Source organism: Erinaceus europaeus, chromosome 1, assembly GCF_950295315.1.
Source record: "Erinaceus europaeus chromosome 1, mEriEur2.1, whole genome shotgun sequence".
Taxonomy (NCBI): domain Eukaryota; kingdom Metazoa; phylum Chordata; class Mammalia; order Eulipotyphla; family Erinaceidae; genus Erinaceus; species Erinaceus europaeus.
In genome coordinates this window covers 42116566-42188654 of record NC_080162.1, presented here as the reverse complement: position 1 = coordinate 42188654, position 72089 = coordinate 42116566, and positions in this window count along the sequence as shown.

The following is a 72089-nucleotide window of genomic DNA, read 5'->3' as shown; positions in this document are numbered from 1 at the left end:
GGAATGGTTTTTCTTCTTTCCCTTAGCATTTCTTCTCCACCTGAGGTAATTTAGATTTGCATTGAAACTCTAGTGGTTGTAGCAAGCTACACATAAATTATAAATGCTTAGGTGTACAGCTGATGGTTGCTTCACTGAAACTCAATTTTGATCTTTTTAATTTTTTAATTATAAAAAGGAAACATTGACAAAACCATAGGATAAGAGGGGTGTAACTCCACACAATTCCCACCATCATAACTCCATATTCCATCCCCTACCCTGATAGCTTTCCTATTCTTTATCCTTCTGGGAGTATGGACCCAGGGTCATTATGGGATGCAGAAGGTGGAAGATCTGGCTTCTGTAATTGCTTCCCCGCTGAACATGGGCGTTGACAGGTAGATCCATACTCCTAGCCTGTCTCACTCTTTCCCTAGTGGGGCAAGGCTCTGGGGAAGCGGGGCTCCAGGACACATTGGTGGGGATTTCTGTCCAGTGAAGTCTGGTTGGCATCATGGTGGCATCTGGAACCTGGTGGCTGAAAAGAGAGTTAACATATAAAGCCAAAAAAGTTGTTGTTTAATCATGAACCTAAAGGCTAGAATAGTTCAGATGAAGAGTTGGGGGCTCTCCCTTTTGTAGATAGCTAGTTGGCCTATTTTAGTCATATTTCTAAGGGCCCGTGACTATACTATTTTTTTTATTTTTACTTTTATTTTATTTTTCCCTGAGCCTAAATTTTGCTGTGCAGGTGGATCCAAGTTATCGTCTGGGTAGATGATGTCATGGCTGGAAAAAGGACCAGTAAGCTGGGTCAGGGAAGAGAGTAGCTCCCAAATATTGGAGAGGTGTATAAATATTATTGACTGTAAACCCCATCAATTTGATCTGATCTGGGGCTCAATTATGACATTTAAGGACTATAATCCTGGAATGGGAGAAAACTGAGCAAGTCCTGCTCTTTGGAGAGCATCTGCACGGTAACCAGACTTTTCTGGCTATAATTATCATTCACCAGGAAACAGCCCAAATACTCCTCAACTTTTTTTCTTTCTGAAATATGGCCAATTGTGTGTGCTCACCCCAATGCTTTAGTTGTTTTTGTCTCATGGGGAAATGTTACAGGCTAATTGGTATTCTTGAAAATGTGATTCAAGGAGTTCTGAGGATTTATAACTGCAATGATTATAAAATTTTTCTGTGGACCCCTAGAACTCTTTTGAGTTGCTTACGAGGTACTGCAAAAATTTTGTTGTTTTCGATGGGTTATGTTGTTTTCGCCGGGCTGGCTTCATGGGCGGGCAACAGATGACCAGGGACTCATGGTTGAGCTGTAGGCAGTATCTCTTTATTCATGCAGGACGCAGCAAAATCTAAGACGAGCTAAGCTAAACTCAAGTTAAGGTAAAATTCACAATGCTGTCTTTATATATACTTCCCAAGTAGGGTGGAAACAGGATGTGACATAGAGAGGGTGGAGAGAAAAGTGACTGGTAAAAATCAGAGTGTGACAAGGAGGGGGTGGAGCAGGCGAGAATCCTATCACTGAACCACCAATGCCCTGGAGGGAGGGTGGTACTTGTTAACAGTGGTTATGTAAATAGAATAGTGTTAAGCAGGGGGGATTTAAACCAAATGAAACAGAAGGGGTCTCATGCATACCAACAAAATTTATTCTATTTCAATTTTAAAACATGTCTAAAAAACTTTGAAAACAACAGTGGAAGCAAATATTCTAGTATTTTAGAAAGAATCTTCCCCATTATAGAATGGTAGACTTAAGAACCAAGAGATCTTGCTGCAACACTGAATGGGAGTGATGTCTGGATATCCTCTTCTTTGGATTTAGTGTTTGCATCAAAAAATGTCACTGATTTTTGTACATTTATTTTGTAACCTGACACCTTACTATATTGCCTAATAACTTCCAGTAGCTTTCTGCTGGATTTTTTAGGGTTTTCTATGTATACTATCATATCATCTGCAAATAGTGAGAGCTTGACTTCTTCACTTCCAATCTGTATTCCTTTAATTCCTTTCTCTTGCCTGATTGCTATGGCAAGAACTTCCAATAGTAAATTGAAGAGTAATGGTGATAATGGACAGCCCTGTCTAGTCCCCAATCTGAGGGGGAATGCTTTCAGCTTCTGTCCATTGAGTATGATGTTAGCTATAGGTTTGTTATATATGGTCTTCACTATCTTGAGGAATTTTCCATCTATTCCCATTTTTTTATAGTGTTTTGAGCATGAACGAGTGTTGGATTTTGTCAAAGGTTTTATTTTCATCTATGGAGATAATCATGTGGTTTTTGGTTTTGCTTTTATTGATGTGGTGAATGATATTGGTTGACTTATGTATGTTGAACCAGCCTTGTATTCCTGGGATAAATCCCATAACCTAATCAACACAATGAATACCACCTCAGCATGCTTCACTTCAGACTGTGTCCAGAGACATCAGGCATGGAATGTCAACCTTTCAACCTCATTACTCGGGTGAGACCTTTCCTTTCATAGGATTCTCTAATTCCATTCCAGGTGGTTCACTTCCTCGCCGTATGCAATTAACCCACTGCACTACTGCCCAACCCCCCAGGTGATTCACTTTCTAACAAAGTCCCAAAACCTAGATGTAGTCCAGGTCCCATGACATAGGGCATATGCTCCCATGTATCCATAAATTAGGGCAAAATATATACCTGAAAGCAAAAGTGCACGATAGTCTGCAGTGAATCAGTACATGCAGCAAGCAAGTAGAAAGACCTAAAGAGACACCATAGTTCCTAGTGAAATAGTGTCTACTTAGACTTAGATACCCTCCTCACCTACATATTACTATTACAGTTCTCTCACTCACTCCAAAGCTAACCTTGTCAAAGTAAGGACTGCAAAAGCCGAATAAGGCCAAGAGATAGGTATATTTTAATGATGACTCTTTAGTCACTATCAGGCCAACCCATCAGCTGGGGCCCTAGTTGGGGAGTCCTGAGATTCCCAAACAATTGTGATGGCTTAGACCTCAAATAAATCCTTCTCTCCATTGTTATTGGTCACCTCTATCTGGAACAACATAATAGACCCCTTTGTAGGCCCTCAACTTGTATCAACAATGGTAGAGAATGTTCCGTCCTCTTAAGGGAGGCTGGAGAACATACTCTATGTTCCACTTGAGGAATATGGGTTCTGATATTGGGGCAGCTTGGAATGTTCCTACTCATGACCACAGAATGTGAGCTCAGATCTACAGGGATGCAGAATGCAGAGGTCACATGGCCTCCTAAGCTGAATATTGGCCCCAGATGAGATCAAATTGATGGGCTTTACAGTCAACATTATTTATACACCTTTCCCATATTTGGGAGCTACTCTCTTCCCTGAATAAGCTTTCTGGTCCTTCCCTTTTCCAGCCATGATATCATTCTCCAGACAATAACTTGGATCCACCTGCATATCAGATGTCAGGCTCAGAAAAGCCAAACCAAACCAACCAAACGAACAAAAAAACAAGACTAGCATAGTCATGGGCCCTTTGGAATATAACAAAATAGGCCTACCATCTACAAAACAGAGACCCCTCAACTCTTCATCTGAACTATCCCAACCTTTAGGTTCATGATTAATCAACAACTTGTTTGGCCTTATATGTTAACTCTTTTTCAGCCACCAGGTTCCAGATGCTAATATAATGCCAACAGGACTTACCTGGGCAGATGATTCCACCAATGTGTCCTGGAGCCCTGCTTCCCCAGAGCCACACTCTACTGGGGAACGAGAGACAGGCTGGGAGTATGGATCTACCTGTCAACACCCATGTTCAGTGGGGAAGCAATTACAGAAGGCAGACCTTCCACCTTTTGCACCCCGTAACGACCCTGGGTCCATACTCCCAGAAGGATAAAGAATAGGAGGGCTATCAGAAGAGGGGATAGGATGTGGAGTCCTGATGGTGGGAATTGTGTGGAGTTGTACCCCTCTTATCCTATGGTTTCCTTTTTATAAATAAAAATTAAAAAAAAAATACCAAGGGATCAGGATTTAGTTGCTGCTCCTAATGTTCACTAGCTGTATAACTGGCACATTGCTTACACACACACACACACACACATACATATATATTTATTGCTTATATGCTTTTATATGTATAATGAGATAGCACTAACCAATTGTGCCACTGGAGCTCTGATGAGATAGCTATATATATATTACAAACATATCAAATAAGACATGTAATAAAATATGTATACACATACATAAATAGTGAAAATCATTCATTATTTTATTATGTAATTTGGGGTAATTTTATAATTTTTATTATATATGTGACCATATATATTGTAACATATATTACTATACATTATTTTATTAATAATAATATACATATTATAAATATATTCATTATATATTTTTTTCATAATTTATAATGTAATTTGAGGTAATTCACCTCCCCCATTTTTATCGGGTAGGACCAGAGGAATTGAGAGAAGAAGGGGAGATAAAGAGTAAGAGAGAAAGAGACCTGCAGACCTGCTTCACCACTTGTGAAGCATTCCCCTATAGGTTGGAAGCCATATCTCGAACTGGGATCCTTATGCAGGTCCTTGCACTTCATACTATGTGTGTATAACCTGGTACACCACAGCTCAACTCCCTTGGGGTACAATTTTTAGTAATTCCTATTTGTTTATGTTATATTAATATATATATATATGTTATTTTAACTTTCTTTGATTTCTTGTATTCATAGAAAGTGCATATGTTGCCGGGCTAGCTTCGCGGGCGGGAGAGAGATGACCGGGGACTCAAGGCTGAGCTGGGAACGCAGTTCAATCTTTATTGATGAGCGGGGATGCAGTTCAAAAATCTAATTTCTATTCATTAGAAAATACTGTCCTTTATATCTCCTGAGGCGGAAGTGTCAGGAAGAGGAAGTACGTAGGATAGCGGGTGGGGAGAAGGAAAAAGCTCGCCAACCAATGGGGATTAAACCAATGAAAACAATTATTATGTAAATAGACCACAACATTAAGCAATACAAGTGAACCTAATGTGATGATCAAAACAGAAGGTCTTATAAGCAGAATTTAGAAGCATCCCAGCAATATGTGACCCAGGAGGTGGTATAATGGACTCTCAAACATAAGGTCTTGAGTTTAACCTATTGCATCACATATACCAGAATTATTTTCTCTCTCTCTCTTTCATAAATGTTTTCTTGGGGTTGTGGTTAGGGTTAACATAATGTTTGTACAAAATGACTTTCATGCTTGAGACTCTAAAGTTCCAAGTTCAATACACTGAATCACCATAAGTCAGAACTGAACAGCATTCTAGTCTATTTCTCTCTCTATCTCTTCCATTAAAATAAAATAAATTAATAATATGAATTTTATATCCTTTATATGTAAAATATTTTATAGATATGTAAAATTTGTACATACATTTTTGCCTTGCATTTATATGTGGACAACTATCACGTATTAATAATCATGAGTATTGCATTTATATAATAATTGGAGATACATTGAAATAGCACAAATGCATTATGTTGACATATAAAAATAAAAAAACTATGGAAAGATATAGCAAATAATATAGTCAACACTTATGTGTCTATATTAATATATATCAGATAGCAGCTTCGAAAATGTTACTTAACTCTAAAGGGAGAAAATGCTATTCAAACAATTATCCCTTTTTTATTCCATTTTCTTTCTGGCTTTCCTTCTCTCCCTATCTCTAATTAATGATATTTTGAGGTTGCTGTGTTTCATGTACATCCATGATTTTAATAGATTATAAAAATAAGTGTTCCATAGGGTACTATTTAAAACATAATCTAGTGTTTTTTATAAGGTCAGTGTACATCATTTATATCTTTGCATCTTCCTCTGCTCACCAATATTTTGTTGATTTTTATTTATTATTTTATTTAGTTAAATTGATATAAATAAAAAACATTGCATTGGGGATTGCAGCACAGTCGTTGAAACTTAAGTAGTTTCTCATCTCCCTTTCGTACCTATATGCAGAAAATTCTCACCCTCAACTTAGATCATTTTATACCATCATACACCAGGACCTCAACACCATCTTTACTTCATCTCCTCTCCTTTTCCTTCCTTCCCCAAAGTCCTTTGTTTTAGTGCAGTACACCACAACCAGTCTAGTTTCACTCGGTGTTTTCCCATTATGTCCTTATTTTTTAAGTTCTACTTATAAGTGAAGGCATCCAGCATAGCATTTGCCTTTCTCTTTTTGGCTTGTCTCATTTAAGATGATTCATTTAAATTCCACCAAAGATGAGGCAAAATATATGACTTAATTATCTTTTAATGACTGAGGAATATTTTATTATGTATTATGTCACAACTTTCTTACACACTCATTTGTTGTTGAACATCTTGGTTGCTTCCAAATTTTGTCTATTACTGATTGTGTGGCTGTGAACATAGGTATACAGAGATCTCTTTGGATAGTTGTTTTTGTTTCCTTTGGATAAATCTTCTGAAGATAAATTACTGGCCAATAGTAAATCCATTTATGTTATTTTGAGAAATTTCCAAAGTGTTTTCCACAAGGAATTGACAAATTTACGTTCACACCAGTAGTGCAGAAGCATTCCATTTTTGCTGCACATCTTCACTAATGCTTGTATTTTCTATCATTTATAATGTATGACATTCTCACAGGTGTAAAATGATATTTAACTTTTGTCTTCTATTTGCATTTCACTGAGGATCCGTCACTGAATGTATATATGGTGAGTTAACCATCTCGATCTTTCCTTTGGTGAAGATTTCTGTCTACAAACTTGCTCTATTTTTTTAATGGGGCTGTTTGTTCTTTTATTGCTGAGATTAGTGAATTCTTTTTTTTTTTTTTTTTGCCTCCAGTCTCTGGTGCTAGGTGCTGGTTCTACAAATCCACTGCTCCTGCTTCTGCTTGCCATTTGGTTTATTTTCCCTCTTCTTTCTCCTCCTTCTGCCATTCCTCTCCTTCTCCTTCTCTCCTCTTACACCTCCTTCTTTTTCTTTGTTTCATTGTATAGGACAGAGAAATCAAGAAAGGAGGGGAGGAGAGGGAAGGTAGAAAGGGAGACAGACACCATCAGACCTGCTTCACAGCTGAAGTGTCACCACTGCAGATAGGGATCCAGGGGCTTGAACCTGGGTCTTTGCATGTGTCATTGTGTATAGTACTATGTTAAGGGACCTGATGTGCTACTGCCCAGCTCCAGATTAGTAAATTCTTTATATACTTTGGTTATTACTCCTTTAGCTATATTTGGTATGTAAAGATCTCCCGTTTTTTTAGGGTGTTTTTCTGTTTTTGTGATGGATACTTTTGCTCTGCAGAAGCTTTTCAGTTTGATGTAGTCTTGTTGGCTTATTTTTGTTTTCCCTGATGTTGAACTGGAATTTTCAGACATTTCTAAAGCTTAGATTGTTCAGCATCCTGACTGTTTTCTCCTATGAATTTTATAGTTTTGGTCCTAATGTTAATGTTTTTGGACCACTTGGAGTTGAGGTTTGTGCATGGTGATATATGATGGTCCAACTTCATTATCTGAATGTTTCAATCCAATTTCCCTAACACTATTTGCAGAAGAGACTCATTTCTCCACTCAATGTTTTGGGCCTCTTGTCAAAAATTAGCTGTCAGTGTGGGGGTTTATTTTTGGACTCTTAATTCTATTCCATTGATCTGTGTTGGGAGCAGCATTCAGGGTAAACCCCTCAGGCCTTCCGAGAAGGAGGATAGCCAAAGGGACTTACATGGGAACACCGTGACCCTTGGCTGCACTCTGCCACTCCCCTGATATAGATCATGCTTGGCTGTTTGATGGTGTGCAGCCACTTTTTTGTTTAGGCTCTGCTGAGTTTAGCAGAGCATAGTGACCTTAGGCAAGTCCAGTAAGACAAAATAAAGTCTGTAACCTCTTGCCTGTAATATTGTTCCTGTAACTAATCACAATCACTGAATGACCTTTCTCTGTATGAATAATGCTGATGTGCAAGACTTTGTAACTGCCTGTCTTTAGTATAAATATCAGAAGCTCAGAAATAAACTTGCTTGTGTCTCTGGCACAAGAACTCTCTACCCCACCCATCTCTCATTCCTTCTCTCAGGATTATCATTGAACATTATCCGTGCTGGACGTGGAGGCAACAGATCTGTGTACATATATATTTTTATGGATCCTTATCAGCAATGCCTTATTAAGGATATATCACAGTGAAATTATTTATATATCAACTGGTGTATCTAATTAATTCTAGATTATTTTATAAGAATTTATAATATTGATGTAGATGTGTGAGTGTGCATGTCTACTTTTGCTTTTAGATATCTATTCAGTTCTGCAATTTGATCAGTTGGACCCACATTTCATTTTGAGTTTATATATAAAGTAATAAGTACTTAAAGGGTACTAATTACACTCATACTATATTTTTTTTGCCTCCAGGGTTATTGTTGGGGCTTGGTGCCTGCAGCATGAATCCACCACTCCTGGAGGACATTTTTTTTCCCCTTTGTTGCCCTTGTTGTTTATTGGTGTTGTTGTTACTATTATGTTGTCGTTGTTGCATAGGACAGAGAGAAATTGAGATGGGAAGGGAAGGCACAGAGGGGGGAAGAAAGATAGACACCTGCAGACCTGCTTCACCACCTGTGAAGTGACTCCCCTACAGGTGGGGATCCGGGAGCTCGAACTGGGATTCTTACTCTGGTTCATGTGTGCTTAACCCGCTGCACTACCACTGGCTCCTTGTACTCATACTATTAAATACAGTATCAGTACTTTATATATTTGACCCAATGGAGAAATTGTTGAGAAACTAAGCTCTTACCTTGTATCAAATCAAGCTTTGCTAATTAATTCAATATTACATGCAATTGTTATTTCTGGGGAAAATAAAGTTAGATTCAAGATTGTCCATGTAGCTTTCCTGAACTATCGTTACTTTGTCTGGGGAAACTTCAACCAGATTTGAAATACAGTGTGTCTATTAAAAATATACAACTTATGTTAGCTTCACCACTTTTAACTCTGCTATTTACATAGGCATAGTAACATTGTCTAAGGAACCATATAACATAATTCATAGTCTGGATTTTTTTTTGACACCTGAACATTGAGATAGCCTAGATGCATATATTAAAGACATTTAATAGATAAGTGTTATTTTAGAAGTTATGGCATTGTGAGCTGATCTGATAACTTGTATTCAACGGGATTTGACTAAGACACTTTTTTTTTTTTTTTTTAATGAAAGTCCACAAAGTAGAAAAAGTATTTCTGGAATCTTATGCTGAGAAAATTTTCCTTTTTAGGCATCATGAATGGAAACTTTATGATTGAAAATACCCATGAAATAATCAAAGGATCATGGATAATGGCACTTAAAGATCCTGTATTATAAGTTCAATGGCAGGACCAATGATACCAAAAGTCATTGTCTTTGGTACATACTTTAATTTTATTAATATAAAATTTCACTTTCTCTTTTAAGAAATGCAAATAATATTTTAATTTATTTATTATTGGATAGAGACAGAGATGAGTTGAGAGAGGGGAAGAGACAGAGAGACATACGCAGTTGTGCTTTGCCACTTACAAAGCTTTCCCCCTGAAGGTGGGAACCAGGAGCTTGAACCTGGATCCCTGTGCACTATAATGTGTGTGCTTAACCAGGTGGGCCACCGTCTGACCCCCTAAAATTTCAGTTTCTCTTTAGCTTTTTTTCAGGCAAGATTTATTCCTAGATTTGGTTTCTACTGTTCATGGAGCTTATCACCATCCTAAATTTTGGTGTTCAGTATCTGATACTGAGGGCTCATTCTGTTTAATCAGAATAAACACCAACCCTAATATTACATTTTGAAGATATAACCTAAATGTTATAGCAGTGTTTGTTCTGGTTCCCTGATGTAACTCTGCCTGTTATTTACTTTTCAGCATAAAAATGGTCTGCTTCTGTATGGAGTAGGAGTTAACAGTTTTCCATGTATGCCCTAATAGAAATGCAAGTGAGGGATATGATAAATTAAGATATTTAGTCACCTGCTTTCAAGAAATAGAATTATTCCACTAGAACCGTGCCCTAGTCTTGGTGGTTCATTTACTCCTCCAATAGTTTCTTACCTTTCAGAGACGCCTGTGATTAAATGCTTGTAGAAGAGTAAATGATGAGTGGTAGGAGCTGCTTAGGAGGAGATGGTATTAATGCTTATTGAGCTTATAAGCAGTAAAGCTTTCAGGCTGTGAATGCGTATTCAATTGTGCCAAACCAAAACCAAATGGATTTTGTTTTGAAACAATATGAAAAGAAAAAGCAGATTATTCATGTGAAAAAGGGAATGTGAACATGATTCAGAATATATCTCTGAAATTGTTATCACCACTTTTGTTTAGCAAATAGCTTCTTATATACCAAACATGTAATATTAATTGAGGTGGTATGCTAGAAATTAATATAACAAAATGTCATCTTGTAGCTGCTACATGAACTCTTACCTGTTTTTTAGAATAACAACAGATACTACAGAGATACTAATAGTAGGGCATAAATGAATCACACATGGCAATGTTGGTCAGGTATGTTTTACATGTGAATGTGTATGTGCACTAAAAAATTAAATAGCCTGGTCAAAATATTTGGATGTTGCACTCTCAAAAAAATGATGTTTTTATCTTCTCTGGGAGATTGTGCCATAAGATTCCTTCTGTTGCGTCAAGTGTTGACAATGAATTCTTATACAGTTAAGGGATTTTTAGTTTCTTGCTTTCAGTTCTTCCTTCCTTCCTTCCTTCCTTCCTTCCTTCCTTCCTTCCTTCCTTCCTTCCTTCCTTCCTTCCTTTCTCTCTCTCTCTCTCTCTCTCTCTCTCTCTCTCTCTCTTTCTTTCTTTCTTTCTTTCTTTCTTTCTTTCTTCTCCTTAGAAATAGAGAGGAAGAGTTAAAGAGACCACAATATCCAAGAGCTTCTTACAATGAGGGAAGAGTTGGATTGTGCACATGGCAAAGCATCACATTTTTCAAGTTATTATCTGGCCAATCCTCTGCTGTCAGTTCTTGAATCTCATAAAGCCATGTCTACAGAAGGCATTAACTTATGAACTGATATTCATTGGCTCCCTGATAGGCATGATTTAATCAAAGGAGAGATAACAAGAAAGCCTGGCTACTGCCTTACCATTCCTTTATATTTATTGATTTTTGTGGGGCCAAAATTACTGGGAGTCAAAAAGTTGAAGAGGTATAAATTAGGAAGTATTTGAAAAAGGAACTTAAAAAAAGAGAGATTTTGGTTTTAGATGTCTCATTTGAGACAAGACAAGGCAGTAACCATTCAATAATTTTTATTTTATCAGTGATTTAATATTGATTTACAGAATTATAACAGGGGGATAATTCTACACTGTCCCTACCACCAGCGTTCATTGTCCCCATTGCCTCCACTGGAAACTGTAGTGTTTCTCCCAAGGTCACAGATATAGACTGACTATTATTTCTACAACTATCTAGCTATAATTATATATATTTGCCCACATTTTTTCCTATGGCCCTTCCTTTTCTTCCTTTCTAAGTCACACCTACACCTATTCTAACTTCTGAATGTTCTTCCATTTTTTCCTCTTCTGTCTCTGGATCCTAATGGAATTAGAGTTCAAAGCTCTCTGGTTATCTTCCCCTAACATTTCTCCTTGTGATGGAAGTATGGACCAAAATTATTTTTGGGGTGCAGAAGGTGGAATCCTGACTTCTGTAATTGCTTCTCCACTGTACATGGACATTGGCAGTTTGATTCATACTCCCAGCCTGTTTCTATCTTTCCCTGGTGGGGTAGGGTCCTGGGAAGGTGAGGTTGCTGGACACGTTGATGAGGTTGTCTGCCCAGGGACTGCGTATCTGCAATTTGGTGGCTGAAAGGCAATAAGATATAAAGCAGAAGAAATTGTTTAATAAACAGAAGCCAAAAAGTAGGAATAAAGCTGAGGAGATTAGGTATTTTATGGTGGAAAGAAGCTAGGAAGCCCATTTTATGTATGTTCCTGGGAGCCTATGACTTTCATAGCTTTTGCTAGAGTTTGATAGCTACCATGGAGTTGGATGAAAATGTTGTCTGAGAAGAAGGTGTCAGAGTTGAGAATAGGGCTAGAAAGTTGGATTAGGGTAGAGAGTACTTCCAGTCTTGTAGAAAGTCTATGATAAATGTTTATCCCATCAACCTGACCCGTTGTCTATATATATTTATATTTAGCACAGGAGCTTGTGTACCCTCTGAGTCCCTGTCAGTCTGAGCTCACAGTTCATGGTCACAGCTGGGAACATCCTCATTTCCTGACCAGTTTTCCTAGAATGGCAGGGTAGGTTGACCCAGTGCCCCGCTTTGGAGAGTGGGGCAGTCCCTCCCTTTGCAAAGTATTATCTCTTTTAGGTTTTACAACAATATTATGAAAGTGACACAGGCTTTGTGCTCTGTATAAAACCATGAGATGGAGGCCCAGCATAGTAAACCAAGCTGCTGAGATTAATAGAGCTATTTAAGCAGTAATCTTACCAATCTCTGCTGATATTTTTCTATTAATTTTGATTTTTTTAAATTTCAGTAGATTAATTTTAGCAGAAATGGAGTGAAATTTTAAGGAAAAATTGTGTTTATGTTTGTGTGTGTGTAACTGTTGGGAGAATGAAAATATCTTTACAACTCAGGAACAGGAAATATAAACAGGGTTGAGGATGGGTAACTGGAAACAATATATTTCAAATCTAAATTTCTTTCTTTATTATTATTTTTTTTGCCACCAGAGTTATTGTAGTTTTGTGCCTACATTAGCTCATTGTTTATGGTGGCTTTTTAAAAAATTTTTTTATAGAGGGTGAGAGATAGAGTGGGGTAAAGAGGGAGAAAAAGGCAGAGAGGAGAGGTATGTTTATGAAACTTCCTACTGGCAGGTGAGGACTTGGGGTTTGAACCAGGGTCCTTGCACTCTTCTGGGTGAGCCATCACCTGAGCCTCTTTTTATTTTGTAAGAGTCTCATTTCTTCTTATCATTGAAGATGTAGTTAGTCCTTTCAGATCTCTGTAGCATGACCTTTTCATTTGTTCGTGGTTTTTGTTGTTGTTGTTGTTCTGTTTTTTGTGTCTCCTGCATATGGTAGAAAATGGCCTACTGGTATATTCTTTTTCAAATTCAGAACCCACATGAGTTCCTTAAACCCTTCATCTCTGGGGTAGAGATTCCAGCAGAAATAACTAGCACCCTTAATTAATGAGACAGAAAGATCAGATGATTCTTATGCTTACTCACTAGGGTGTATTCAGTGTATAAAAGGGTGAAAAGCCTGTTTCCCTTGAGGGAGCAATAAGGGCTATCGCTAGTGCAGAGTATCATGGAAGCCTTCCAGGCCTTCTTAATAATTTCTTGATTTTTGTTGAGCAATGGATATTCTAGCTAAGACTGCCTTGAAAGAGACTACGATATTTGGAAGAAGTTTGGGTGGAGTATATAAATGAAATAAAGGATATGTTCTAAATATAAAAATCTTTGGATACATTGCTTCATCTATTCCAACTGGAGGCTTTGCCCTATGGGAGAGTTCTTAGTGTGGAACACGGGAGCTCTGTGCATTAGTGGCTCTTAAGATTGACTTGTGCGTTGTACATTTGGGTCACTTTTTCCTCTCTTTTGCTACCTAAAATGAGAATAATGTATATGAAGGTGCTTTAAGGAACACTATATAGGGAGTAAGGGTGGTAGTGCAATGGGGAAAGCACATGTGGCGCAAAGCAGAAGGACCTGTGTAAGGATCCTGGTTCCAGCCCCCTGGCTCCCCACCTGCAGAGGGGTCACTTCACAAGTGGTGAAGCAGGTCTACAGGTATTTATCTTTTTCTCCCCCTCTCTGTCTTCCCCTCCTCTCTCCATTTCTCTCTGTCCTATCCAACAACAACAACATCAATAATAACTACAACAACAAGGACAATAAAAGGGACTAAATAAATAAACATTAAAAAAAAGAAACACTAGATCCCAGTACAAAATAACACTAAAAGTGGGCAAGTAAGTTTTTTGACTTTTGAAAATTAGAATCATTGGGAAATGTATTTCTCAGTGCTGAACTATGGCAATACCACATACATCTAGTTCATTTTTTTTCTTCATGGGCCCACTTAAACTATATGTAGTTAAAACATGAAAGAAAGCATATGTCTTAGTGGATTTTTTTTTTTAGTAATAGAATATGTCACCAGATTCCTTCCCTGCTAGGGCCCTTGAAATTAACTGTTGTATTTTCAAGTCAGAGTTTACAGAATATCTGTTTACACAGATATGAGACAGATGTTAGCAGATAGTAGATGCTCAGTACATATTTGTTGACTAACTTGTGAATTGTATCACATGAAACTTAATATTAGATCATTTGAAACTTTACTGCAGTTAGTAGAGTTGACATTAGAGTAGGTTTCTGATTATTCTGTTGAGAATGATAGCAATTTTATGCAATTTGATTTTCATTGATTATTGAGTAATTTTGTTACTGTTTTCCAGATAAATAAATAATACAGTATCCCCAGCAGGAAAAAAAAAAGAGTTTTTGTCTCATTGCCACTGACTTCAAGTTGTAATCAATCCAGTTGGAAATTCTGATAGAAGATCATGGATGTCAGAAAGATGTTGAATTTGAAATGACCTTTTAGAGCTACTAAATTAGAAAAGAGAACAAAATTAAGCAGGAACTTAAGACAGCATGAAAAAATTGCACATGACCGTCAGATTTCTGGACATTACTTTATTTCCCTCTAATAAGCAAACAAATTCCTACTTCTGTTTCTTGACTTTGAGAGGATTGCAAATTTAAATTGCATTTGAAGAGTTCAAGCCCCACAATTTAATTATGCTATTTTTATTGAATGTTTATGGCCTCTGATAGTTTAATATTATGATATCCATGTATCTGGACATATAGATAAAGTGATTAGGAACCTAGGCACTGAAGTTGAACATATGAGATTTCAGATTTAGTTTCTGCCATGTTCTCACTATAGTTTTGGCTAGGAATTTAACAGAGTTTAGTATGTTTTCTTATCTATAGTTCCTACATTATTACATTGTTGTTATGTTATGTAACACAATATTTTTAAAGTATTGATTCATAGTAAATACTCAGGAAACAAAAGTTTCTACAATGAGAGTACTATAAACTCTTCCAACTAAGGCCATCATCAACTTATGTTCAATTAGAATTGCTATATGAACAAGTTAACTACTGATTAACCAATGAGCCAGAAATAGTGATATCACAGTAGGGTACATTCTCCTTAACGTTTATTTCCCTTGGGAAAGTGGTGACAGAGGATGAAAGTCAGGAGTGGTATGCTTTCTACAATTAGGTCATAAATAATACATAAATAATACATAAAGAATACAGCCAAAAAAGGAAAATAAACTTTATCAACATTTGAGACATTTTCTTCATGATCTCTTTGGAGACTATCTAGAGAGGGAAACTATGAAAACCGTGTGATTTACTCATAATTTTTCACTTAAGGGCCAGCATAAAATGAAGAACAAGTGTAGTTTTCATTTATCCATGCCAGTGTACAGTAACCCAGAACCTTATGTTACTGACAATAACTGATACTTGATTCTGGAATACATTTTTTTAGTCTCACAGCACTTTTTTTTCTTTTTTTGCAACGTGCTCACCTATTTATGGTTTTCTGAGACTCACCTTCAATCTACTGCAAATTTTCCAAGTATATCCCAAACAGAAGTGGTGAAGATTGGCCTAGAAAATTGTATTTGGCAATAGGATAATGACAGGCTGGGATAATGAACATACAAATTTCAATGCATACAGATAATTGAATCATGAGTTTAAGAAAAATCATTTGTGTTCTTTGTCAAAATATAAAAATATTCATTTTATCATTTCACCAATTAAAAAAAATATCAGTAAAATCTCTTGGGAAACACCAACACCCCCCAAAAATTGCTGCTTGATAAAATTTACAGATGACAGTTGATTATTTAGTATTTTTTTCACTTGGAAACTATCAGACTATTACTTATGATTTTAAAATATATACTTGCTATGTCAATTGCTGAAAACTTCTAAAATGTTGAAATATATGTGTAGCCCTATATATGTCTGAACACATTACTTACCAATTAATTTAAATATTTGCATTTGAAATTCAATAGGTTTTCTTTTTCTCTTTTGGTGTTAACCAATATCATTTATATTATTTTCCTTATGTTTCTCCTACTATATTATTATTCCAGTATAGTTATTTTTATAAGTATGTACTTTTAGTTATATCTGCAATTTCATGATATGACCCCACAATTTCCCTCCCTCCCTCCCTCCCTCCCTCCCTCCCTCCCTCCCTCCCTTCCTTCCTCCCTCCCTCCCTCCCTTCCCCTTCTTCTTTTCTTTCTTTCCTTTTCCTTCTCTCCCTTTCCTTCCCTCTCTTCCCCTCCTCTCCCCTCCCCTCCCTTCCTCTCCTCTCCTCTCCTCTCCTCTCCTCTCCTCTCCTCTCCTCTCCTCTCCTCTCCTCTCCTCTCCTCTCCTCTCCTCTCCTCTCCTCTCCTCTCCTCTCCTCTCCTCTCCTCTCCTCTCCTCTCCTTTCCTTTCCTTTCCTCTCTCTCTCCCTCCCATTCTACTTCTCTCTGTCGCTGTCTTTCTCTCTCTCTCTCTCTCTCTCTCTCTTTGGCTTTTCTGGGGCTTCATGCCTATGTGATTCAAGTATTTTCAATAGACTTATTTTTTCTTTCAATTTCAGATAGAGATTTTCAGAAAGCGAGAGAGAGAGAGAAAGAACACCATCTCTTGTGAGTTTTCTTTTGTACATAGTGCCATGAACTTGAATGTGGGTCCTCATACATGGTACAGTTTGTGCTGTAGCAAATGAGCCATCTCCTTGTACCTGGCCTCCAAAATTTATCTAAAGGTAATTCTTTTTATTATTTCAGCACTACAACTCAGTGATAAAAATACTATTTTGGAATATAGAATGTATAACTAGAATGAAATATTTTGTTTTATATGATTCATGCATGTAATTATTACATTATTATTAATTATATAGAATAAATAATATAAAATACATTCTATTTATTATGTATGCCTGAAAAACTTAGCATCAATGATTTATATAGTTGTATAAATATAGTTATATATTTATGCCTCAGTAATCTTATATATCTCTATGTAAACATATTTATCTATCAATGTATATTAGTGATTCATCCTCTGTTGCAGTTAAATAATATATATAAATCTTCCTCTGTAAGTTATCTTTGGTAAATTAATTGTATATTTTTTTGTGGAACTCAGACATAAAATTAAACAGCATTCAATGATAAGACATTGGTATTCTCTTACTGTGGTTCATTCTTCTACTTTATGCCGTGGATAAACTATTGCTTTTGTTCCAGAGGATATAAATCTTTCCCTAACTGTCAGTAATTCCCATTTTTAAAGACTAGCAGATCTCCAGCAATCTACAAGACTCAGAGTGAATTTAATCACATCACTTTATTATCAGTTAAATTTTATATCACTTATTACTTACGGAAAATAATTCTGAGTTTTGGCTTATAATCTTGTTTATAATGTTTAGTTACAATGGAGAGTTGTTAAAAATCATAAATTTTGCAAAAATATTGTGAAAGAAAATGAGTTGGTGCACAAATTTTGCAACAGAGCTGTGACTATGATGGTTAATGGAAAAGACAATCAGGATGTGAACTTAAATTTTGGCTGCTAATGAAAACAGCTATCAAGGCATGCCTACCTTTATCTATTGGCTTGTACACTTTTTTGTTATTTTTTATATTTAATTATTGATTTTGTATAGGGACAGATAAATATAAATGGAAAGAAGAGACAGAAAAGGAGAAGGGTGGAGAGGGAGGGAGGGAGGGAGAGAGAGAGAGAGAGAGAGAGAGAGAGAGAGAGGGAGAGACTACTTATAAAGTTTCCCCTTTGAAGATAGGGATCAGGGGCTTGAATCTGGGTCCTTGAACACTGTATGCTCAACCTGGGCCTCTGGGCTTGCACACTTTCCAATTATAATGCCTTAGCTTAGTGTTTTCTTTCTTGTGCCTTTGCCATCACAAGTAATGGAGACAGATAAATTAATAGGGAAGGGGAAAAAGGGGAGAGAGAAAGAGAGAAAGGGAGAGAAAGAGAGAATGAGAAGAGGAGAGGAGAGAGAAAGAGAGGAGAGGGGAGAGAGGAGAGAGGAGAGAGGGGAGAGAGGTGAGAGGGGAGAGAGGAGAGAGAGGAGAGAGGAGAGAGAGGAGAGAGGAGAGAGGGGAGAGAGGAGAGAGAGGAGAGATGAGAGAGGAGAGAGACGAGAGACGAGAGATGAGAGAGGAGAGAGACGAGAGACGAGAGATGAGAGAGGAGAGAGAGGAGAGAGGAGAGAGAGGAGAGAGGAGAGAGAGGAGAGAGAAGAGAGAGAAGAGAGAGAAGAGAGGAGAGAAGGAGCTGCAGCACTACTTCACTACTCTAGAAGTTTTCATGTAGGGAGTAACCCAGGTCCTTTGCATTGTTACATGGGTGCTATACTTAGTGCCTCACTACCTAGTCCACATTACTCATCATTTCATCAAACATTTCCCCATTTTCAGTGACTCAGTCTCATCTTGAAAATACTTAAATTTTGTTTTCTAGAAATTCAGATAATGAACAGAAATCCCCAGGATACTGAAAAATAATCTGCAAACTAATACATGAAAAAAACCAAAAACAAAGTCACTTTAAAAAATCAATTGGCTGAGTAACAACATAGATAATTTATTTTATGTGAGAGAAGGCTGATTTGAATTAATTGGGTTTTCTGACAGTAGTGCTTTCTTGCTACTCCCTATAAGTATTTTCTTAGACTGCACGTGATTCATACATTCCTGTGTGGAATGTTATCACTGTGCCCTCTGCAACAGGGTGTAAGCAGATAGAAAAGAATGAAAGAAGAAGCTGCTTAACTTTGTGGAATTGTGTTCCTAGGGTTTGGTTAGTATTCTGGATGCCAAAAGCTGTTATAGAAGGACTGAAGTGAATCCTGTTCCTTAATAAGCCCTAAGTGGACTTGGCTGCTGAATGGGAATGGGATTCTGTTTCTCACCAGTTTAGGCTGGTCTCTTACAGCCATTCCTTTGCTTCACTACTGCTATTTTATCTCCTTTCTTCTCTGTCAGTAAGACAATTCCCAAAATACCTTGGGGTGTAGTCTCACTTCTAGATGTTCATTATCTCTAGATGCCCTCAGCCATAGATAGTTATTTTCTGCAGACCTCAGTCTGCAAATAAAACAATAAACTCTGCCTCTTGTTACTGCAGCAGCACAGTAATCTTAACTGTAATTTTTTTTTTCTTTCTGAGGCAGTTCAGAGACCTTAGCATCTGTATTTTTTTTCCCTCTAGGGTTTCTGTTTCTTTTTTCCAAAGTAAAATTATATGCCAGTGACCATTTTTCATTATCTCTTCTACACTCCCCACCCCCCAAATAATCTGTTCCATTGGATTTTCACATCATTCCTTGACCACAATGGAAAAAACACTTAGAAATGAGGGTTACAATTTTGAAAATGACTGTTTGGAGTCAAAGATGCTTAAAAAGTAGTGAGTAGTTTTGAGGAAAATGAGAATATGTTTCATTGTGTTATCTTTTGGAAAAAAAAATCACATTCCCTTTAATAAAGAATAATCTTAACTAGCAGGTCAAATTCTTTTACTCTAAATAACATTATATGTGAGATTTAGATTATACAACTTGTATTTTATTCCCTGGATGTTTTATAATAGTAATTTTTAACTATTATCTTTATTTATTGGAGTCAGATATCAAGAGGGGTGGGGGACAAAGAGAAGGAAAGAGACAGAGAGACATCTGCAGCCCTGCTTCACCTCTCCAGAAGTTTTCCTCCAGCAGGTGGAGGGGCTTGAACTCAGGTTTTTATACACTGTAACATCAGGTGAGCCACCACCCAGCCCCAGAATCTTCATTGGCATCGTTTTTTTTTCTAGGATCAATATTATTTCAAATCACTGAGCAATAGCAAATGTACCTTCACTCAAAATGGAAATTTTACTTCTTTTTTGTTAAGACTTTATTTATGAGAAAGATAGGAGGAGAGAGAGAGAGAAAGAACCAGACATCACTCTGGTACATGTGCTGCCAGGGATCGAACTCAGGGCCTTATGTTTGAGAGTCCAATGCTTTATCCACTGTGCCATCTCCTGGACCACTCAAATTTTACTTCTTTAACTGTAATTTCATAGTTGGAAAATAATCAGAAGAGTACTAGCAACAAGAGTAAAAGCAATATCTGAGTCATCTTTGTATGTTACAACTTAAAATTTATACCTCATAATTTATTTAATAAAATTCATTTTTATTTTTAATTTGTCACCAGTTTTATCACTAGTTCTCCGTGACTATGTGGAAAATCCAATGCTTCCTGGCATTTTTTTTTAAAATAGTGATATCAAGAAACAGAGGAAAGGAGGATATTAAGGGAAAGAGACAGAGAGTCAACTGCAGCATTTCCTCACTACCTGTGGAACTTCGCTGCAACACGTAGGGACTGGAGGCTTGATCCATGTGCATGGGCACTGTCCTGGGCATGCCACCATTTGGATCGTCAATAAAAATTTGTCACTGGTCATATTTATGGCCATATGTATGGTAAATGCTTAATATTTTTAGTGTTCTGTGTGAATGTGAAAAGAACATCAACTTTCCTTTAAAAGTCAATCTGTTTATTACTCATAATTGTTTTCAGGTGCACCAGATGTATAAATTCTTTTATAGTATAGTAAACAAACAAACACCCGTTTTTCTCACATAGTGGTGATAAAAGAAATCCAAGAATGAGGGGCCAGGTGGTGGTGCACCTGGTTGAGTGCACATGCTACAGTGGACAAGGACATGGGTTCGAGACCCCATTTCCCCCCTATACAGGGAAAACTTTGCAAGTGGTGAAGCACTGTTGCAGATGTCTCTCTGTCTCTTCTCCTATCACATCCTTACCTCTCAATTTCTAGCTGTCTCTATCCATTTAATAAAGATAAAAAAAAAATCCAAGAATGACATCATGGTTTCATCATGCTATTGTAGACCTTGGCTGCAGCTTTAGTTCTATTTTGCTTTCCTTAGCCATGGGATTTTTAAAAAAATTTTAAGTGGATTTATTAAATTTCTTTTATTGTTATTAGTGATTCAATATTGATTAACAAAATTACATGTCAACATGGGTATATTACACACCACCCCCAATACTTCATTGCAAGCCACAGTGGCTCTCCCAAGGTTGCAGACATGGGTTAACTATCATCTCTACAATTTGTCTAGCTTTGTGTATAATTGTTTCCTGTAGTCTTAGAGCTTAGAATAGCAATATTTAATTATTATTATAACCAGGTTAGTTGGGGGTTTGTTTTTCTATGCTAATGCAATGGTATAATATACTAGACCTCACTGTGTTTTGTCCTTTTAAGTGGTATCTGAACATCTTTGTATTTTAGATACTGATAGGGCCAAATGGTTTTCATCTGTCTGTCCTAATATTGTAGTTGACTTAGATGTTTAAAAAATTATATATGCAGATATATTTTTAGAGCTCCCTGAACAATTTCAACCCAGTTTCAGAGTTTGATCACCTAACAAATCTGAGATATTAAATTCTTAGTCTAAAGCAAATATTTGTACTTAGAGCTATGGTCTAGGCAGTTAAAGATCTTAAAGTATTAAATCTATTCCCCTCTGACATGTCACATTAATAGTGATTTATGAGAATATAAATCAGTAGGATTATAATTTCATACCTTTCCTGCTACTGAAAAGTCTGTGCCCTCCCTCCCACGCCACTAGGTAGCCACTATAGTTTCCCACAGTCTAAATATGGGTTGTATTTTGATGTTTGCTTGTTTCAAGTATGTGTATTTAGTTCTCCAAATTCCACATATGAGTGAAACCGTCCTGTAGTCTTCCTTTACCGTTTTGCTTACTTTACTAAGCATAATCTTCTCGAGTTCCATACATTTTATTCCAAAGGAAGTAAAATCACCTATTTTATAGGTAAGAAGTACTCTATTGAGTATATGTTGCTTAATTTTTTTTTATCCAGTCATTTATCAAAAAGCATTTTGGTTGCTATCAAATTTTGGCTATTGTGAATAATGCAGCTTTGAACATGGGGGTGGATATATTATTTTGAATTAGTGTTATCTCTTTTGTGTAAATGTCTAGGAGAGGGATTGCTGGGTCATATGGAATTTCCATCTGTATTTATTTAAGGATTCTCTATACTGCTCGTCATAGTGGTCATACAGATTACATTCTTACCAGCAGTGTGTTAGAGAGCCTCTTTCCACATTCTTCTCATCATGGTCTTAATTTCATGGTCTGAGAAGATGCGTTTTATAATTTTAACCTTTACATATTTTTTCTTTCTTTTTTTTATTGGCTAGAGACAGCCAGAAATGAAGAGAGAAGGGGGTGATAGAAGGGAGAGAGACAGAGGGACACCTGCAGCCCTGCTTCACCACTCACAAATCTTTCCCCTTGCAGTTGGGGACCAGGGGCTCAAACTTGGGTCTTTGCGCACTGTAACATGTGTGCTCAACCAGGTGCACCACCACCCGGTCCCTTAATCTTTACATATTTTTAGGCTGTTTTTGTGGATCAGTATATAGTTAATCTTTGTGACTGCTTCATGTGTACTTACGAAGAATATGTATCCATTCCTTTTGGGATGAAAAGTTCTGAATATATATCTATTAGGTCCGTTCATCGATGGTTTCATTTAAGATTGCTATTTATTGATTTTTCTTTTTTTGAAAAATAATTATCTTTTTCTCTATTTAAAATTTATTTATAAGATGGAAATATTGACAAGACCATAGGATAAGAGAGGCATAATTCCACATAATTCCCACACCAGAGCTCCATATCACATCCCCTCCCTTGAAAGCTTTCCTATTCTTTATCCCTCTGGGGGTATGGACCCAGGGTAATTATGGGGTGCAAAAGGTGGAAGGTCTGGCTTCTGTAATTGCTTCTCTGCTGAACATGGGAATTTACAGGTCAATGCATACTCCCAGCCTGTCTCTCTCTATCCATAGTGGGGCAGGGCTCCGAAGAGATGGGGTTCCAGGACACATTGGTGAAGTCATCTGCCCAGGAAAGTCAAGTTGACATCATGGTAGTATCTGGAACTTGGAGGCTGAAAATATCATTAAGATATAAAGAAGAATAAATTGTTAAATCAGGAACCTAAATGCAAGAATATAGCAGATGAGATTTGGGCTCTCCATTCTGGAAAAAGGTAGTAGGTCTATTTTAGGTATATTCCAAGGGGCTCATGAGTTTACTAATTTTTGCCTGAACCCAACAGATAACAGGTGCAGGTGGACCCAAGTTATTGTCTGGGAAGATGATGTCAGAGTTAGGAATAGGGTTAGAAAGCTATATCAGGACAGATAGTAGCTCCCAAATATGGGAAAATATATAGATAGTATTAACTGTAACCCCCATCAATTTGATCTGGGGCCCATATTTGTCACAGAAGCCTATGTAACTTCTGCATTCCTGTAGATCTGAGCTAGCATTCTGTGGTCAAGGCTAGGAACATTATAAGCTGTATTAATTTCAGGATCAATTTACCTTGAGTGGTAGAGTATGTTGGCCCAACCTCCCTTTAGAGAATGGGGTTGTCCATACCATTGTTGATCCTCATAGGGGTCAAGGTCATATAGGGGCCCACAAAGGGGTACACTATGTTGTTCCTGATGTAGATGACCAGTGATTTCTATCGATGTTTTTTATTCAGATGTTATGTCTCTTGCTGTGAGTGGAATGTTAAAATCTCCTACTATTATTGTGTTGCTGTTAATTTCTCCCTTAAGATTGTATTTGTTTTATATATTTAGGTGCACCTTTTTGGGAGGGAATATATATTTATGCTGGCTATATCTTCTATTGGATTCATCCTTTAACCATTATGTAGTGTCCCTCTATATCTTTGATTACTTTCTTTTACTTTTTCTTTAATTTTATTAATGATTTAATATTGATTTACAAAATTACATGTCAACAGGGTGTTATTCCACACCATTCCCACCACCAGAGTCCTGAATCTTAAGTCTCCCCACTGCAAGCCACTACAGTACTCCTAAGGTTGTAGATATGGGCCATCATTTCTACAGCTATGTGTCTTCATGTGCATAATAGCCCCCTTTTTCTTCCATGTCCTTTTATCTCATCCATTTCCCTTATATGCCACTCATGACACCATTACTACCTCCAAATGTCCCTCTCCTTTTCCTCCACTCTCTGGCTTTCTTTACCTGAAAGTCTATTTTTTCAGAAAACAGAATAGCTATTCCTTCCTTTTTGGTGAATTATTAGCTTGGAGTATCTTGCTCCAGCTTCCTGTATCAAGTTTCCATTTGTATTTTCTTTGGATGTGTGTTTCCTGAAGACATATAATGGATGGATCCTGTTCTTTAATGTACTTAGATACTCTTAGTCTTCTGACAGGTGATGGTAGGTCATTCACATTTAGAGTGCTTATTGAAAAACGTGATTTACTTACATGCATTCTGATTTTTGTTTTGAGTTTGTTTTAAATAGATTATTTTCCCATTTGTTTCTACCTGTCCTTTTTTTGTGGATGAGTTTCTGTGGTGAGTTCCTCACTAATTTTTCTTGTACTTTCTAGAAATCTCTGTTCTCTGTTGTGTTTTGTGGTTATCATAAGTGTAATAACTATCATTGTGTATCGAGATAAGTTTTTTTTAAATTGATCTTGACTAACAAACATTTGATAAAACTGCTTTGTCCTTTAATTCCCTCCCTTATTTGCATTGATTTTCTTTCCTATTTTTACTGTGTTCTTAGTTATAGTCTACTGCTGCTCACCTCACTTAGAATGTATTATCCTTTGCTTCTTCCCTTTTGTGTGGACTCTTTCCTATAATTCTTGTAAAGTGGTTGGCTGAGGTAAATTCCTTTAGTTTTTGGATATTTGAGAAAACATTTATTTCTCCCTCATATTTGAAAGATAATTTTTAAAAATTTATTTATTGGGGGATTAATGGTTTATAGTTGACAGTAAAATACAATAGTTTGTATATGCATAACATTTCCCAGCTTTCCACATAACAATACAATACATTCCTACTAGGTCCTCCTCTGCCATCATGTTCCAGGTCCTGAACCCTTCCCTAACCCCAGAGTCTTTTATTTTGGTGCAATATACCAACTCCACTCCAAGTTCTGCTTATTGTTTTCCCTTCCAGTCTTATTTTCAACTTCTGCCTATGAGTGAGATCATCCTATATTCACCCTTTTGTTTCTGACTTATCTCACTTAACAGGATTCCTTCAAGCTCAGTCCGAGATGGAGTTAAGAAGGCAAATTCACCACTTTTTTATAGCTGAGCAGTATTCCATTGTGTATATAGACCATAACTTACTTAACCACTAATTTGTTGTTGAACACCTGGGTTGCTTCCAGGTTTTGGCTACTACAAATTGTGCTGCTATGAACATAAGTATACACAAATCTTTTTAGATGGGTGAGTTTGGTTGAGAGGAATTGTAGGGTCATAGGTGGTACATTCACTTCTAGCCTTGAAGGATAATTTTTAGGATACAAAATTTGTGGCTGGAATTCTCTCTCCTTTAGTACTTTGAATATGTCATTCTACTCTCTCCTTGTTTCTAGGGTCTGTGAAAAGAAATCGAATGAAGCCTGATAGCTCTGCCTTTGTGTGTAACTTCTTTCCTTTCTCTAGTAGCCTGTATTTTTCCCGTTATTGAGTTTTGGTAGTTTTACAATAATGTGCCTTGTTGTTGGTTGTTTTGTATTTATAAACCTGGGTGAACAGTCTGCCTCTTGAATGAGTATGTTCTGAGAATAACCTAAGTGAGGGAAATTCTCAGCTAAAATTGCCCTGAAAATGATCTCTGGACCTTTAGCCTTGTCATTCTCCTCAGATCTACCTAACACTCTTATATTTGACCTTTTGATGGAGTCTGCAATTTCAGAGAGTTACTTCATTCTTTTTTTTTCTTTTTTCTTTTAATTAGGTTGTATTTTTTCCCTTTTGTTGCCCCTGTTGTTTTATTGTTGTTGTTGTTATTGTTATTGGTGTCGTTGTTGTTGGATAGGACAGAGAGAAATGGAGAGAAGAGGGGAAGAAAGAGAGGGGGAGAGAAAGACAGGTACCTGTACACCTGCTTCACTGCTTGTGAAGCAACTCCCCTGCAGGTGGGGAGCCAGGGGCTCGAACCGGGATCCTTACGCCAGTCCTTGCGCTTTGCACCACATGTGCTTAACCCGCTGTGCTACTGCCCAACTCCCCCCTTTTTTTCCCTTTTCTTTACTGGAGGGATTAATGGTTTACAGTCAACAGTAAAATACGGTATTTATACATGTGTAGCATTTCACAGTTTTTCACATAACAATTCAACCCCCTCTAGGTTCTCCTGTGCCATCATGTACCAGGACATGAACCTATAACCCTCCATCCCAGAGTCATTTACTTTGGTGCTTTACATCAAACCCAGTCCGAGTTCTGCTTTTTGTTTTCTGATTTTTCAGCTTCTCTCTTTTTTTACTAGATGCCCAGTTCATACCACTCCCACCATCAGTGTGCCATATCCCACCCCCTCCACTGGAAGCTTCCTCATTCTTTATCCCTCTGGGAGTATGAACCAACGATCTCTACGGGCACAGAAGGTCAAAGGTCTGGCTTTTATAATTGCTTCTCTGCTGGACATGGGCATTGACAAGTTGGTCCATACCCTTCTTAGCCTCTCTCTACCTTTCCCTAGTGGGTTAGGGCTCCAGGGAGGTTGGGTTCCAGGACACACTGGTGATGTCGTCTGCCCAGGGAAGGCAAGCTGACATAACTGTAGTATTTTTCAACTTCTGTCTATGAGTGAGATCATCCCAATATTCATCCCTCACTTTCTAACTTATCTCATTTAACATGATTCTCTCAAGCTCCATCCCAGATGAGGTGAAGAAGGTGAATTCACCAATTCATTCATTCTAAAACTTTCCTCTCCCTCATCTTTGAATTGAAAAAGTGGACTAACTGTATCTTCTAAATTGAAAATTCTTTCTTCTGCATGTGTGAATCTACTTCCTAAACCTTATAACTGAGCTAGAACTACACAGAGTTTGTTTCACTCCCTGAAGTTCTTTTTTTTTTTTTTAAGATTTTATTTATTTATTAATGAGAAAGATAGGAAAGAGAGAAAGAACCAGACATCATTCTGGTGCATGTGCTGTTGGGGACTGAATTCAGGACCTCATGCTTGAGAGTCTGGTGCCTTAGCCACTGTGCCACCTCCCGGACCACCTCCCTGAAGTTCTGATGAAGTTTTTCTTTCATGCTTCTTATTGAAGTTCTTCCTTCAATCTTTGTAGCTTCTTGATGAACTTCCTCTTTTGTGTGTCTTAATTCCATAATAAATAAAGTGCTCTTTAAAGTTTTGGGTATGTTTCTCCATACTAAACTTAGAATCTTGGAGAGCGCTCATAATGAGTTTTCTGTAGCCTATCTCTGACAGTCACTCTATATCTGTAATTACTTGGAGTTCATCTGTTTTGTTCCTATCTGACTGAGGAGGCATACTTGTTTATTTCTGTTTTTCCGCATGTGCATTTATTGTGCTGGTTCTTGCTGGCCAGCAGGTGGTGTTATTGTTGTGGTCTCTAGGCTTCTCTTGTTTACATGTTTTGCAGGAGGTAATGTGGTGGTTAGGTTCGAAGGTTTTATGATCACAAGTGCTCTTTGTTTTTTGTTGTGTCCTTGCCATACATTCAGAAGGCTAAAAATCCCAAATCAAAGACTGAGAGGTTTTAAGCTTCCTTCTCTTTTCTTCTGTCACTGGAATCACTCTCACTGCTTGTTGTGTGTAAAAAAATGGAATGACTCTGCCATCCAGAGCTCTGATGTGACCAAGTTGATTTTCAACCTGCACCCTTTCTTGTCCCAAATGCTTGAGTATCCACCTGAGGCTGCAGATCTTTCAACTGTAGATTATGAATTCTCTTTATGTCTCTTGTATTTAATTTTTGGTTTGTGGGGAGAGGCAATCTGATCCCTGTTACTACATGGCCACACCTTCTGGAAGTCTAGTCATTGGTTTTCTAACCATAGTTTTATCCAAGAGGAAGTAGAGGTAAAAATAATACAGAGCTAGTGCTAGCGAGTTCTGTCACTTTTCTTTTTTAGCAAAGTAATGCTTTTCCATTTGGTAGATTCCCAAATACATTTTAGAGCTAAAAACTCTGAGAAACTTTTGGGAGGTGAAGTTTTTTATCAGAGTATACTGTTAATTAGAACAAATCCAGTGAAAAGATAGTTGTATACAATTAATAGTGCCAATTTAACATGCAAAATCAATATTTCCTTGATTTGTCAAAGAAAATCATCAGTCTATTTTAGTTTAGGTCCTTGATTTTTTTTTCTTAATCTCTTCCATTTAGATACATCATTTCCTATGATTGACACCTCCATGTCTCAACATCCTTGAATATTACGTTCATAAGAGAAATATATATGTTAAATGAGACAATACCATGTAATAATAGAATTACTCCCAGAATAAGATAACTGTTCAGGAAAATTGAAATAGTGCTCACACTTGCCAGTTTACCTTTCATTTGAGACAGAGGTTTTTAATTAAACATTTTGCCTCCTGGGTAAGCAAGTGGTTGGTTCAACAAGAAAAATGACCAATCACTCCAAGTAGTTTTGTTGTTATGGTTTATTTCTACAGATGGAGCTTTGATTGAATTTCTCCATCAGGTACAGTGAAACTATAAACAGAGAGACTGAATTTTAGGTAGGCCAAAGGTCCACAGCAAGGAAAAATTATCTTATTCAAAATATCACTTTAGCAACATGATAGTATGTTTTAAATATATGTTATATGTTGTACTATTAATATCTGTGCCATAGTTATACTACTCATATATTATAAATGGTGTGTCATAGCTATACTTTGGGTTTTTAGTGGTTTGAACTTATGGTGTCTGGTTTAATTAATGGGTAAATGACTCATTAAGTATCACCAAGTTATTTAGTGAATATCACTCATTGGGTAATTTGTATGTGAAATACCCACTAAATAGGGTATTCACTCAGCAAAACTAGCTAGGTATTAGGAAGATCATACATACTAAGTTTCACATTAATTTGGAATCAGTCTTTTAAAATTTCATATTTAAGTTATCTTGTAGGATTATTGAGGGTAGAATTTTTAAAGGAAATGTGGAAAATGAATTAAACAACTAAAAGTAAATTTTCATACATTTACCCAAATATTTTTGTTTTGTGGTGCTCTTACCTCACACATGTGCAAGTATACTGCTCTGGGTCACTTTTATTGACTGACAGACACACAGACAGACAGATGATCAGTAGACTTCCTCTAGTGAGTTATCACCTTCTGTGTAATGCCAGAACTCAAACCTGAGCTAAGCACGTGGTAAGGCAGACACACTACCTGGAGAGCTATTTTCCACTTTGTTATAGCTTTTATATTCTTTAATTCTGCTAAAACTTTTTCTACCTATTTCTACCTATTTCCTCACTTGTACTTGTCGAAGTACTGAGAAGTTATAAAACTGAGAAATATATAAATTCTGATAAGCATCCATTTATTTCAAGTCATACTTTTCTTTACCTTTCCCAATTTAAGTAACTAGATGCTATTTTAGTATTTCTTATTTAAAATGATGTTTGCATGTATTCTATTAGTTTTCATAATAAAATCATTTTTAGATCTTCTAATAACCTGTTGAAATTAGGACATCAAGTTTTATTGTATGCCAATAATATAACATGAATTAATTAAGTGATAAATAGTGCTGATTCGGTGCTCACTTTGATGCTTATTGAGTAAATACAAATATATGGAAACAGAAAAATCTGTATGTAGATATGAACTGAGAAATCATTGCTAATAATACTTTGAAGGCAGTATAACCTCCTGTCATTTTTTTCATTATGAGTAAATGTTTAGACTTAAAATTGATGCTATGTAAGTTCTATTTTACTCCTAAGGAAATTTTTAAAAAATTAACATTTTTTAATGCTGGATTTTTAAAATCATTTGATAGTGAGACTTCTTTTTTCATTGAGGTAATATTAGTACAGATTATTTAAATCCCAGTGTACTAGACCAAAGCTGTATCAGTGAGACTATGAAATCTCAAGAGTCTCAGTTCATATAGCAGGAGCTGCAGCATTTCTATGAGGTCTGTGACCACAGAAGAGTCAACATGGCCACTCAAAGAGACCAGATGATTTGCCTTATGCTGCTAGATAAACTCTATGCAGCCCTAAATTGGCACTTACTCTGGCTTGCAAAACAGAACCGGATTCTTTCTTTGTAATTTTTAAGTACAAAATATTCTGACATCTTACTTTGTGTTGTGGTAAAGTATAGTGAAAATTATCAAGGCAGTAAAAATTACCTTCAATTTTAAATAGAGTCAGCAGTGACACTCAGTCATACGTTTGACTATAGAAGTAAGTAACTGATTTTAAAAAAATTACTAGTAATTTAATAATGACTAACAAGATTGTGAGATAACAAGTCTACAACTTCATACAGTTTCAACCACCAGAATTCTGTGTCTCCTCCCCCTCCATTGAAAGCTTCCCTATTCTTTAATTTTTTAAAAAAATCATCTTTATTAATTGGGTAGAGACAGTCAGACATTGAAAGGGTATGGGGAGATACAGAGGGAGAGAGACAGAGAGTCACCTGCAACACTGCTCCATCACTTGCTAAGCTTTCCCTTTCCAGGTGGGGACTGGGGGCTCCAACATCCTTCTTGCACATTGTAATGTGTGTGCTCAACCAGGTGTGCCACTGCACCAGCCCCAAAAGCCTCCCTATTCTTTACCCCTCTGGGAGTATGGACCAAATTTTTTATGGGGTGTTGAAGGTGGGAGTTCTAGTTTCTGTAATTGCTTCTCTGCTGAATGTGAGTGTTCATAGATTAATCCACACACCCTCCCTCCCCACCCCCGCGGTGTAGGACTCTTGAGAGGTTAGATTTCCAGACATATTGGCAAGATTGTCTGGCCAGGAAATTAGCATGGCGTCATAGTAACATCTGCCACTTGGTGGCTGCAAGGCGGTAAGATATAAAGCTGGACGAGTTGTTTAATAAGTAGGAACCCAAAGGTAGGAATAGAGCAGATAAATTAAGGGTTTCTGTGTGGGGAAAAAAAACTAGGAAATCTATCTGAAGAATGTTTGATGTGACCTATGACTTTAGTAATTTTTATGTGAACCTCCTAGGTAACATGGAACTGGATTAAAAATATTGTGGAAATGGTATTAACTTCCTAGAATTGAAGAATTCTCAATGAAGAATCAAATTCTGCCCCTCGTCTTTTTAAATAAAGGATTGTAGACTTGCATCTGCTTGGAAAATACTTAAGTTTTAAATAAGGAAACAGTATAGTATGGTTGTTAAGAAATGAGCCTAAAGCCAAAACCTACTTTATCATTTACTGCATAAGATAACTGAAGAAACTACAGGTTCCCATTTCTTCTCTGTAAAATGAAGTTTGCTGGGAAATTGTGCCGATGCAGTCACATCTGCCACGTTGTCCCCTCAGGCTACTGCTAGTTCCCACAAGAGTTGAAACATTCTTGGAGTGCCTGTTCAGCCATGTTGTGCCCTCAGGGCATTGTCTATATCCCTGCGATATCCGGAGTGCTTTGGTTACTCCTCCCGCCTCCCATTCTCACAAGAGTTATCATCCTATCCTGGAGTGCTATGGTTACTCCTCCCCCTTCCCATTCTAGCTAAAGCTGCTCCTATAAAAGCCTTTCTTCTTCCGCACCTCTCTCTCTCTCTTGCCAGCACTTCACTCCGGTGTTCAGACAGGAAAGGTTACTGCGTGAGGCCGCCATTTTCGCTACCTCCACGTGGCTCAACCTGCTTCTCTAGCACCCAACTCTGAGGTGCCAGCGCAAATAAAGATTTGTGTTTCCTTTTCGCTCCGGACCCCCTCTCTCTTTTCCGCGGCCCACGCACAATATCTGGCTCAACAACAGAAGTAAACACCAGTATCTATTTCATATCCATGCAGGGTTACTCTTCAATATATACAAAGTACTTAGTATAGTACTTTAGTATGTCACCAACAGACATCAGCAACATCACACTTCTAGCCACTAGTACTTTGCAAATTTGTGAGTGACAAGAAGGCAATCAGGACTAGTGCTTAATATAGAACTTACTCATTGGTGTTGGGAATTGTGTGGAGTTGTACCCCTCTTATCCTATGGTCTAGTCAATATTTCCTTTTTATAAATAAAAAATTAAAAAAATAAAATACAAAAATGTATCCTCTTAAAAAAAGAATTTACTCATCAAATAATTATTGACAGAGAAAAGTTTCCAAAATTCATTTCAAATCTAAATGTTTACAAGATATACTCTAGGATACCATTACTATACTTTTGTGAATAAATATTCAATCTTTAGTAAATATATGTAATATCCCAAAACAATTCTTTTATAATTTGGACTTTATAAACTGATGTTCATTTTAACTGAGTGTAATGAGTTTTTAGTAACTATTTGAAGAGGTAAAAATCAGGGCTGGTGTAAGATCACATCTTATTCTATATCAAATCTACTTGTTCTTTATTAAACATGCAATACTGAATTCATTGTTAAAACAAAATATTTCATTCAATATCTTAGTGCATAAATTATTGATGGTACATATTAATAATTTCCTAGAGGAAGTCTAATCTGATTTTCATTTCTAGGTCACAATATGCTTCTTACAGATAAAACCATCTCTAAGTAGTCAACTTTCCTCTGACTATTGTCTTTTTGTGTTTTGTACATGGAACTAATATCAACTTAGTTCTATATTTCACAACTACAGGGAAAAGACAGACTTCTATTGTTTTCTCATTGTTTTGAGATGATCCTTCTGAAGAAAACCAGCTTTTATTTAAAATTTTTAAAAATTATCTTTATTTATTGGATAGAGACAGCCAGAAATCAAGAGGAAAGGGTGTGATAAGGAGAGAGACAGGGAGACACCTACAGTCTTACTTCACCACTCACAAAGCTTTCCCCTGCAGGTGAGGACAAGGGGGCTTGAACCCGGATAATTATGCACTGTAATACGTGCACTCAACCAAGTGTGCCACTACCTAGGCCCGAAAAACAGCTTTAAAGGCTAATTTTCTAAATGTATTTTTTAAACACCCACTTTCCATTATTTTTCAATGTTCAAAACTTTAAACACATAGTCTTTCTGAAAATAACTGAATATTTGAAACATCAGTTTGTTATTCATTTAAAAACTAAACCACATTCTCTCTCTAGAGACTTTCATAAATAGGACTTGAAATATAATCTTTTTGGTCATGGATTCATTGTGAAGTATTTTTTCCATTACAGGATACATTTTCAAATAATGGAGAATAGTGATAGCTGAAAAATGTGGATGACTTAATTTAAATGTCTTGATGGGAGAAATGTGTCTATTTACATTATACAGAAGTTTTCTCAAAAGAGGACCTAATGGATATGAAAAAAAGATTCATTTTATGATATAGTTCAAGTTTTAGTAAAGTCTCAGATTTCAATTTTGTCAACAATATCTGTTTACACTGTATCAGGTGAATCAGACACTAAAAAGAATCATTAGCATCCTAAAAAGGCACAATGTAGGGTCAAATATATAGGGATGGTATTTTAAATGGTTTAAACCTCATGATAAGTTGCAGTAAAGTAATACTTTAGAAGACTTTGAAATTAGAATATATTAATAGCAATGCCATGTCTTTTATAATGAAGCATAGAATGCATGCTTTAATAAGGATATTATATGTAAATATTCTGGTGATAGGCTCTCCCCATGTTTGTATGGGGTCATTTTTTTTTTTTTTTCCTGAGTTTGGAGAGCCCTTTATATATTTTGGTTATTAGCCTCTTGTCTGATTTGTGACATGTAAAGATCTTCTCCCATTCTGTAAGGGGTCTCTTGGTTTGGATGGTGGTTTGTTTTGTTGTACAGAAACTTTTTAATTGGGTGTAGTCCCATTTGTTTGTTTTTGTTTTCTTTGTAATTGGATTCATAACATTGAAGATGCCTTTAAAATTTAGATGGAAAAATGATGCCAATATTTTCCTTTAAGTATTTAATAGTTTCTAGTCTAACATCTAAGTCTTCCATTTATTTGAAGTTTAATTTTGTGTCTGGTGAAATGTAGTAATTCAGTTTTTTTTTTTTTTTTTGGCATATTTCAACCCCATTTTCCCAATAACATTTGTTGAAGAGACCTTCTTTTATCCATCGAATTATTTAGGTCCTCTTGTAAAATGTTAGATGTCGGTTAAGTGTGGTGGCTTATTTCTGGGCTATCAATTCTATACCATTGGTATAGACAAAGAATTCTATACTTTGTCTATTTTTGTTCCAGTACCAGACAGTTTTAATTACAATAGCCTTGTACTATGGTTTGAAATCTGTGATGCCTACAGTTTTGTTCTTTTTTCTCAAGATTGTTTTGTCAATTCTACGTATTTTCTAGTTTCAGATAAACAGTTGAAGCTTTTGTTCTATACTCATTAAAAAAAAATTATGGGGCCTTAATGGAGATTTCATTAAGCTTGTATATGTCTCTGGGTAGAATATTCATTTTGATGAGGTTAATGCTGTCCTACTTACTGTCCAAGTATATCATTTGGAGACATTATTTGGCATACTCCTCCTATACAGATAAATTCTATGTAGTCACACAACAAGGTTGGGATAGACCACAATGATGCATATTCCATCCAATTTGAGGTTTTCAAATAGAGAAGTGTATTTAGCAAATACCACTGCCTGCCCCCTACATTTTAAATGTTCTTTTTAAACCTGTTTTTGTTTTATTTGTTTGCTTATTTAATTATTTATTTATGATAGGACAGAGAGAAATTGAGAGGGGAAGGGAAGATAGAGAAGGTGTGTGAGAGAGAGATAGACACCTGCAGACCTGCTTCATCACTTGTGAAACAACACCCCTGCAGGTGGGGAGCCAGGGACTTGAACTGGGATCCTTGTGCTTCATATTATGTAAGCTTAACTCAGTATGCCACCACCTGGCCTCCACATTTTAAATTTTCATAGCAATTTAGTGGAAGGTTTTAAAAACTTTTAAATGACAGTGTGATATGAGAAATATATGTGAGTACAAAGATCACCCTGGCAGTATCAGGAATAGACAGGGTATAGGATAGGAGACTGATACTTTATATCTAGAGACTATGATACAACAGCAAATAAAACACTTATAATTGTTCTCTTGTGGAGTTTCATCCTGTAATATTTACTATAGAATGGTTAGATAACATAAGGAAATATTTTGAATTTTCTCCCAGAGCTTAATCTATGTATTTACATAGGTTTAAAGATCATATAATCTTACAATGCAGAAAATAGTACAGTTGAAAATATGGTATCTATTATTTCAAATATAAATACAACTTAGAATTGTGCATTGAATTGGTGGACTGCATTTTCTTGTAATCTCAGAACACTTTTTCACTTAATATTTGCCATATTCTTAACTTTTCTTGTAGTATTTATTTTTGATTTGCTCTATAGAATTCCATTATATATTATACTATAAATGGTTTAATCAATCCTAGAGCTTAACCTAAAGTGAAATGATTCAGTTGGAAGAGTCCACTTGTTCTGCACAAGAAAAGGAGCTGAGGACTGGGAAGATAGCATAATGGCTATGTCAAAGGCTTTCATGTTTGAGCCTTCAAAGTTCCAGGTTTAATTCCAGCACCGCATTAAACCAGGGCTGAACAGTTCTCTAGTCAATAAAAAAGAAAGAAAGAAAGAAAGAAAGGAAGGAAGGAAGAAAGGGAGGGAAAGAAAGAAAGAAAGAAAGAAAAGAAAGAAAGAAAGAAAGAAAGAAAGAAAGAAAGAAAGAGAAGGAGAGTGATGAGGAGGAGAGAGAGGATGGGAAGAGGGAGAGGAAGGCATATGGAGGAAAAGGGGAAGGGGAACAGGAAGGGAAAAGGGAAGGAGGAAAAGGAGAAAGAAATAATTTTTTTGGTGGGCCTAGAATAGGAAGTATGAGTTAGTTCCTATTCATATATTTCTTTAAAAAATTTTTTAAATATTTATTTTCCCTTTTGCTGCCCTTGTTGTTTATCCGTTGTTGTTGTTATTGCTGTCATTGTTGTTGGATAGTACAGAGAGAAATGGAGAGAGGAGGGGAAGACAGAGAGGGGGCAAGAAAGAGAGACACCTGCAGACCTGCTTCACCGCCTGTGAAATGACTCCCTTGTAGGTGGGGAGGCGGGCTCTAGCCTGGGATTCTTAAACCAGTCCATGCTCTGTGCCACGTGCGCTTAACCCGCTATGCTATGCCCAACTCCCCTATTCATATATTTCTATACATAAATAAAAAGCAAGTTAACTGAAGGGGCTGGGCAGTAGCTTAGTGGGTAAAGTGCACATGATGTAAAGTACAAGGACCTGAGTAAGGATCTCAGTTCAAGCCCCCAGCTCCCCACCTGCAGGGGGGTCGCTTCACAAGTGGTGAAGCAGGTCTGCAGATGTCTGTCTTTCTCTCCTCCTCTCTGTCTTCCTCTCCTCTCTCCATTTCTCTCAGTCCTATCCAACAACAACATCTACAATAACAGTAACAACTACAACAAGGACAGCAAAATGAGAAAAATGGCCTCCAGGAGCAGTGGATTCATAGTTCAAACACCAAGCCTCAGCAATAACACTGGAGGCCAAAGAAAAAAAAAAGCAAGTTAACTGAATGAACCAAAAGACCTGTCAACATTAATATTAGGAAAAATGAAAGGAGTGGCTTGATAGGAATAGTAAAATAAAAATAAAACCACATTTCAGAGAGCAGGAGATAACTCACTTGTAGAACACACACATTACTACCAATTGAGAGGATTAAGTGTTGAGTCACTACAACCACATTGGAACTGCATGGTAGCTTCACAAATGGTAGAGAAGTGTTATGGTGCCTTTTTTTTCTTTCTTCACCTCTCTATTTCTACTTTTTACCATCTATACAGAAAAGAAAGGAAGAAAAAAAGAGGGAAAAGAAACTAAATTTTCAAGTTCACAACTATTTTTCTTATGTACTTAGTAGATACTATATGCAAAATTGAAAAAAAATATCTACATTGTTTTAGAAACAATGTCACACAGTCTTCAGGATCTTGTATCTAGTATAAGGAATAATTATATTAGAATTTTGGGTGTCTCCTGTTGAGTAATTTGGGTAAGACTTTGCAAGAATAATTTCCTGCTCAGTCAATAGAACATATAGTGCATAAAACTGTAAGAGGGATTGAGTTAAGGCATGCATATTCAATGCTTGGCATTGTGGCTAGAATTTCAGCTAAAAGATGTTGATTTTAGATGATGATGATGTAGATGATAATGAAGCAAATGCTCCAAAGTTTCAATTCATATTGCCAAATTCTGCCCTATACCAAATTATATTACCACCATGGGATTTTCCTTAATTTAATCTGCAAATTGATTGTTAAAAAAAAAATCAGAGGTAAATACACTGACAATTCTTTTTATCTATCTATCTATCTATCTATCTATCTATTATATATCTATTTTGAGAACAAAAGATAGAGAGAAATCAGAGCACCACTCTGCTATATGAGGTATGAGGCAGGACATGATAAAGTGTATCAAACCTAGGGCCTTATGCATTCAAGGCCTGTCCCCTACCACTGAGTCATATCTCTGATGCCTTCAGGGACAATGAATTGAACACCTATTTTATATTGGTTGTTTCATTTAGCCCTGAGTATTTATAGTGAATTAGGAAGACTCAGTCCCTGATCTCATGAGGCATCTATTTGCTTACTGAGTTGTAAGGATGCCAAGCCCTTTTCCACAACCACATAAACTTAACTTATGATAAGCCTTACATTTTACTTATAGAATTTACACTGCACAGAATTCTGAGGATTTGTATTTGCCTGTTAACAATCTTAACCCCTAGAAGAGGTCTAATTTTGTTGCTTGCATATTCATTCATACTGCCTTCTGTGAAAACTGACATCCCACATAAGTGATTCTTCTTCCCAAGTTACTGAAAGATGGCTTCTCGTGAAATGAAAGTTGCACTCACACAAACAGAAAAAAAAATACATTTGTGATCTTTGTGTTAAGCTCAGATTTATTAAATGCAATGCTAAACACTAATCAATAGTTCTACATATTGCCAAAAGGGTTTAAGTGATACTCGGTGTCTCCAAGACTCCTGTCTTCTTGGTAGCCGTATTTTTCTTTTTTTTTTCATAGGCAGTGAGAGACAGATACAGAAAGGTACAAGGAGAAGAAGGAGAAACACTGCAATATTGTTTCACTGTTTTTATCCCTAATTCAGGTGCTCTTATATGGTGACCAGGGGCTTTAGCCCTAGTCTTTGCACATTATTATATAAGCACAATACCATGTGTGTTACTTGCCATATTCCAATTATCATCATCATCTTCTTCTTCTCCTTCTCCTCCTCCTTCTCTTATAAAGATCATACACATAATCAAACTGGGTAAATGTTGGTATGCTTCTAAATTCTGCTTATAAGACCTTCTGTTTTGATAATCACATTAGGTTCCTTGTATTACTTAAGATGTGGTCTATTTACATAATCACTGTTTTACCTGGGTCCCGCCCTGCCTGTAGGGTATTGGTTTAATCCCCACTGGTTAGATGGAAGTTTTCTATGTTCTGTTCATGCTCTTTTTTTGCTCTGGGTGTAAGGGGGGGGGGGCAGATGCAGAAAAGGCAAACTGTTAATATTCATAGCAAAGTCTGAATTTAATTTCTGTGAGAAAATAAAGTGATTCCATTCCATGCTCAGTGGAATTTACACTCAAATCATCTCCATTTAATGAACACCATCTAGATTTTCAACAGGAATAAGTCACCAAATTGGGCAGGATTTGCTGGAGTAATCTGTTCTATTAGATATGTAGAGGATGGAGTGAAACCTACAGGATGTCTCTTCCTGCTTTGAATTAGTGACTAGAGTAAACAGCAATGAGTAGAGGAACAGAATAATTTCCCTAATAGAGGTATACTCATTTGTCATGAGGAAATATGAGCCTTTCAACTGGAATGCCCGGTAACTTCACTAGCTAATATTTTGCTGTTTTTTAACCTCTATCTTGAAAAACATTTCAGATATGATGCACAGATGCCTAGAACCATAGAGAAGCCCAAATATCAAATCTCTGTCTTTAAAAAGAAATAAAAAAAAACATGCCAAGGGAACCTAAGTGTTAGATATAATAAATCCTACCTCAGAAGACAAATTGAAACACATATGTATCAGTGACTTGATATACAGAATATTTACCACAAGCCAATAGACTTGTTCTTAAAACCAGCCAAACAAACAACCCTAAATAAGTCTTTAACACAGAGCAATATTTAACAGAAGGGAAGGGAAAGAAGAGCTGTATAGGATGAAATTGGTTCTTGTTCACACTGTTTCCTTTGAATGATGGTTCTTTTAATAATAGGCAGGAAGTCAAGAAATAAAATGTAGGTACTTGGGTATATACATGGGTGGGCTATGAAAATTGATATTGAAGGGACTCCGGCGGTAGTGTGTTAAGTGCGGGTGGCACAAAGTGCAAGAACTGGCATAAGGATCCAGATTCGAGCCCCCAGCTCCCCACCTTCAGGAGAGTCACTTCACAGGTGGTGAAGCAGGACTGAAGGTGTCTATTTTTCTCTCCCCATCTCTGTCCTCTCCTCCTCTCTCCATTTCTCTCTGTCCTATCTAACAATGACGACAACAATAATAACTACACAATAAAAAAAAAAGCAAGAACAACAAAAGGGAAAATAAATAAATATAAAATTTTAAAAAAGAAAAGAAAATTGATATAGAAATGGTCCAGGAGGGATTACTAAAATTTTAAATAGAATGCTGCTCCATATAAAATATGAACAGTTTAACACTACAAAGTACTAAATACTGTCAGTCATTTTGGGCTTAACACTGTATAAAGGAAGGAAAAATCAATAATGCCAGCTTAACTAAATAAAATAAGACAAGCTAAAAAATGACTCAGTTCTATCAATCCTTCGCCAAAGTTATAGATAAAAAATGTCTTCTCAAAGTCAGGACTAGTGTGAGGCAAGTAAGGTGCCAAGAGTAAAGAAGTTAAAGAGATAGTTAAAGAGATAACCTTTAAGGTTATGTAAGTGCCCAGGCCTATGTTAGCTTTCTGTAGCTTAATACTATGGTAGTAAATTAACACACATTTATTCCCTGCAATTTTTTTTTGATTATTTTTATAGGACAGAGAGATTGAGAGGGAGAGGAAAGGTAGGAGGAGAGAGATAAAGATAGACCCCTTCACAGCTGCCTCACCACTTTCTCCTGAAGCTTCCCCTCTGCAGGTGGAAAGTGGAAGGCTGGGTTCTTGAGCGTGGTAATGTATTTGGTCATCTGGGTGTGCCAACACCTGGCCCTCTTCCCTGCACTTTCTATGAGACAGGAATCACAGCAAAATCATTTAGGTCCTCTGAAGGGCTTCATTTAAGGTTTTAACCCCAAACAATCTGGTTTTACAATAAGGTTTTAACCCCAAACAATCTGGAAGTTCAGATGTGAAATAATCCAAATTCACACAGTTGATAGATTTAACTGTTGCAGCTGCAGTATTGAGGGCTTCTGTTTCTTGTTGGTTGTCTTAAGAAGGTCATTCTGAACTGTTAAAGGTTGTTAAAATTTCTTTGTCACTTGGGGTTCCCCCAAATGGTTGATTATTTACTGAAAGCAACAGCATAGTAAAATGTCTAGAAAATTGGATCCAACAGTTTTACATAACATAAGCATGCAATCATGTATTAGTTTAGAATACTTCCTTCTTTTAATTTTGTAGGGAAAAACTGATTTTAGTGAATAATAGACTTGTGGTTCTGAGCACAGAAGGAGTCAAAAGTTAGAAATGTATGGGTATTTCATATTCTCAAAGCCTATGGATGTGCAGTGATAATATGGCGTGTTATAAAAAGTAGCAGAATATAAATTCCAGAAGATTCTATTTTCAGTGACTTGTTGAATTGAGAGACTTATTTTTTCAAATAATAAGCCTCATGTTGGGGCAGCTTCTATCTTCATTAATTAAACCATTCAGTGATGCTATGAAAAACCGTATGATCATTTGAGGTCATCCCACATGTCTCTGGTGTCTATTTGTGAACACTGATAATAAGATTGAAAATATTTTAAGCTTTCCCTATATTTACATTTTATGGTTTTGGATTGTCTATTAAATTTATCTACTTCTATTTAACTTAAAAAAATGAACCAGATGCTTTCTTTTCATGATGGGCTCAGACCAATCAATAGCTACGCCTAAGGGAACATCCTTACAACATAAAGTCATAAAGATGAGAATACAAAATTATAGTTTCTGCAACAGGGATATATATATGTGTGTGTGTATATATGCGTTTTTGTGTGGGAGGAGGGCCCATGTGTAGAAAGTAATAGGTTGCATTAGAAACAAAAATCTAATACTGTACATTTAATGTCATTTTCCCTCACCCCTTACCCTCCTAAAAAAGGAGTTTAAAATCAGATACTTAGGCCAAATTATGACTCAAGCACAAGCTAATTATTTGAATGATAAATTAATATTTTCAGCTTCATGAAACTTGTTAAATGTAGATATACTAAAATTATTTGCAGAATATTATGAGACTTTAATATAAAATGTTTAACCACATGTCTGCCACTACTATGTGCTCGAAAGTGATGTCACATGAAGATGCAAAGAAAGTGATTAGTATGATGCTCTGTCTTACGGTTTATAAAAGTAAAGCATATCTATAGTATAGTATTGATTTCGCCTCAATGAAGTAAATAAGATAATTAACAAAGACTCTTAGCAGCTTTTCTCTGGGTCACACAGTGTATAGGAATTTCCCTTTAATACGAAAAGCAAAGCTGTAGAGATAAGTGCTTGGACATGGTAACATTCCTTCTCCACCTAAAATTTTCAGATAGATTTTTCAAATCTCCAATATAAGTTGAACACAAACACCCTTTCACCAGCATCAAGGTCATTTTTTACTTTTATATGTACTATTTCTCCCTTGACAGTCTCATCTCCCAAATTGAGTGCCATGGGCAATTGTTTGTTTACAGCATTCTACATCTTTCTTTTGCCCACTATTTTTGCCCTGAAAAGATCATAAAATATTTGACCATAGTAGCTGCCTAAGTTCTCTAAGTAGTAGTTCATGAGATTTATTAAATGGAGAGGGAAGCTTTCATCTGGTTGACATTAATACAGGGTAACAGAGATATGAATGATCATTAAGCAATTAAAAAAAAGATAAAGCAAGAAAAAAAACTAAAAACCACAAAACAAAACTTATAAGTCAGAAAGGAAATATTCAGCAGAAATTGGAATTAGCATTCTACCAGTGAACCAATGCTTTAAGCAAGTCAAAATAAGATAAGAATAATTAAGGCAAAGTGGATATGGTTGAACTGAAGTGATGATTGGGTAAGGAGATCAGCATAAATTATTTAAGAAAGGACATTATTATATTGCCAAGTGCTTCTAAGTGTAATGATAAAAGTCATATTCCACGATATGACACAGTGAGCACAGAAATGTTCTCAAGAAAAAGGATTTCCACATTTGGAAGTGGTAGGCCACTCTCTCAACTGACTATAGCACAGGGATTGTATTCCATTTCTATCCTGCATGTCAAATTATGCCAAGATCAATAGTTTATTTTTTTATTTATAAAAAGGAAAACTTGACAAAACCATAGGATAAGAGGGGTACAACTTCACACAATTCTCACCATCAGAACTCCCTATCTGATCCCCTCCCCTGATAGCATTTCTATTATTTAACCCTCTGGGAGTATGGCCCCACGGTCATTGTGGGATGCAGAAGGTTGAAGGTCTAGCTTCTGTAATTGCTTCCTCGCTGAACATGGGTGTTGACAGGTTGAACCATACTCTATGTCTCTCTCTTTCCCCTGTGGGGGAGGGCTCTGGGAAAGTGGAGCTCCTGGACACATTGGTGGGGGTTTTCTGTCCAGGGAAGTCTAGTTGGCATTATGCTAGCATCTGGAACCTGGTAGTTAACAAGAGAGTTAATATACAAAGCTAAACAAATTGTTGACCAGTCATGGACCTAAGGGCTGGAATAGTGCAGATGAAGAGTTGGGGGGGGGTGGTTCCTCCATTTTGTAGATAGCTAGTAGGCATATTTTAGTTAAATTCCAAAGGGCCTGTGGCTATACTAATTTTCTTCTTTCTTTCTTTCTTTTTTTTCTTTTTCTTTTTGCCTCGAGTCTGAAATCCGATATGCCAGTGGATCCAAGTTATTATCTGGGGAGATGATGTCATGGCTGGAAAAAGGACCAGAAAGCTGGATCAGGGAAGAGAACAGCTCCCTGATATGGGAAAGGGGTATAAATATTGTTGACTGTAAACCCCATCGATTTGATGTGATATGGGGCCAGGATTATTCAGATATTGGCAGAATTCAGGGCCTTGCCATGTAGGACTACTACCTCAAGCTTTTTATTAAGTTTGGATCAGTCTCAATTTTTTAGAGTCTGTTCTTGGCTGATATCCTGTTCTACTTAGAGCTTTGAGACTTTTATGGCCTCCCCTGCTTCTACAGAGCTTACTCAAATAGCTTACATCTACATATTGAGGTGTTCTATACAATTATTTCCTCTGGAACATCTAAAAGTATGTAGAAGATTCCTGGACAGTCGGTATAGTATCATATTTAAAACTGGAGCTTCCAGATGAGGGAGATAACATAACAAGTGAGGGCACAGTATTTATATACCAGAAGCCACAGAGGTTCCAGATTCGATCTGAACACTACCTATAAACCAGAGATGAGAACTGTTATTTTATCTTTCTCTTTTTTTCTTTCATATGAATTCCCCACCAAAAAAAAAAAAAAAAAAGAAAGAAAAAAGAAAAGAAAAGCAGAGCTTCTGGGATCATCTTACCTAGGTTCGAATTCTAGTTTTGTTATCCTACAAAACGTGGTTGTTGTTATCTTCTGTGCCTCATAAAGATTCCCCCAATTCAAACCTTCAAAATGTCTCAGCTGATTCCACAGCACATACTCAAATGCATTTTTATCAAGATAACAGGCGATGGGGCAGCAAGAAGAAGTGTGGCCTCTGTAAGGTGTTAAGAGTCACCCAGGTAAGCATGTTCTTATTCTCTCCTCAGGAGAAACTATCAAGATTTAAGTGAGGAATCTTTATTTTGGGAAAGATCAGGGCCAACTTGGTCAACGGGATTACAGCTGAGCTGATTTGACTAGTTAGGCAGGTCACTGAACAGCATTGCAGAAATTGGCTTCAGGAGTGATCACTGGAGTTTCTCACTTCAAATATCGCAGTGCAGAGCCCATTATTATTATTTTAGCTCTAATTTCTAACCAGATGTACAAACACTCCATAAAAGGATAAAACATTCCCAGTACAGGTATAAATCAGTTCTAGCTTTTACAACCCAGTATCATTATTGGTCTATGCTGATGCATAGAAATGCAATAGAACTGTATTATTGGCGGGGGAGACAGCATAATGGTTATGCAAACAGACTCTCATGCCTGAGGCTCCCAACTCCCAGGTTCAATCCCCCACACCACCATAAGCCAGAGCTGAGCAGTGCTCTGGTGTTTCTCTCTGTGTGTGTTTCTCTCTCTCTTAATCTCTCTCAAAAATAAAAAAAATAAAATAAAAATTTTAAAAAAAGAACTGTATTATTAAACACTGTATGATGATAACTATTTCAAAATGTCAGTGAAACTGAACAAATGTAGTACATAGTCAACCAGGTTGGTGTATTACAGGGCATATTTTGGGGATAGCATACTGGCCCACTCTATAATATGAAGGTGAAGGTGTTCAGATTTACCTGTAATAGAGAAAACTTTGTAGAATGCCAGTGAAATGACAACTTTTATTAAAAAAATGTTCAGGAAGTACAGTTCTTTTCTCAGAAAAAACAGTGATTTTTATCTGAACCCTAATCATTTTGATTGGTAGAATCTTTTAAATAAGTGCTCTTCATGTATGAGCAACCCCATTGTAAATGTTTATGTCTGAAGAAACATATATTCTCTTCAGTAATTACTAGAGTCTTAACTCTGTAAGCAAATAACTTCTACTTCCTACTTCCTCCTCATTTACATTATTGTACTAGTTACTTATTCCTGTGACAGATTTTTCCAGCACTTGTAAAACAAAACAAAAAGAAAACTTGCAAGTTACATTGTCAACAATAAAATGCCTAGATTTTGACTTTTTTTTTTTTTTTTTATTGTTCTTACCACTAATGTATCATTGGGATTTGGTCTGCACAAGGAATCTACTGCTCCTAGAATTCGCTTTCTCCCCCTCTGCTGCACAGCCCCCTTTATTTTATTTTATTTGATAGGACAGAGAGAAATTGAGAGAGGAGGAGGAGATAAACTATGCAAAAACTTGGAAATTTTTTTTTTTTTGTAAACGTTTCCCAATGTGTGAAATATTTCTGACTCACATAAATAGAAACATATAAACTGGAAGGGCTCCTACTAACTCTATATAGAATTTCTGAGGGAAAAGCTGATGAGCAGTTGAAAGTCACTTTAGAAGCTGCTCCATAGGGGCTGGACATGCCACATGTTACAGTGTGTAAAGAACTAGGTTCAAGTTCCTGGGTCCCCACCTGCAGGAGAAAATCTCCACAAGTGGTGAAGCAGTGCTGCAGGTGTCTCTCTGTCTCTTTCCCTATTTCCCTCTTCCTCTCAATTTTTGGTTATCTCTGCCCAGTAAATAAATAAAGATAACACAAAATTAAATAAAAATCTGTTCTATATATTCTAAAGAAAGTTTCTTTTTTGTCCTCTGACCTTATTTGCTAGATGAGTAATAATGATGAAAACTTTCTTTTTTTTGGTGGGGGGGACTGGGGTAATGTTTTACACTTGACAGACAATACAGTAGTTTGTATATGCATAACAAAGAGAGTTTTTCTATTGTTCAATAATAACCATTTAGACTATATATGAAATATGTAGATAATATCAATGATATCTATAGGTAAAATCAATGGTATCTCTGCCACTCATTTATTCATCTAAGTTACTGTATGATTATTTTTCTGTTTAATTTATTTCTTCATAGTCTTCTTTAAAATTAAAATTAGTTATTTCAATATTTATGTATTTATTCCCTTTTGTTGCCCTTGTTTTTTATTGTTGTACTTATTATTGTTGTCATCGTTCTTGGATAGGACAGAGAGAAATAGAGAGAGGAGGAGAAGACAGAGAGGGAGAGAGAAAGATAGACACCTGCAGACCTGCTTCACTGCTTGTGAAGTGACTCCCCTGCAGGTGGAGAGCCGTGGGCTTGAACCTGGATCCTTACGCAGGTCTTTGTGCTTTGCACTAACTGCGCTTAACCCACTGCACAATGGCCTGACCCCCAAGATTTAGTTATTTCTTTAGCTTTGTTCTTATTGGAAGTTTTATGGTTTACAGTGCTTTTGTCACATGGATACAATTTTTCATTTTACCAGGATAGGTGTCTGCAGAACTCTCACTTACAAATTAGGTTTATAATGCTGTACCAGGACATAAAAGTCCCCTCTACTCCCAATCCCTCTTCTATCATCTTTCCTTAGAATTCTTTGTGTTAGCACAATATACCACCAATACAAGTTTTACTTTGTGTTTCCTAATTCTGTTTCTTTTAAGAAATAACTATTTTTTTAAGTTTTTTTAAAAATTTTTTTAATCTTTTATTTATTTGTAGGATAGGGACAGTCAGAAATTGAGAGAAAAGGGGGTGATAGAAGGGAGAGAAACAGAGAGACATCTGCAGCACTGCTTCACCACTATTGAAGCTATCCCCCTGCAGGTGGGGATCAGGGGCTCTAACCTGGGTCCTTGCACATTGTAACGTGTGCTCAACCAGGTACGCCACCACCTGGCCCCCTAATTCTGTTTTTTAAGTTTTGCCCATGAGTGAAATCACCCCATATTCATCTTTCTCTTTCTCACTTATCTCATGTAAAATGATTTCTTCAAGTTCAATACAAGATGAACTGATGAAGCTGACTTCATCATTCTTAGTAGCTGAGTAGTACTCTACTGTATGTAATATATGACCCAGATTTTCTTAGCCACCTACATGTTGTTGAACACCTAGCTTGCTGTCAAGCTTTGGGCATTACAAATTGTGCTGCTATGAACATAAGTTTCCACAAATCTTTTTGGAAGGAATGTTTGTTTCCTTAAGATATATTCCCAGGAAAGGAATTGCTGGGTCATAAGTTAGGTCTATTTATAGCCTTCTGAGAGTTCTCCAGGCTGTTTCCCAGGAAGTTGAGCAATTTACATTCCCACCAGCTGTGCAGGAAGATTATTATTATTATTTACTACTTATTTATTGGATAAACAGAGAAATTGAGAATGAACAGGGGAAATAGAAAGAGAGAAAGAGAGACACCTACAGCACTGCCTTCCCACTTCTGAAGCTTTTCCTTTGCAGATGGGGACCAGGTGCTTAAACTTGTGTCCTTATACACAGGAACCTGTATGCTCAATCAGGTGTGCTACCATCCTATCCTTTTGCTCAGATATACAATATCTAGGCATCTGAGCTGAAGCTATAAAGTGAATCAAAGTACTGATACATTCTGTGATGTCAAGACAGGGACAATGGTCAAATCCAGGCTAAGAAAAGTAGAAATGTCATTTTTTTGATATTGCAAAAATATTAATTGAAGCATCATGACATGGAGAGTAAGAAAATTAAGGAAGACTGACATAATAAAATCTTATTTCATCAACCCTAAGAGGCCATGTATAAAAACTTTATTTTTAATAGATGCCTTATGTGCTACTAGGAAGAAAAACACTCTTAATTTTAATTATAAAGAACCATAAAATATATTTTGTATATGGAATTCTAATAGTTATAAATGCATTTCACTGTGCTTTTTAATTTACATTTTCCTGATAAATCATGTGATTAACATATTTTATTTGCTTATTTGCATTTTATATGTACATTTTCTTTGTTGAGCCATTTAATTGTCTTTTGGCATTTTTATAAATTGCACTGCATAGATTCCTTTTTGTTTTAAGATAGAACCATAGGGTCAGCAAGAAATCACACTTAAAAAAAAAGAAATCACACTTGAATATTCTGACTGCTTTTTCATGCACATGGGACAAGCTTGAGCCTTACTCTCACTATACTTGAGCAAATTTGAGTGCTGTGGTGACTCCCTTCCCTCCAATTCTCTCTGTTGGTATGCTTCTGGATTCTGCTTGTGAAGCCTTCTGTTTTGATCATCACATTGGGTTCGCTTTGTATTGCTTGCGATGTATTTTGCCGGATTAGCTTCACGGACGGGAGACAGAGACAACCAGGGACTCATGGCTGAGCTGAGAACACAGTTTAATCTTTATTCACGAGCGGGGATGTGGTTCAAAAAACTAATCTCTTCTAATCACAACACAATTCTGTCCTGCATCTCTCTCCTCCCGCAGAAGAGTCAGGAACAAAAGAAATACATACGATAGGGGGCGGGGAGAAGAAAAAAGCTTGAACCAATGAGGACTAAACCAAATGTCCCGGAGGTGGGGCAGGGGGAGGGGACCAAATCAATGTCCCAGAGGCAGGGAGGTGCCCAGCCAACAGCGGACATGCAAATAGAACACATCACAAGCAATACAAAGCGAAGCCAATGTGATGATCAAAACAGAAGGCTTCACAAGCAGAATCCAGAAGCATACCAACAAATCCCCCTTTAACTAATGGCCATAGTGTCAGGAGTGTGGGGTGAACAGAAACCTATATCATAAAGACATTTTTAAAAGAACTGGCACAAGACATGGAGGAACAAGTAAGAGAGCTCACAAGGAGAATCCAGAAGCATACCAACGTCTCTCATTTATAGCTGAAAAAAAAAGTTGGACAGAGAGATGAAACCTTGATGATGATAAAAGAAAAAAAAATGTTGGATTGTTTTAGTTCTTAATATATTCTAAACTGTATTTGGTTGCCAATGTCAGTAATAACCTCTTATTGAAGGAGGTCAGGAAGAAAATCTAACACCCCTTTATTGACCTCTGAATCATACCATCATAATCAGAAGCTCCTCTCCCCCATCCTTGTAATTTATTTTCCAACTGCTAAGAGTCCCTTCCCTTACTAGGAGGTATATCAAGGACATAGCTGACATAGAGGGATGTGATATTGATGTCATCTGTACTATATGGTACCTGATCCTCTATATCAGTCTCAAGATACTTGTTGATTCCACTGGTCTTGCAGGAGCCCAGGATAGTCTGATGTGTAGCTTCCCTTTTATTTACTGATATTGTCAACCTACCCAACAGGCAGTGTGTCCTTTTCTTCTTTCTTATTTCCCTTTGTGTTTACAGAAGGCCAATTTAGAATTCTACTCTATTTCTAATGACATCTCTAAACTTTGAGATTGCAGACCTACAATCCCATCTCCCCTATATGCATGCAGTTTCACTAGGAAATGCTGATCTGCCAGGCTAACACTACTGGAATAACTGTATATTTATTTGGAAAATTAGTGATCCTGCATCTTATATCACACCATATCTAAATATTAATTTGATATATGTTATATGAAAAGCCATAAAACTTAAAAATACTATAACCATTATAGAGGAGTATGGAGTAGGATTTTTTTTTCACACTTGGAACAGTAAAGATAATATGAAATATGTTGGGTAGCATTCACTTCTCATCTGTTTTCTCAAAGAATATGTAAGGTGTTGATATTTTTCTGAGAGATTATTAGAATTAACTAGAGAAGACATATGATTTGGGAGATATCTTTGTGGTCAGGTTTGTTGTTTCACAGCTACATAGTTTGTAGTGATACAAGGTTTATTCATATTCTTCTTTTTTTTTCTTTCTTAAAACCTAATTCTAAAAAACAGATTATTTATTTTTACAGAGACAGGATCTAGTTGTATGTGTGATTTCACTGCTCTAATCTACTGTTTCATTGGAGATAGGGAGATTGAGAGACAGAGATAGAGAGATATCACAGCTTCATCCCATGCCTCAGCATCATATGTACTGTTGTGGCTCTAACTTAGACTATGTATGTGGCAAGACACACACTCTACCTAGCAAACTGTCTCTCTAGTCTGATTCTTTTTTTAAAATTTTTATTTATAAAAAAGAAACACTGACAAAAACCATAAGATAAGGGGCACAACTCCACACAATTCCTACTATCAAAACTCCATATCCCATCCCCTCCTCTGATAGCTTTCCCATTCTTTATCCCTCTGGGAGTATGGACCCAGGGTCATTATGGGGTGCAGAAGGTGGAAGGTCTGGCTTCTGTAATTGCTTCCCCATTGAACATTGGCAGGTGGATCCATACTTCCAACCTGTTTCTCTCTTTCCCTAGTGAGGCAAGGCTCTGGGGAAGCGGGGCTCTAGGACACACATTGGTGGGGTCAGCTGCCCAGGGAAGTCTGGTTGGCATCGTGGTAGCATTTGGAACCTGGTGGCTGAAAAAGAGTTAACATATAAAACCAAATAAATTGTTGACTAATCATGAACCTAAAGGCTGGGATATTGAAGAAGAAGATTTGGGGTCTCTGTTTTGGAGATAGCTAGTAGACCTATTTTAGTTATATTCCAAAGGGCCCATGACTATACTAGTTTTTTCTAACTCTTCCATTTCTTTTTTTTTTTTTTTTAGTGTTGGCAAACTTGTGTTTTTCCAGAAATTTGATAGTCACCACTAAAACCATCAAATTTACCATCATAAAACATGCTGCTCCTTATTCTCTATTTCATGTCTTAACAACGTATGGAGCTATCATTTATTTTATTGGTAATAGAACACATTTTTTTTTCTTTCATTGTTTTACCTAGGCAATTATTTTATTACTTGTTTCATAAAATAAAAATTTTAACATTTTGATTTTTATTCTTACTTCTTTTGTTTCTATTATCATGTACTCTTAGGTGTTTAAACCCTTGTGTGCACCTACAAATTTCTATTTAACAAATTAAAAATATCTTATTGAAGGATTAGTGCTTTATAATACAGTCTTCTACCTATAGGCATAACCCTCACTTCCCCTTCATAAGTATCTAAGTGTCAAAGAGACACTGGATTAGTCAATTTGGGGCTTCCTCCCCTATCATACAACAGTATCCCAATGTTGCTGCACCCCACTTGATAAAAATCTAACTTTTATTTCCAATAAACATTAAAAATAAACTAACAACTGAGGGAATAATAATTATCCTCATTCTCACCAACGGCATATGTAAACTTTTAGCTTCCTGACCTCAAAACATACGGCAGTGCCAATATAATCAAAATCACCCAATACTGGAACCATAGTCGACACACAAACCAGTGGAACAGAACTGAGAGTCCAGAAATGGACACCTGTTTTTTGACAAGGGAGACAAACACATCCCATGGAGAAAGGAGAGTCTACTCATATATGGTGCTTGAAAAACTGGTTTGAAACATGCAGAATAATGAAGCTGGACCAATACATTTCACCATGTACAAAATTAACTCTGTAACTCCCTCAGTAAAATAAAATTTTTAAAAAATCATTATATGTAGTGTCATTTTACAAAAAGAAAAGAAAGAAAATTAAACTCCAAATGGATCATAGATTTATAGGTTGGGCTAGAAACCACCCAATACTTTTCCTAACATTGTTGTAACTCTTTTTGATGTAAGTTTTAGAAACATCTTGATTCAAGATAGAAGCAGACTAATTTTACTCCTTCTGTTCAATTCACTGCTGGAATACAGAAAAAGTAAGCGAGTTTGCCAGCCCAATACTATGCATGTGAGCGTTATTATGTTTTATCTTGGTAAATATTTAATGTCTGCTTGGTAACGTGTATCCCACTGTTGCCGAGAAAATTGTTCTGTACACCAAATAGAACAAATTGGTTGATAGTGTTATTTAAGAAAATTATTTACTTGCTAATTTTCTGTGTATTTTTTAATGAAATACTAGAGAATAATATTGAAATCCCTAACAACTAATGTCTACTTACTTATTCCTCTTTACAACTCCTATTACCTTTTACTTCAGTTGTATTGAGTCTCTATTACTAGGTAGATGAAAGGTTAGAGTTGTTAGCTTCTCTTGATCATTGTAAAATTTTCTTCAATCGTAACTAATATTCATTGTTCTAATATTCATATCACTTAAAGTAGTATGTGAAATATCTTGCTTTATGCTAACGTGTTTTCATCCTATTATTTTTATTTTATTTGAATCTATATTTCTATTTTTTTTTCTTGTGTGGTCCAAATAATTAGGTCTTTTTTTTCTCAAATTTAATATGAAATCTTTAATTGAGGTGTTTTGATGACATATTTTCTAAGTATAACTAATATAATAATTAGATCCATACACATCTAATTAATACTGTGATTTAAAGTGAATCCATCTTGACATTTTTATTTGTATAGTAGTTTTATTTTTGAAATAATCTTGCATTGTAAGACCATTATGTTTTTGGAGTACAATACCTCACCCCTTCAGATTGTGTTTTCATACCTTACACCTTCACCAAAACACCAATATCCCTCCACCAAAATGCCTTTTACCCCCCTTCCTTGATAAACCTATCTCACCTCATCACATTTAATAATCTCTATTCTACAAGGACTGCATGCTTGTCTTCATTTGAGTTTTTTCTCTTGCTTTTTTTTTTTTTTTTTTTACTGCACCAAATGAGAGTAAGCACTCAAATTTTCTTTTTATACACATCTTTTAAATTTTTTCTTATATATAACTTCTTTAACTTGGCTGCTGTGATGATGATAGCTGTTTCTTCCATTATTCAAATAGCTATTATTAAGTAATTACTGGAAATTCTAGCAGTACATTTGGGGAACTTGCTCGCTTCCTTAAACTATTCTCCTCAAATCCCTGTACAATAACCAGGCAGCTTCAAATCAGCATGCCTGTGATTTTAGGCTTCTTGTGAACAACTGGCAAAATAATTTTTGTATGATTCCATTCAAAAGGTGTTTTTTTATGCCTGCACCACATTCATCTCTTCCTAAAACATCCTTACAATTCTCAGGTTTAACTAATTACTACCCAAGTCAGTTGTGAAGCTTTTTGGGTAAGGTGTCAGAATCCCAGCTGACTTTAAGAAGAATTGTTAATGAAGTCTTGAGATGAATAAAATATCACATCTTCCATCACCTCCTTATAGGATGTCAAGGATTACTTGTACTTCAAAAATGGCCATAATTCTTTAATGACAACTTGTTAACATTTAGATTATTATTTTATGTTCTAGCTAGTAACTGTTCTAGTAAGCTACAAAATGATCAATGGTGTTAAACATTTGAAACAATCCTGTCTAGAATAAATAACCTATTTTCATTAGGTTCATGTAAAATATCCACAAAAACAAAAGAATAATAAAACCTCTCTTTATTTACTCCTCTGAATTTGAGGATACTTCAAATCCTAAATGAGGTTGAGCTTCTCAAAGTGACAGGGTATACTGTTTCTAGGTTTACAGAGCACTGCAATTGGATCTAAAAGTATACTGAAAATAAAATAAAAAAGATACTACTCTCAGTATTCACAAGTTAGAAATAAATCATCTCAGGACTAGGCTTTGATTTACAGAACCATAAATTTCATTTTTAAAATTTGCAGGTGTTTGTGTAAGTGTGTGTGCACTTTAAAGCAGGAGGAGGGAGAAGAAGAAGTTGTAAACTTAGGTCAGCTCAATATTATTGAAGAGCCTATTTATTTATTTACTTTTACAAATACAGATTGTTTTCTTATTTTTATTTATAAAATGGAAACACTGACAAAACCATAGGATAAGAGGGGTACAATTCCCACTACCAGAACTCCATACCCCATCCTCTCCCTGATAGCTTTCCAACTCTTTAAGACTCTGAGTATGGACCCAGGGTCTTTATGGAGTGCAGAAGGTGGAAGGTCTGGCTTCTGTAATTGCTTCACCGCTGAACATGGGCATTGACAGGTCTATCCATGCTCCCAGCCTGTCTCTCTCCTTCCTTAATGGGGCAGGGATCAGGGGAAGTGGGGCTCCAGGACACATTGGTGGGGTCGTCTGCTCAGCAAAGTCAAATTGGCATCCTAGTGGCATCTGGAACCTGGTGGCTGAAAATGAGTTAACATATACCACCATACAAATTTTTGACTAATCATGAACCTAAAGGCTGGAATATTGAACATGAAGATTTGGGGTCTCCACTTTGGAAATAGCTACTAGGTCTATTTCAGGTATATTCCAAAGGGCCCATGACTTTATTAGTTTTTACCTGAGTCTGACATTGAATGTGCAGGTGGACCCAAGTTATTGCTGGGGGAAATGATGTCATGGCTGGAAAAAGGGCTGGAAAGCTGTATTAGGGAAGAAAGTAGCTCTCAAATATGGGAAAGTATGTAAGTACTGTTGACTTTAAACCCCATCTATTTTGATCTGGGGCCCATCTTAAGCATAGGAGCCTATGTAATCTCTGCATCCCTGTAGGTCCAAACTTGCATTCTGTGGTCATGAGTAGGAACATTCCAAGTTGCACTAATTTTAGGACCCATCTTCCTCAGGTGGTAGATAAAGTATGTTATCCAACCCCCTTTTGGAGGATGGAACATTCTCTACCATTGTTGATCCATATTGAGGGCAAGGTCCTATGGGGACCCCCCAAAGGGGTACATTATATTGTTCCTGATGGAAATGACCAGTGACAAATAAATTCTTAAAGCTTGTTATATATTATAGTTATATGGTCATTAAAACCTGAAATATTTTTCAATAGGTTATGAAAAATATTGAGCAACTGAACTTATAACAAGTCTCTCCAGTAATTTAGATGCATCAGATTGAGCAATATAGTTACAATGAAGTATGTAGAGAAGTTAGCAAAATAAATAGAAATTGAAGCTATATATACTTCTGAGTTAAGATCACAAGGGCAAATATAGAAGTACATACATCAATGGGCTTATATGTGTGTGTAATTACAATTGCCTATTGTTCATACATTTACTCATGTAATTTATTTATATTTATGAGCACGTGTCTGTTACACTGAAGTGACTATTTTTAGTAATAGGTGGGAATTCCTTGCTCCAGACCATCTTTACATGTAGAAAGAGATATAGAGACAAAGAGGAGAGACATCAGAGCACTAGATCTTCCAATGTCATTATCTCATTGGCTCTTTTTTTATTGGATAGAGGCAGCCAGAAATCAAGAGGGAATGGGGAGATAGAGGAGAGAGACAGAGAGACATTTGCAGTCCTGCTTCACCACTCCTGAAGCTTTCCCCCTACAGGTGGGAACTAGGAGCTCTAATCTGGGTCCTTGTGCACTGTAACATGTGCGCCCAACCAGGTGCACTACCACCCAGCCCCCTGGACCATTATTTGTAAGGTCTGATGGCTCAACAACAAAAATAGAGCATAGTTGCATTTATAGTTGGAATTTAAGAAACAAGGACAGAAATGGAAAACTTAAAACAAAACACGGACTGGGTAGGCTTTACTATACTAAAGCAAACAATTCTGTGAAAGCAGGGGTGGAGAGGGTCTGAGTTTCCTGTTGTATGATGATAAAAATGGACCTAAATTGGGGTGAGACTGTTCTGCAGACACTTATTATGGAGACTTCACCCCATAGGCAAGGGAACCAAAAACAAGACTAGACAAATGGAACGATATTAAATTAAAAAGTCTCTACACATCAAAGGAAAATTCCATAAATACAAACAGGAAACCTAGAAACTGGGAGAACATATTTGAAAAGCATGCTTGAGGCAAGTGGTTGATATAAAACATTTATACAGAACTCATACAGTTCAACAACAAAAAATGATAACCTAATATTAAAGTGGGCAGAAGATATGAATAGATGGTCCTTTAAAGAAAAGATATACATGGCCCACAGACAGATGCAGGAATGGTCTAGTTCACATATTGTCAGAGAAATCCTTATTAAAGCCACACTGAGATACCACATCACACCTGTTAGAATGGCCTTTATTAACAAAGCAGGAAAAGGTAAGTGTTGGAAAGAATGTGGAGAGAGAGGAACTCTATTACCCTGCTGATGGAAATGCAAATGGGTGCAATCACTATGCAGAACAATATGTAGAATCTTTAATCAAATACAAATGCAAGTACCTTATGATCCAGCAATTCCACTCTTAGCATTTACCCAAAAGAGATAATAACACTAATATGAAGGTATATATGTACTCCCATGTTCATAGCAACATTATTCACAATAGCCCACATCTGGAGCAACCAAAATGTCCTTCAGCAGATGACTAGATTTTACATATATATACATATTTACTGAGTGGAGTACTACTCAGCAATAAGAAAGATGAGATTGTGTCCTTTGGGACAAAATGGATGAATTGGAGAAGAGTAAGCTTAGTGAAGTAAGTAAGGGAGTAAAGGAAAACTACTGGATGGTTTCACTCACATGTGGAATTTAGAGAATTGAACACATAACCTTGAAACAAACAAACAAAAAGTTAATTCATATCCAAGACTATGGAAAACTTGAGTGGTTATTTAGAGGATGGGAGGTGTGAGGACACAGACTTTGATGGTGGGAAACGTGTGAAATTGTAATCCTATTAATTTATAATCTCATAAATGACTACAATTTCACATCAGGTGGGATAGATTTAATACTTCCAATTCTCTAGCTGTCTAGACTATATTTCTGAGTATACATATTTTCTTTTAAAAAATATTATCTTTATTAATTTACTGGATATAGACAACCATAAATCAAAAGAGGAGGAGGGAGAGAGAGAGAGAAAGAGAGAGAGAGAGAGAGAAAGACCTGCAGCACTTCTTCACCATTTGCCAAGCTTTCCCTTTGCAAAAGGTGGGGACTGAGAGCTCAAACCTGGGTCTTTGTGCACTGTAGCAAGTTCACTCAACTAGGTGCCTCACCACCTGGCCCCTTGTATTTTCTTTAGCCTAGGTATTTCATGTTTCAGATTTGCAAGGTGATCAAATTCTGACACTGGGCTTAAATTGTTCAAGGAGCTCTAAAAATATTATATATATATTTCAAATATCTAAGTTACCTAAAATCTTAAGCCAGATAAATAAAAACTATTTGACCCTGTTAATATCTAGTAGATCATCCTAAAAGGGCACAAAGCATAGTGAGATCAAATATATTATGATAGATGCTATCCATTGTATTTTTATAGAAAGACAAACAACCAATTAACTTGGTAATAATAATAACTATTTTTTATTTGTAAAAAGGAATCATTGACAAAACCATAGGTTAAGGGGATACAACTCCACACAATTCCCACCATCAAAACTCCATATCCCATCCCCTTCCCTAATAGCTTTCCTATTCTTTATCTCTCTGGGAGTATGGACTCAGGGTCATTGTGGGATGGTGAAAGGTCTGGCTTCTGTAATTGCTTACCCACTGAACATGGGCATTGGCAGGTAGATCTATACTCCTAGCCTGTCTCTATCTTTCCCTAGTGGAGAGGGCTCTGGGGAAGCAGGGCTCTAAAACATACTGGTACGGTCATCTGCCCAGTGAAATCTGGTTGGCATCATGTTAGCATCTGGAACCTGGTGGCTGAAAGAAGAGTTAACATATAAAGCCAAACAACTTGTTGACTAATCATGCACTTAAGGGTTGGAATAGTGCAGATGAATATTTGCGGTCTTCATTTTGTAGATAGCTAGTAGGCCTATTTTAGTTATATTCCAAAGGGCCTGCAACTATAGGAGGTTTTTTGTTTTTTTTTTTCCCCTGAACCTGAAATCTAATATGCCAGTGGATCCAAGTTATTGTCTGGGGAGATGATGTCATGGCTGGAAAAAGTACCAGAAAGCTTGATCAGGGAAGAGGGTATGGGAAAGGTGTATAAATATTGTTGACTGTATACCCCATCAATTTGATCTGATTTGGAGCCCATATTCAGCTTATTGTTATTTTACACTTTTTCTAAGACTGCCAGAAACCCTTCCAATTCTCTTTTAGATCCGTAATCTCCTAGTCCTGGAACATTTATGACTATATCCATATTACCTGACATTTCTTCTCTCTGATCCCTTACTGTCACTGTTGACCTCAACTAAATCAACACTACCAGTGCTGTCACACTACATTAAGCTACTACTAACTTCTTACTATGGATTGTTACTAGAGACATCGAGCCTGAGATGTCAACCTCTTAACTCCTCTAATGTCGTAAGATCTTTCCCAACTCATGGAACTACTGAGTTCCATTTCAGATGGCATGTTATCAAACAAAATTACAGATACTAGATATAGTCTAAGGCCTGGGATACTGGGTCCAGGTATACATGTATCCATAAGCAAGGGGAAATTATATAATTCAAAGTAAAATGCTTAATAGACTATGTTTAGATTTCGGCCTAATAAATTTAGGATTCTAGTAGAAGGGCCTAAAGAAGGCATCATGAGTTCTTTTAACTGATTATACTAAGACTAAATAAGTTTGGTAATGTAATAGAAAGGCCTCAAGTATGTAGACACCATATACCTAATACTGGTTTTGATACAAAAAATGACACTCAATGCTTTAACATTTCAGAGAAAGTCTAAGCTTGTCAGATAAAGAAACGACTACAAAAGACAGATAAGGGCGAGAGATTGACTCACTGAATAATAGCCTTTTTTGTCAATACCACACCACCCCATCATGTGGGGCCCTAGTTAGGGAATCTTTAGATTCTAACCAGATATGATGGTCCTAGACCTCTAATGGATCCCTGTCTCCACCATCACTGGTCACTTCCATCAGGAACATCATCATATATAATAATAGGTGTAGGTGTGACTTACAAAGGATGAGAGCTAGGGCCATAAGAAAAAATGGGCAAATACATACAAATAAAGGTATATAGTCATAGAAATAATAGCTGCCTGATATCTACAACCTTGGGAGAACTACTATAACTTATAATGGAGGAAATAGAGATACAGAACTCTGGTGGTGGGAATGGTATAGAATTATATACCTGCTAAATTATAATTTTCTAAATTAATATGAAGTCACTAATAAAATTAACAAAAAAGAGGTCAGTTTTAATCACTCTTTAAACCTTATGGAAATTTAGACTTTTATTTGTGAAAAATGTTCATCTGGGTTAATGAAATATTTCACCTGGCAAGGTATCTGCTTCACAATATGCCTGATCCAGGTTCATACTCCTAGTACCCAGAGCACTGGAGAAAATTTTGGTGTTGTGTCTTTGGTGTTGTCTCTCTGGTGTTGTGTCTGTCTCTGTCATGATCTCTGCTTTTCTATCTGAAAAATTTTAGACTGTAGAGGTGAAACCCTGAGATGACTAAAATTGTACAGTTGTATGTGTGCATGCATGTGTATGTTCCCACACACAAACACACATACATATACACATGACATGTGGTGAAAGCTGATTGCCAGTGTAGGGCTAGGGAAGCCAATCCCTGGATCTCATATTAAGGATCTTTTCATTGATCTTTGGGCTTCTTAAAGTTGGGAATTATCATTAATTTTTGTACATCTGCTACCTTATCTGATACAGAGGAAATGAGAGGAGATGTCCTGTAACTGGCTTCCATTTAAGTTATGTAACTTTTCAACTGTTACCAATTGACTATTGATGTCTACTTTCTTTGGAAGATGTTAATGATAATATTACTATAGGGGAGACAGGCAATGGTGCAGTCGATTAAATGCGCATATCACCATGCACAAGGATTAGGGTTGGAGCTCTGCTCTCCACCTGCAGGGAGGATACTTCATGAGCAGTGAGGTAGGACTACAGGTATCTATCTTTCTCTCCCTCTATCTCCCCATCTCTTCTAAATTTCTCTGTCCTGTCAAATGAAAATAAAGTGCAAAGGAAAAAAAGGAAGTGGCTGCCAGGAGCTGTGAATTCGCAGAGCTGGCACAGAGCCCCAGCAATAACCTTCGTAGCAAAAAAAAAAAAAAAAAAAGTTACAGAATGTATGTAATCATCTTCTGTGAAGTGCAAGCACTGGTATATCTCAGAATTAAATGTGTGTTAGAAGTACCTAGAATTATTGTGCCATGCAGGATTCCAATTTAGGAGTTCTGAGAAGGGTGGGATTGAGATTTTGTATTTTTAATAAACTCATATAATGTGTTAAGGATGCAGGTTCAAAGACATCCAAGTGCAAACTGCAGAAGAAATAGCATAGGGTGATAGAAAAGTAGAGAAACCTAGAAATATTCTCTCATTACCAATTCTGTAATGTAGACAAATTAATTACTTCAGTTCATATTGATTAAGACTTACTCTCTACAGTGCAATAGTCCAGGTGCTAGGGATAGAGTAATAAAAAAGACCAATATTGCAGTAGTCCTATTAAGTTTGATTACCTAATGACCCACACCTTCACTTTAATTTAGGACTCTTTTTCTGAAGACTTGTTGGTAGTGAAATGAACTAATGTGTGTAAGCCACATTGAGCAATGCCTAGCATATAATATGTAGTAAGAACATAGTCCTTTTAAAGAATATAAACTCAAGCGTCATCCTAGCCCATTGGTATGTAGAATTTTTAGGACCAAACTTGATGTTTGAATATTATAACCAGCTGGGAATCAATGACGGAGAGTAAATCCAGCTTCTCATAAATAATGCACCAGGTTAATATTGTGAAGTATAACAGGTAGTTGATGATATGTAATTTAATATGACTGTGAATTTCTTATGTAAATTCTTGGTTATGAATCAAAAGCTATGATCTCTAATCTTCAGGTTTTCTTTATGAAGCTTTTTGAAATTCTAGAATATCCCTAGAGCTAACATTTCATTTCCAGTGAAATAAGGTCTTGTGAAATTAATGCATGTAGAAATGGACTATTAAGATACATAATAAATAAATTCAATAAGTATTTATTGAGCATCTACATGACACTTCTTCCTACTAGATGTACTCAAGCTTAAGCCAATATATTTATATTAGATTTTTTTTTGAAATGTCAGGAAACAAAGAGTTATATTTGCTCACTTCTAATCTTTTTGCTCTTTTTAAGTCAACTAATTTATTTTTGGATAGAGACAGAAATAGAGAGAAATAGAGAGGGGGAGGGGAAATAGAGAGGGAGAGAGACAGAGCGACACCTGCAGCTTGACCATTCATGAAGCCATTCATGAAGCTTTTCCCCTGCATGTGGGGTGTTTACTTCTATTTTTTATGTCATCACAGAGGATTTACCACTATGAGCTGATTTTTTTTCTTTCTAGACAGAAAGAGAGAAACAGAAACATAGAAAGAGAGGAAAAGATACCATGGTGGCTGTGTTTAAACCTGAGTGATACCTATAACAAATTCAGCTCTCTTTCCAGGTGAACTATCTTGTTGGCCCTATCCATTTCTAGGAACATTTGAATTTCCTGCTTGAGTGAATCTCTGGCCCAGTGGTTCTTAAGGAGTATGTTGTTTAGTTTCCAAATTCTGTGACTTTTAATAATTGTATGTTTGTTGTTAAATGTTAGTTTTACTCCACTGTGGTCTGAGAAGATACTTGGGATGATTTCAATGTTCTTGAATTTATTGGTGCTGTCTTTGTGGCCTATCATGTGGTCTATCCTTGAGTATGTGTTATATGGATTTGAAAAGAAGATGTATTCCAGTTTTTTGAGGTGAAGAACTCTGAAAATGTCCAAGAGGTCTAGTCTGTCAATCTCTTCATTCAATTCTCTTGTATCTTTGTTGGTTATCTGCTTTGTTGATCTAAGTGTGAGAGTGGGGTATTGAAGTCTCCCACTATTATTGTATTACTATTGATGTATTTTTGAAATTCTTTCAGTAAATGCTTGACATATTTAGATGGTCCCTCATTGGGTACATAGATGTTAATAACTGTTAAGTCTTCTTGGCTGATTGATCCTCTAATCATTATGTAATGTCCTTGCCTATCTTTTATTACTTTATTTAATTTAAAATCTATCGTGTCTGAGATGAGAATGGCTGTTCCTGCCCTTTTTTGTGGTCCATTAGCCTGTATGATAGTTTTCCAACCTTTCACTTTAAGTCTGTGTTTATCTTGCTGTGACAGAATGGATTCTTGCAAGCAGCATATGGTTGGATTATGTTTTCTTATCCATCCCCCGCACTCTGTGCCTTTTGATGGGTGATTTTAAGCCATTGACGTTTATTGATATTATGGATTTAATGTATTGTAGTTCAAAAAAATTTTTTGTTTGCTCTGATATATTGCCAGTATTATAGTGATGTTCTTGTTTATAAGAGGTCTTTTAGAACCTCTTTCAGGGCCGGTTTGGTGATGGTTGCCTCCTGTAACTGTTGTTTGTCTAAGAAGGTTTTGATCCCTCCATCTAGTTTGAATGAAAGTCTAGCAGGATATATTATCCTTGGTTGAAACCCTTTTTCATTCAGGGCTCGATAGATATCTTGCCATTCTCTTCTGGCTTTTAGAGTTTGAGTGGAGAAGTCTGCAGATAATCTTATGCGTTTTCCCTTGTATGTGACTTTTCGTTTCTCTCTTGCAGCCTTTAGGATCCGTTCTTTATCCTTACTTCTTCTCATTGTGACTATGATGTGTCTTGGTGTCTTCAGGTCTGGGTTGATTCTGTTTGGTACTCTCTGGGTCTCTTGAATCTTGATGTCCTTTTTGCTATTCAGGTCTGGGAAGTTTTCTTCTATTATTTCCTCTAGAATGCTTGCTTCCCCTTCCTCTCTTTCTTCCTCTGGCAGGTCAATTATGTGAATGTTACTTCTTTTGAGATCATCCCATGTGTCTCTGTTGTTGTTTTCACCTCTTTCTTCATTTTCTGTAACTCATCCTCTGTCTGACTAATTCTGCTTTCTGCTTCTGTTTGTCTGCTTTCCCTTGCCTCAGCTTCTTTCTTCATTACAGCTATTTCAGCTTTCAGTTCTCTAATTGCCTCAAGATAATCAGTATTTTCCTTGGGGGTCTCAACTGTTGTTTCCCTAATACTGCCATTCCTTTCCTCCAATGTTGTTTTCATTTCTGTGATTAATAAGTTTATTATTGCTTGCATACTTTTCTTATCTATGGTTACTTCTGGCTGATTTTTAGTTTCTTCTGGGCTCTTGTCTTCATTCATTGGAGTAGCAGTTTTATTTTTTTTTGATCTACCCATTTTTTTGATTCATGTGTTTCTTTTTTATGCTCTGTTATTCCTCAGTTGTTGTGTCTTGAGCACAAGAAACACTGTACTAAATACCTTTATGACAATTGCACTCACCAACCTCAGGAATTACAGTAGCAACTGAAGCAAGTATTGAAGCAGTTTAATCACTACCAGTTAGCCAAACAATTTCTCCAGTCTGTGAAAAAATAGTAACCAAATCCCAGTGAAGAATAAAGAGTAAAGAAAGAAGGGATAGCAAGAATAGACAGTTATGGAAATCTACTATCCACTGTATATTCTATGGATAACAAGAGGAGAAAGGGAAGTAGAGCAGAGATACACACATAGAGAGTCTACTCTGATTCAGATTTCTTCCCCAAAATAATTCATAAATTCAGAAAGGCAAAGAAGAAGGAAGGAAGAAGTGTATGACAAGATAAAAAAAAGAAAAAAGAAAAAGAAAGAAGAGACAAGTGAGAGAAAAGGAAAAGATAAGAAAAAGAGCTGTAATTAAAGAGCAGTGAGAGGAAAGGTTTTTTTTGATTACTTTATTTTTATTTTAATTTAATGTAATTTGATTTTTTTAATTAGCTAGGAGAAGGAGGGAGGGGAGAGTCTGTAGAGAAGGTAGGAGTAAAGAGACAAGTTTCTCCCACAATAGATAAGATGCCCACTACCCTAGCAATGAAAGATACACTAAGAGTTAATTCTGATCAACCTAAAGGGGGGGAAGATGTATGCCTTTATATAATATTAATAATAAAATAGAGCAGGGTAAAAAAAAAAAACCCTGTCCCAGATTACCTTAAACCTCATGATCAGAGGCAGCTGATTGTTAAGAAAGAGAAAAAAAAAAAGAAAAGAAACCTCAGGACTAGACAAGAATAGCTGAAATAGACAGTTATGCAAATCTACTATCCACTGTATATTCTAGGGGTAGCTAAAGGAGGAAGGGAAGTTGAGCAGAGATACTTGTTGTTGTGTGCTGTGGAGAAGAGAGAGAGGAGGTCCGGAGTGAAGAGGGAACACAAGTCTTTATTTGTGCTGGGACCTAAGAGTTGGGTGCTAGAGAAACAGGTTGGGCCATGTGGAGGTAGCAAAAATGGCTACCTCACACAGTAACCTTTCCTGCGTCTGAACACTGAAGTGAAACACTGGCAAGAGAGCGAGGTGCGGAAGAAGAATGGCTTTTATAGGAGTAGCTTTCGTGAGAATGGGAAGGGGGAGGATTAACCATAGGACTCCAGGGTAGGATAACTCTTGTGAGAATGGGAGGGGGGAGGAGTGATCAAAGCACTCCAAATATTTCCAGGAAATAGACAATGCCCTGAGGGCATAACATGGCGAAACAGACACTCCGAGAATGTCCCAACTCTCACTGGAACTAGCAGTAGCCTGTGGGGACAACATGGCAGATGTGACTGGATCTGCATAATTTCCCAGCAGATACTCACAGTGAGAGTCTACTCTGAGTCAGAATTCTTCCCCAAAATAATTTCCAAATGTGTATCAGTGAATTCAAAAAATCACACTGTTTGGTGGTGTGGGGGATGGGACCTGTGGCATTGGAAGCTGTAGGATTAAGGAAGAAAGGATGACAAGAATGAGAAAAAGAAAAAAGAGAGAGAGAAAAGAAAAAGATAAGAAAAAGAACAGTCATAAAAGAGCGGTGAAAGGAAAGAGTTTATTTATTTATTTTTAATTATTTAATTAGCTATGTGGGGTGAGGTGGGGGGGTTGGCTACTTAGAAAGAAAAAAGGCCAGAGGTTTCAGAAGGGTATAGACTTAGAATGAATGACACTCCCTGGTGGGACAGGAATCTTGGTACAGAAAGAAGCTCAGCAGGGGAGCCTGCTAGGAGCTGGTCCCCAGGGACTGGTTATGGGGGGGGAATGGGAGGAGGTGTGCTTAATAATTTTAAAAGAAAAAAATGTTTTTCCCTTTTTTCCTACTCTATTGTTTAACCCAAATTAAGTTATAGTCACCTCCTTGGTATCACCGCTAGGACCCCTTATTGACTGGCCTACTAAAGGCAGAAAATCCTACTGTTTCCAGAAGATGTGGTCAGAGCTTAAGCCACTGGCAGCTTCTCAGTCTGCCATCTTCCGGGAACCCCCTATTCATTTCTTTTATTCATTTATTTGACACATGCTTATAAAATTTATTTAGAGAGTACAAAATATGAATATGTATGTTATAGTCTTTAACCTTCTTGGTAATAGATGCAAGTTACACAAAACTGCTATGGGATAAAATGGAAAAGGCTAAAAGGAAATGACAAAAAACAATCATAAATTAAAAGGACTCCAGGATTTTAAGTGTACACAGTAGTTCTATGTATATTTGCATGTTTTAAAATGATAATACTTGGATGTGGATTTAAGGAAATTGATGAAATTTGTGAGGGTGGTAGATGATGGCAAACATTCTCAAAGAGAAAAAATGACAATAAAATTTCCAATGTAATTAATTGCTGTGAACTATGGGTAGTGAGCCTTTTTTGGGATAGAACTTTCTATCCAATAGCAAAGAGGTAAATCTATTAAAAATCAAGTATATTGACTAAAAAGTAGAATTGTGTATATGGTAAAGACAAGGTATAAAGATGTCAGGGAGAGTAAATACTGACACTTACAAAAGTATTGTTCTGGGTGCCAGGTCACAGTGGTGAACCTGATAGAGCCCACAAGTCACAATGCACAAAAACCCATGTTCCCCACTGGTAGGGGGAAAGCTTCATGAGCAAGGAAACAGTGTTTTAGGTCTTAGCCTCTCTCTCTTACTCTCCCTCTCCCTCTCCCTCTCTCTCGCTGTAGGTGTAAGTCTAGGATGCACATTAGAATAAGTTGGGGGAACTTTAAACAGTAATGTTAAGCAATAAATAAAGGGAACACAGATGCTTTAATTTTAGTTATACTCTATTGCTGTAGATTCAAGGACTCTAAAGTGGGGTACTAGAAGGGAACTGAAATGACAGTGGAGATCCAGTTACTCATGGTGTAAAAATACAATTTGATAAGTGCTGACACTCTCATAAGACAACATGAAATGGTACACCTGTGACAATAATTTTCTAAACCAATATTTCTCCAAAAAAGAGCTAATATATATATATTATTGCCCAAATCCCACTGCAGTTAAGTCAAATAAAAATATCTAGGATTAAAGTTTAGGTATTGTTAGTTATTAATATCTTGCCTTTTTAAAAGTTTTTATTTATAAAAAGGAAACACTGACAAAAACCATAGGTTAAGAAGGGTACAACTCCACACAATTCCCACCACTAGAACTCTGTATCCCATCCCCTCCCCTGATAGCTTCCCTGTTCTTTATCCCTCTGGGAGTATGGATCCAGGATCATTGTGGGGTGCAGAAGGTGGAAGGTCTGGCTTCTGTAATTGCTTCCCCACTGAACATGGGCATTGGCAGGTCGGTCTATACTCCCAGCCTGTCTCTTTCCCTAATGGGATGGGGCTCTGGGGAAACAGGGCCCCAGGGCACGTTATTAATATTCTTATATTTATTAATTTAAAATATTCATATTCTTGAGCTTCCTAGATTATCCTAATGTGGGTCAAATGAGAGCATTGCTGCTTTTTTTTTTTTTAATGGAGAGTATTATGGCATACAGTACGTTTTTTAACATATGGGCACAACCTCTCATCTCCCTTGATAAGCGTCTAAGCAATCCATCAGGACTCCAGTGTCCTTTCATCCTGGATATTTTTCATATTCTCCAGAGTCCTTTGCTTTGGTGCAGTCCCAGTCCATATTTCACCTTAGGTTTTCTTTTATTCTTAAATTCCACTTATAGGTGAGACTGGTATTGGTCTTTCTTTTTCTTATTTGTCTCTCTCAACAAAATACCTTCAGTTTTGGACCAAGATATTACAAAGGTGATATCATCATTTTTTAACAGCTTCATATTATGCAGTTGTGATTATGTATCACAGTTTTTTTTCAGTCTTTCATTGGTCATTGGGCATCTTGGTTGCTTCCAAGTTGGATCTATTATGAACTGTGTTGCTATGAACATTGGGGTGCATAGATCTTTCTGGATAAGTGTTATTGTTTTCCTTGGGTAAATTCTTAGGAGAGTGATTGTGGGATCATTTGGTAGATCCATTCCTAGAACTCTGATGAGTATCAGACTGTTGGGTAGTATGCCAACTCCCCCGGCTTAAAGCTTCTGTCTCTAATCCTACTTAACTAAGCACTGTCATGCCTGCAGGGCATTGGTTTGATCCCACTTAAAGCTGCAGTCTATTTACATAAACCACTGTTAACTAAGCACCACCCTCCCTCCAGGACATTGGTTTAATCCCCACTGGTTCATGATGTCTTTTTGCTCCGCCCCCTCTCGTAGTCACCCTGATCTCCACCACTGTCTTTCTGCTCCACCCTCTCTACGTCACACCCTGTTTCCACCCTACTTGGCTAGTATATATACAAGCTGCTTTTCTGAGTAAAAACACTTGGAATTGCTTTCTGGCTCTGAGAGTTCCAGAGTGTATCTCCTGCAATGTTAGCTCAGCACGAGTTCCTGATTCCTCTCCCACACAGCAGCCTAGATTAGCTCCAGTTGAGTTCTCTCCAACCCAGAGAGCACTTGCTCGGGAAGAAGCACCCTCAGGCTATCCTGGCATCAGACTGTTAACTCATTGACTGTTACTGACTGTTTTCCATAGAGATTGAATCAGCACATTCCCACCAGCAGTGTAGGAGAGTCCTCCACCCCACTGCCCACCATCTCCAAGAGTTAGTGTTTGTCTTTTCTAATTGTGATATTCTCACAGATGTAAAAATTATATATCTATTATTTTTATTTGCATTTACCTGATATTACCAGTGATTTTGATATTTTTTTCATATGTCTGTTGGCCCTTTGCATCTCTTTTTGGAAGATGTCTTCCCTTCAATATTTCAATGACATTGTCATTTTATTGTTGAGTTTGGTGAGTTATTTGTGTATTTTGGTAATCAGTCCTCTGTTTGACATATGACACATAAGTTTTTTATCCTTTTTTTTGTGGGGGTGTCCTTTCTGTTATGGTGGTAATTGGTTTTGCTGTGCAGAAACTTTTCAGTGATGTAGTACTGTTGGCTTATTTTTTTTTCTTTTGTTTTCCTTACAGCTGGATTTGAATCCATGAAGATGTTACAAAAACTTACATAGAAGATAGGTCTGCCTATGTTTTCTTCTAAATATTTAATATTTTCTAGTCTAACTTCTAAATCTTTGATCCACTTGGAGTTGATGTTTGTGTATGATAATTTGTTGTAGTTCAGTTTCAGTCTTATGCATGTTTCAGCCAAACTTTCCCAACACCATTTGTTGAATAGGCTCTTCTTATTTTATTTGATATTTTGGGTTCCCTCATCAGAAATTAGTTGTCTGTAAGTATGAGGACAAATGTCTCAACTCTCAGTTCTATTCCACTACTCTGTGTGTCTATTTTGGTTCTAGTACCAGTGCATTTTGATTCTAGTGTCTCTGTAAATATTTTTTGAGATTAGGAATGCCTCCATTCTTGCTCTTTTCTCTCAGGATTGCTTTGCCTATCCTGGGTATCTTATATCTCCAGATAAACTTTTGTATCTTTCATTCATCTTTCTCTTTAAGAAATTTTGCAGGACCATGATAGGGATTGTGTTAAATATGTATGTAACTGTGGGTAGAATAGTCATTTTATTGACGTTAATTCAACCAATTTATGAGCATAGAATGCCTTTTTATTAGTTATAAGTGATGTCATGCTAGTCCAGCAGATTATCAAGTGAGATACATAGTTTTTCTGGTCAACTCCATGAATGGTTACACCAGAGGAAAAATTTCAACATCTTTAGCTGAAAATCTAGTGTATGTTGAAATGAAGTCCCATCTTAGCCCTGGTGTTCCCAAGGAGTATATAAATTTTTTGGTCCAGGGTTATTGCTGGGGCTCTGTGACTGCACTACAAATCCACTGCTCCTGTGGCCATTTTTCCGTTTTTTTGTTTTTCCCTTCCTTCCTTCCTTCCTTCCTTCCTTCCTTCCTTCCTTCCTTCCTTCCTTCCTTCCTTTTCTTTTTCAATAGTACAGAGAGAAATTGAGAGAGGAGGGGATGATAGAGAGGGAGAGAGAAAGGTAGACACCTGCAAACCTGCTTCACCACTTGTCAAGCTACCCCTCTGAAGGTGGGGAGTGGAGGGGGTCTTGAATCGGGACCCTTGTAAGAGTCCTTGTGCTTTGCACTATATGCACATAGCCGGGTGCGCACCGTCCAACCCCCCCCACCCCGGGAATATTTTTACTTCATGTTGTATTCCTTGGCCTGGATATATTATTTCCCACCCTTACATCCATTTTAACACTGTGATAATCTATGGAAATTTAAATTATAAATGAAACATTTAAAATCTTTAGATATTACCAAATATAAAGTGTATATAGATTAGCTATTTCACTATGCTGCCTTATTTTGCATTTATTTACTTCCATTGTCAAGTGACTTGTTCTCGGAGATGATTTAATGATTCCTTATAAAGCAGTTATTAAAACTATAAATTTGATTTACTAAAAAACCATGCCCAAGTTTGCCATCTGTGACTGACAATCATCAATTCTTAATTCATCCATGCCTTAGTTCTTTGCCCACCTACTACATTCCTATCTTAAGGATTTGTTGGAGGGAATTAAAGTGATAAAATAGATTTTATTATCAGTGCATTTGACACAGAGATAATGCTTAACGAATGGCAGTATTGTTTTTATCCAACTTCTCCAACGTGTATATAAGTATTGGGTAGCCAGGAAAGTCATGATTTTCCCAATAAGCCAATAAATGACATGTAAAAGAGCAGCACATTTTTTTTTATGGTGAAGCAGGTCAAGGTGCACAAAATTCTTCAGCCACGATGCCTGATTTCCCCCCACACACACTTGTAGCACTTGCATGTATCTTGAAGGTAAAGGACATATGCACATGGCAGATAAGCACAAACAACCAACAGTCATGAATTTCTTATGTCGACTCTAATCTGCAAATGACAGTCTGTTTCTAAAACTCCAGATTGTGCTCAACATTGATCGATAATTATCACATTTCAGAGTTGGGCGCTCAGTGTCAGGCTGTTATAATCAGACAGACAGACATATTTCATCCTAGGCTCATTTGTCATCTATGATAAGTAAAAGGTACTGAGTTTTCACGGGTAGTCAGCACGATGTTCTGCTGTGCAAGATTCTCTTTCTAGCGTTGGTTTAGAGATTGATTTTCAATCTCAAGTGCTATCTGAGGCAGTCACAGCCTGAGCTCTGTCTCATGAATATTTGGCCGCATGTATGATGACAGCCTCACAGTGAATAAATGGCAACAATTATGCCAGGTCACGTGTGGTCTCTGGCAGCTTCTGCATCCAAATTGGAAGGACTGTGATATTGGGGGGAAATATATTCATTGAGTAAAAATGAAATATAGGATAACTGCTGCATTAATTTAAAAATTCATATACATGCCCAGTATAATCAGAGATCAAAAGAAAATGACCAAAATCTCTACAAAAGCTGTGCAGTCTCATTAAAAAAAAAAGTTAACTGAAAGTTCCTGAATGTTTCACTTGTATCTAATATTGGTTTCAAAAAAGGGAAAAGTCAAAATGGAGAAAGAGGAATAGAATTTTATTTCATTTGTTTATAACATATTAATGAAATGCTTGCTTTAATATTGCACATTGTGATCTGAAACTATAGTGAGAAATGAATACAAGTTATATTACTGTTACAAGCATTAGAAAAAACAATAATCACTAATAATTATTGCATGTTTAATATGGGATAGATCCTATAACTGTTCTATCTCTTGGAAAAAGTCCATATTTACCTAATAGTTTTGATCTGATTGGATATTTCCTCGGGAATTTTGTAGAAGTAGATTGTAGTTGGTATCTAGTCAGATCAGTGTCCACATCAAATCATTACCTTATAGCCCTGAACAGTGGCTAAATTTGCAAACTCCAACTACGCAGAAACCTATATACATTTTGAGAATTCCACTTCTCTTTTCTCTGTATATATTATTTGTTTCAAAGCTCTAAGATTGCATAGATATAAGGCTAGATATAAGGCTAGAGAGCAGCATCAACCACCCCTGAGAATTTTTTCTCACTAGACAATTTACCTTATACTCAGGTTTCTGAGGATGGTGAAGTTAGAAAGCATCATCTGCATTCACAACAGGCTTCAAGAGTTTAGTTTGACCCCTGCCCCAAATAAAAGTTAATGTTTTCTTCTATCTTAACTTTTCTCATTCAATATTTGTAATTTTTAAGAGTCATATATCTCTAAGCATTTTATTGGCACAGCATTTCTTAGTCATTGTTTTTATGACTTTTTTTGCCTCAGAAATGTATTTTTTTTTATTATCTTTATTTATCTATTGGACAGAGACAGCTAGGAATTGAGAAGGAGAGAGAGAGAGTAAGACAGAGAGACACCTGCAGTCCTACTTCACTGCTCGCAAAGCTTTCCCCTTGCAGGTGGGGACCAGGGGCTCGAACCTGGGTCCTTGTGCACTGTAACTAACATGTGCACTCAACCAGGTGTGCCACCATCCGGCCCCTCAGATACGTTTTTTTCTTGATTGTCTTCCTATCTTTCCCCATGAAACTTTAAAATCATAATTATATAATGATCTGATTTTTGTACTATTTGTGCATCTCTGATATTTTCATAAAATATGTAAGGTTATTTTTATTTATCTAGGAATCATCTTTTTTCTTCTTGGGTGATAGAGATCCCATTGATATACATGTG